This window comes from Garra rufa, chromosome 10 (assembly GCF_049309525.1).
Source record: "Garra rufa chromosome 10, GarRuf1.0, whole genome shotgun sequence".
Classification (NCBI taxonomy): Eukaryota; Metazoa; Chordata; class Actinopteri; order Cypriniformes; family Cyprinidae; genus Garra; species Garra rufa.
The window spans coordinates 28,333,070-28,405,158 of NC_133370.1; the positions used below are offsets into that span (position 1 = coordinate 28,333,070).

Sequence of the window (72,089 nt, forward strand, 5' to 3'; positions counted from 1 at the left end):
CTTTTGTCGTAGAGGTCGACGCCTCTAGCTCCGGCGTAGGGGCGGTGCTTTCACAACCACATGGTGAGCCCCAAAAAATGTTTCCCTGTGTGATTTCTCTCACAAACTGTCTCCGGCGGAAAGAAACTACGATGTTGGTAACCGGGAGCTGCTGGCTATTAAGCTCGCCCTTGAGGAATGGCGGCACTGGCTCGAGGGCGCCCAGCACTCTTTTACAGTACTAAAAGAACCACAAGAACTTGGAGTACCTCCGCTCAGCTAAAGTCCTCAACCACCGTCAGGTCAGATGGGCCCTCTTCTTCACACGGTTCCATTTCCAAGTGACATACTGCCCTGGCTCCCAAAACACCAAGGCGGACGCTCTCTCTCGCATCTACGAACCCGAACAGTCTACCGTCACTTCAGAAACCATTCTGCCTACCTCTGTCGTTGTGGCCCCGGTTTCCTAAGATATTATGACTGAAATTTCGGAGGGCCACACCCAGGACCCCACTCCAGCCAACTGTCCTAACAACCTCACTTATGTCCCCCTCAACCTACGCTCCCGGGTCCTTTCTGAAGTTCACACTACCCCAAGCTCTGGTCACCCAGGTATCGAGGCCACGCTTCAATTACTCAACAACCGCTTCTGGTGGCCCTCCCTGCGCTCAGACACCATCGACTTCATCAAAAACTGTTCCGCCTGCAACACGTCCAAGGCCCCTCGTCAGTTACCAGTGGGTCTCCTACAGCCTCTGCCCGTACCACAGCGTCCCTTGTCCCACATCGCAGTGGACTTCATTACTGACCTCCCTTCGTCCAACGGTCATACCGCCATACTCACAGTAGTAGAGTTTCTCTAAAGGCTGCCGTCTCATCCCTCTCCCCAAACTATCCTCTGCCATGGAGGCCGCGGAGGCTCTGTGTAATTCAGTCTTCAGATTTTACGGACTACCAGAAGACATTGTGTACGATCGGGGACCCCAGTTCACCTCCCGGCTTTGGTCGAGCTTCTTCCGTCTCCTCGGAGTCAACGTCAGCCTTACTTCGGGATACCACCCACAGTCAAACGGCCAGGCCGAGAGGCTAAACCAGGAGTTGACCTGATTTCTCCGTTCATACTGTCAGGACCACCAGGAAGATTGGAGCCGTTACCTTCTCTGGGCTGAATACGCCCAGAACTCCTTACGCAAACCCGCCACTAACCTTACACCTATCCAATGCATCTTAGGCTATCAACCTCCTTTGTTCCCTTGGTCCGGGGAAACCTCCGAGCTACCCGCGGTCAACTCCTGGTTCCAGCGCAGCGAGGAAACGTGGAGCCAGGCTCACGTACACCTGCAAAGAGCGGTTCGTCGCACCCAGATCCAGGCTGATCGCAGGAGACGTCTCAATCCCACCTATGAACCCGGGCAATGGGTCTGGCTCTCGACCCGGGACCTTCGTCTACGTCTACCCTGCAAAAAGCTCAGCCCCAGGTACGTGGGTCCCTTTAAGATAGTCAAGCAAATCACCCCAGTATCGTTCAGACTAGAGTTACCTGCTGAATACCGTATCTCACCCACCTTTCATGTTTCTCTGTTGAAGCCCGCTGGTGATCCGGGAGGAGAGGAGGACCTAGACGAGACCGCCCCGCAAAGACCTCCCCCCTTGATAATCGACGGTGACGAGGCCTATCGAGTCAATGCCATCCTAGACTCTCGACGCCAGTGAGGTTGTCTCCAATATCTGGTTGACTGGGAAGGGTTTGGCCCAGAGGAAAGGTCTTGGGCGCCAGCTGACGACATCCTGGATCCCACTCTCACTGCCGACTTCCACTCGTCTCACCCGGATCGACCAGCTCCCCGTGGAAGAGGTTGACCTTGGCGTGGGGGGGGGCTCTGTCACAAGTGCAGTCTCTGTGGCTCCCTCTAACCGCCGCCAGCGGGAACCCTCCCCGGACTTTTGACACTACATTTTCCATCTCCCCGTGCCTGGGACTCTCACTTCCGGGTTCCGGGTCACCCGGGTTCACTTCCCACTGTCTGCCATTTATGGATCGCGGTGCCGGTGTTTCATTGCGAAGTTTTGTATAGTCATGCTATCAATCCTGAGCGTTCTTTTCTCGGACTGCCTACCTGTTGCCAATTGGACTGTTTATTGTGTGTGTGAAACTCTGCTGCCTGCCCTTTATCGACCATTGCGTGCTTCCCGGATTGTCCCTTTTGATCGCCACCTGTCTCGACCTATTGCCTGGACTTTTGTTTACTCTCTCGGATTGCCTTCACCATACCAGTCTGCTATTGTTGAACCCTGCCTGTTTACTCTGCCAGTCTTAAATAAATTGTTGCAAATGGATCCAACGTCTCCGGATCAATCCATGACATCGTCACAGTTCCAAACCTGTTTTTGCTTTGTCATTATGGTGTATGGAGTGTAAACTGATGGGGGAAAAAGTAATTTAAAGTAATTTAACATAAGGCTGCAACATAACAAAATGTAAAAGATGAAGGGGTATGAATACTTTTGCAAGGCACTGTATATTGATAAGATATAAATATATTGTTACCTTTCATATTTTGCTTATTCGTTTATTGTTTCATCATAGTTTTTCTGTTTACATTTTGCTTAATAAAACTCCAACACTCCAATACCAGAAACCACTGCCTTCTGGAATCATTCAACAAATTAAATGGCCTTTTTTCACATAAAACACTTAAACTTAAGCATCAGTGCAGTATCACTCTGCTGCTTTCAAGAATTTGGTGGTAACATTGTTATTGTGTTACGATTCATTGTGCAGCTCTATCTGAACTTAACCAACACTAACCATCACTCTGAAGCTGCTTTGACACAATCTGTATTATATAAAGCTCTATAGTAATAGTTGATTTGAATAAAAGTGTTTAAAGCTGCGAGTTAACCTACTCTGGGAAACATTAACTGGAGTAAATAGTATGACAACTAGCCTTCAGTGCCACATTCAGAAAAAAGTCAAGTCAAGTCAAGTCAAGTCACCTTTATTTATATAGCGCTTTTAACAATACGGATTGTGTCAAAGCACTGCACAGTATTTAAACAGCACAATAGTGTGTAAGTAACGCATTATTGTAAACAATCAATTAGAAATCCGGAAATCACAATAGTATATGATATCGCTGGAAAGTGTCCCCAACTAAGCAAGCCAGAGGCGACAGCGGCAAGGAACCAAAACTCCACAGGTGACAGAAATGGAGAAAAAAAACCTTGGGAGAAACCAGGCTCAGTCAGGGGACCAGTTCTCCTCTGGCCAGACGAAACCAGCAGTTTGTACCAATGTCAGATTGTAGAGAACTCATCAGGTTCCTGTGGAGTAGCGCCGATGGCCGTCTAGGTTGGCGATGTTTTCATTGATGATCCGTCTCTGGAGCTCATCTGGCGACCCCATCATCGGCGGTCCTCTGAGGGGTTGGCATCATCTCTTATTAGGTATTCTGAATCCAGACTGAATCTTGTATAATTCCTAGTTACCACGGGATGGGAATTCCTCGGCAGAAACAGAGAAACAAATAGAGAAATAATTAGCGTAGCTGCTGTTCCAACCAAGCAAAAAATTTATGCGTTTAGCCCAAGCTGAAGAATGTTGATCTGTATGTGATCAGATGTAAATGAAGTAAGACTTTATGAGATACATTATGTGAATGCTTGGCTAAAGAGATGAGTCTTTAATCTAGATTTAAACACACAGATTGTGTCTGAACCCCCGAATGTTATCAGGAAGGCTATTCCAGAGTTTGGGAGCCAAATGTGAAAAGGCTCTCCCTCCTTTAGTGGACTTTGCTATCCTAGGTACTACTAAAAGTCCAGAGTTTTGCGACCTTAGGGAGCGTGAAGGATTGTAGCACGGTAGGAGACTAGTTAGGTATGCAGGAGCTAAACCATTAAGAGCCTTATAGGTAATAAGTAATATTTTGTAAGTGATATGGAACCTAATAGGTAGCCAGTGTAGAGACCGTAAAATTGGGGTAATATGATCTGGTAAGGACTCTAGCAGCTGCATTTTGGACTACCTGTAGCTTGTTTACTGAAGAAGCCGGACAACCACCTAGTAGTGCATTACAATAGTCCAGTCTAGACGTCATGAATGCATGGACTAACTTTTCTGCATCAGAGACAGGTAACATGTTCCGTAGCTTAGCAATGTTTCTAAGATGGAAGAATGCTGTTTTTGTAACATGAGAAATATGATTTTCAAAAGACAGGTTGCTGTCTAATATAACACCCAGATTTTTGACTGTAGAGGAAATAACAGTACATCCGTCTAGTTGCAAGTTGCAGTTTAAGAGATTCTGTGTACTGTTTTTTGGTCCAATAAGTAATATCTCGGTCTTATCTGAATTTAATAGTAGAAAATTGTTGGTCATCCAGTCTTTCACGTTTTTAACACACTCTGTTAACTTTGCTAAGTTAGAGGTTTCATCTGGTCTTGTTGAGATATATAGTTGAGTATCATCAGCATAACAATGGAAACTAATCCCATATTTCCTAATAATATTACCAAGGGGTAACATGTAAATTGAAAATAGCAGAGGACCTAGGACAGATCCTTGTGGCACTCCATATTTTACTGGTGATAGCTGCGATGACTCCCCGTTTAAATAAACAAAGTGGTAGCGATCAGTCAGGTATGATCTGAACCATCTTAAAGCCTGCCCTTGAATACCTGTATAGCTTTGTAATCGATCTATAAGTATGTCATGATCTATAGTGTCGAATGCAGCACTAAGTAAAGGTAAAGGCTAAAGGACAAGTACAGACAGATGGCAAAACTGAACAATTAGAAGAGCTGTTATCTGTACACTCATTATCCATATTTCCATTATCCATACCCAAATAAAGCATTTTTACATCACTCAACAGGGTTATTAACATCTATTAATAATCTTCCCACCAGACTGGCTCTCAAGAATAGAAGCACTAAGGCATATCTTGTTCAAGATAAGCGCACACAAAGAAATATACAAATAAAGACAGACTGCATTGAGAAATTAGTTAATTGCAAACTAACCAAATTTTTTATATATTTTAAAGATTTAATGTGATGTGTCTAATAAACGAATAAACTTTAAGTTCTTCCTAAGTGCTCATCACAGCAGAATGGAACCTTGACTCCCCAAAACTGAATAAAAGCCATTAATAAGACTGGATCTTGCAGTTTTGGAAAGCTGTTGTCGTTCAGTGTAAACAGTCAATGGGTGTGCTGTCTCAGCCTCAAACTATGGCAAATCATGTCATACGGCCAGACAGAAGTGGTGACTGAAAGTGGGAAATCTTACCATTGGCTGGAAATGGCAGGACTGAGGAAAAAACAGAGACTAAACAAAAATCAACACAACACAGAAAAATGTCAGAACAACGCATGAACAGTAAGAACCCATTGTGGTGGTGATTGGAGTCCTTGTGGCACTGATCCCTAAACTGAAAAAAGCTATACAGATTTAAAACAAACAAATCCTAGTCCTGGTAAAGGTCCCAAGAATAAAAAATGCTTCCCATGAAAGGCATATACTGTAGCTTCATCTGAACCACTGCGATACCACCAAACATTATGAAAGATCAAATAATATTACAGGGGACCACTGAGAAGTCTACGGTGATATTTTTGCTCTGCTCTTTCACCTACTTCCTTTTTCTCTTTTGGCATCTGCTGAACTATTCTCCTTTCAGTTAACAACACCACTCCATTTAAAAAGACCATTTGCCATTAAAGGGATAGTGCACCCAAAAATGAAAATTACCCCATGATTTACTCAACCTCAAGCCATTCTAGGTGTAATACAATCTGGTGAATACAATCTGAGTTGTATAAAAAATCTCCTGGAGAATATGCTAGTCTTGTGAGAACCAAATTTTGTTTACAGCAAAGGAAAACCAGTCTCCTCTTGGCTTATATCGAAATTCTCCGTCATTTTTCTTTAAAAATCCTCATTTTGTACTTCTCATTTATGACTGGTGTTTTGTTTTGCTCTTTCCACTGCACTCCTGCATTTGTCATTGTGTTCACATACATCCTATGTCATCTACTCATTTTTTGGGTTTCAAAATCTCGACACCCATTCACTGCTATTATAAAGCTTGGAACAGCCAAGACATTTTTAATATAACTCTGGTTGTATTCATCTGAAAAAAGAATGTCGTAATACACCTGGCTTGAGGATGAGTAAATTTTGGGGTAATTTCATATTTGGGTGAACTCTGCCTTTCAGCAAGAGGATGTTTATCTGAATACTAGTTTTCAACTTCATGGTGTTCCCCGTAACTTCACAAATTCATAAAATTCTTTTGAGTTTGTCTTCTGATGACTCATCATTATTGTTTCAGTTTTGCTGCAGGTTATTCTCTGAGGTCTTCTGAAATAATTTGGAAAGTTTTATACTGATCTCATTAGGCAGTTCCAGTACTTTACAAAGTTGTTGGAGAATTTACTTGTGTAAAATGCAATGGAAACGTTGTTATTTACAGTAGGCTACATGGCTCTCTATAAGACTTTTTTCTAAATGGCAAAGGTGACATTTAGCGGCGAAATACCTCTGCATAATGCTGTATAACTCTCCTCTTGAAAACCTATCTATATATAAGTTAATATAATAAATGTGAACGATCACAGTTTCAACTAAAAACATTATTTAATTGAAGCCAATCATCCTGTTTAAGTTTGTTTCAATATAGCAACCAGCTGACTGTATCCCTTCCTTTATGTTCAGATCAGATTTTTGGCATCTTTTAAAGTCTAAATTGACATTATATAAATTACAAAACAGTTGCCATCTTGATTTGAGCTGTCCATAATCCTAAAAATATATATATTTTAATTATCTCCATTATTAAATATGTAGGAATATTAAGATACTAAGCAATAAAGCAAGACATTTTCATCTGTAAAAGTTAAAAAACCCCTTCATGTGCGTGTACAACACACGGAGAACATGGCATTCATGGAAATGTTTTAGACTGAGTCATGGGCTAAACTCACCTGGCGCTTAACGCCATGAATTATTGTTTAAACTATTGCGGACTTGCGTCAGTTATGTTCCATTAGACCTACACTCATAATCAACATCGATAAAGATTTGCAAAACACAGATGACCGTCGTCCACAGCTCTATCACGAGGGTTGCAGGCAGTGCAAACTCATCTCGACTCTAATCTGCGTTCGATTGAGACTTCCTGTGTGTAGCAGCACTGAGAGCAGGCGAGCGCGTAATCAGCACTGCCTACAGACTAGTTTACGCTAACACTCTCTAAAATTGCCGCCTGAACCGACAAAAGTACTCGTTTGGACTTAATCGGGAATGAAAGGCTTTGTTCTCACTATAATGTTGTTGGATAGACGTTGAGTGCGAGAACTAGACCGCAAAGAGATCCTCGGTGCGGGTCAAGCACATCTCACCCGACGAACTGAAAAAGGAGGAGAGGCCAAAAAAGACAACTGCAACTGGAGGAAAAAAGTGTCTACAATCCTCACGGATTGCCACAACGTCGAAGATTATCGTGACATGATGGCTACGGAGGAACTCTACGAGGTGAATGTCGGCGATTTTGCCGTTCGTGCCTGTTTAGACGCAGTTAATCGATTATATTTGTGTGTAGTTGCACATATACGACGCGTCCCAAGGCTCGTGTGGACTGCACTAGCGAATAGTCTTAACAACTGACTTACTCACTCTAATACTAGTTAAAACTGCATCGGTAGGGTTGCATGCTAACAATATAAACTTGTAGCTTCTGGTAGTGTGAAGCCTGTGTCGTCCTGGTTGTTAGTTTGCGGAGTTTTGTGTGGAGAGATGCTGGTGGAGGCAGTGGATGAGGCGGGGGGGAAGGAAGGGCACTTTGGAGAGTGATATTTCATCAAGCTAGCTGCTAACCATGAGGTCTTTGGGGTGTGATGGACACACCAGGACAGCTGAAAGTCAGCTCAGTGCTGTATGTTGTATTCAGCTCTGCGGGAACTTTGTTTCGCCCTCTTTCCAGCAGGACCCGTGAATTTAGATCCACTTGCAGAGCTTTCAACCTGCTTGGTTCAGAACTAGCCATCCAGCACTGTTGTGTTTTGTGTTATGATCGTCTTTGCTTGGTTTCATTTTCCAGATAGATCACTGTCAAGTTTTGAGGCTTATGTTTTTATGAATGATAGTAGACAGACTGAACCTGGCTTATCCTTTCCTATAAAGAAAGTCCAGTGTCACTTGTTGGCTTGTTTGATGGATTGACATTCAATCTAATGATTTAAGTATAGTTGAGTTTATTCTCAGTTTTTTAATCAGGTGTTATGATGGGAAATCCTTGGATTGATCAATACATATCGCATGTGTATGCTGCATGAATGTACTTGAAGTATTCAGTCACATCAATCTTCTGAATTATGTCATATATATTTCCATCATGTATTGAGAATTGGTCAGATGAAAGATGAGACTCAAGGTTAGAACAGATGTGCTTATTGGGATAAATTCTTCAATTTGACCAAAGGTGTTGCAGTGGTGTGATGAAGGCAACATATCTATTTAAACATGTTTGACCAGTTTATAAAGACCTGTATGATTAATGTCCCCATTTTAAACACCTTGATAATACTGTCCTTTCAGCTGACGATACCAGAACTCTTAGTCATGATCCATTTCTATGTGTTTTCAACGTATGGTGCTTTTTGGTTGTGGCTGCTTGGGCTAATTGTTTCTTTTCAACTGTTTGCACCCCAAATGTTGACTCATGTCTAATTTTATGAAACTAAAAGTATGGTGCTGGCTTTATTAAAATCGAGTCAGGTCTTTATTTCTTTTGCCAAATTTGTTTAAAATGTTCTGTTCAATACAAGTTTTTTTATTAACTTTATAGAACACTCTGGTTCTGGATGAAACATCCCGTTCATTTTTTCAGTTAGCAATAACATATTAAAGGCTTAGTTCACCCAAAAACGAAATTCTGTCATTGATTACTCACCCTCATGTCGTTCGAAACCTGTAAGACCTTTGTTTATCTTCGGAACACACAAAGTTATTTTTGATGAAATCCGAGAGTTTTCTGACCCTGCATAGACAGCAACGCAGCTACTATGCTCAAAGCCCAGAAAGGTAGTAAGGACATTGATAAAATAGTCCATGTGAGAACAATTTCTTCTCTTCCGTGTCAGTCTTTCAACGTGTGTTCACGAGAATACCATAATGCATTCGTTAGGTGCTACTGACGCAAGAGCCAGCGTTCTGACGTAGAGCGCCCATCTCTCTTAAATTTCTCGCTAAATTTCCACTAAGGAACTACACAACAGATTAAGCAAAAAATCCACCAATCAGAGAAGCCATTGTTACTGTAGAAATAAGATGACCTCAGCAGTGACCACCCACTAACATAAAGCATTGCAAATAACATAATTCGAGTTGAGCATAACTGTAATAATATTTTGCGATATTAAGTGATAAAGCGATGAAGTGAAATAGTTATATGTATAATTCAAGACATTAAGTCAATTGCTTATACTGTACCATTGTTTCTGATTTGATTGTCATCTTTATTGGGAAATTTTTGTGAAATCCCATTGAATGGGGAAAATTACTTACAGAACCATGGATAATTCCGACTCCCTCATGAATTGGAGAACTTTGCCCTTGTGGTAAATGAACCTAATCAGTAAAACCGTATGTGTATCCCAAGGGCATCTTGGTGCTGAATTATTTATGTTATTCAATAAACTCATATCAGATAGTGTTTTAAAAATTTCAGCATGATTGTTGTAGTGTTCTGCGTTGCTGTTATGAGAAAAGAATAATCTGATTAACACAATTAAGGACAGAAATCGCATGTCCAATGTAAGAAAAGGAACAAGAGCTACACAGTACATTTGTAACTTTAACATCTGTGAACTACAGACTGATGGGAAGAAACGGGAGATGCTTCACCAGAACTTAGACCACATGAATCTGTAAACTGTTGTTCCAAACACTACAAAACAAAGTATGAAATTCAACAAACTGCAGTGAGACATTTATTACACTCTCATAGAGGTGTTTTTGCAGTGATGCCATAGAAGAACCATTTTTGGTTCCCCAAAGAACCTTTCAGTAAACAGTTCCTAAAGGAACCATTTTGAAGAACATTTTAGAAATCTAAAAAACCTTTTTCCACTATAAAGAACCTTTTCTGCATTGGAAAGGTTCTATGGATGTTCAAAGTAGTGTTGTCAAAAATATCGATGTTTCGATAAATATCGATACTGAAATACCTGAACGATACCAATACTAATTTCCCGAAGTATCGATACTAGCCGAGCTGTCACTTTCACTTCTCCACAAAGACGCGTGACCGCAGTGCCTGTCTCATCTCATTCAAGTGAAGCGAATAGTAAGGCGAGTGCGGTGCCCCGCGACCGGCTTTGTTTGATAAAGAACACAGCAGGAGTGCTATCTGGAAATATTTAGAATATGAAACAAACGAACATGGAAAGCCGAAGTACACAAGCAAGCCAATATGTAAGAGTTGCTACAGAGCAGTGCTAACAAAAGGCCCTAACACCACTAATTTCGCAAAGCACCTGAAAGACAGACACCCGAGTCTATATAAAGAAGAACTGTTCTCATTTTAACATTATCATCTGAATCATTAAATAAGATTGCCTTTTATTGTTGCTGATATGAGTGTTGTCCCGTTTTTTACCGTAGTTCGTTAATATAATCAGATTGAGGAATCTTAGACGAGTAAATACCTTAACTGCGGTCAAATGTAAGTTAACTGTGCTTATTTAACTTTATTTTTTTTTAAAATCATTACTTAAATTCTGCAATTTGTCTAAATGTCTATCCAGACAGAGCATTGTTTTTGTGTGTGATGCACGCATGTTTGTTTGCGTGTATCGTTGATTATGAATCCGGCATTAAAATCTGTTCATCAAATAATGTTAATGTATTAACCAGCATTTATGAAAGATGAGCAATGCATTTGTTACAGTATATTTGAATCTTCGATAACGGTAGGTAATAAAAACACAACGGATCATGTTAGCTCTGGTCCAATAAAAAATATTAACAGATATAACTTTGGATTTTAATTAGTTAATGTAGTAGTAAATTATAGTTTAAATTAACTTTAACTACTAACTTTAAATTAACTAAGATTAATAAATGTTTTGGAAGTATTTTTCATTGTTTATTCATGTTAACTAATGTTAACAAATATCTTTTACCATTAACTTAAGTTCTAAGATTAGTTAGATCAGTTAATTTTAAAAGTGTGGTCTAAAAAGAAAAAAAAGTTTACGACCTACACTACCAGTTGTATTTGAACAGCAAATAAAGTATGAAACAAACTCAAATGAAGCTAAGAAGCTGAACAGGGCTGTAGCAGTGTACATATGCATATACATCATTGTCATGTTCTAGACTATATTTATCTTTAAATTAAAAAAGAAATTTACCTCCTTAATATTGTGGCAGTTTTTTTCTCTGTGGTATCGAAAATAGTATCGAATATTGATATTTTTCAAGGTATCGTATCGAAATTAGAAATTCCAGTATCGTGACAACACTAGTTCAAAGTTCTTCATGGAACCATCAGTGCGAGTAAAGAACCGTTATTTTGTATGGATTTGCCATTAAAGGCAATTCTGTTATTAATTTGTCTTCAGAACACAAATTAAGATATTTTTGTTGAAATCCGAAAGCTTTTGACCCTGTGTAGACAGCAACGCAGCGTCCTTACTTTCTGGACCTTAAACGTGGTAGTTGCGTTGCTGTCTGTGCAGGGTCAAAAGCTCTTGGATTTCATCAAAAATATCTTAATTTGTGTTCTGAAGATGAACGAAATTCTTACAGGTTTGGAACGACATAAGGATGAGTAATAAACGACAGAATTTTCATTTTAGGGCAAACTATTCCTTTAAACTTTCTGGGGTGTGTTTTCAATTTCAAGTCTTTTATTGAAATTCTGAAATTCAAGAACTATATGTGGGGTCTTATTTCCAAACTGATGTGATAAACCATAAAGCCAGTAGAAGAATGTGCACATATAATGCTTGAAATGATGACAGAGTCCAGGATAAAAGATGATAAGAGTAAAAGCCCTGCAGCAGTTTCTGTAATTACGCTGAATTCCTCAGGCAGCTTGAATCATTGGGGAATAGGATTTTTAGCTTTGGCAGCGCTCAGCGGTGTCACATTTTTACTTCCAGTAAACAGTAATATCCCCTAATGCAAAAGTAGTGCAGTAAAGTAAAAATAATCATTTCTCTGAAGTTAGTAAGCCAACTTACAAGTTAGTATTTTGGACTTTTTGTATATGCAAAGATTAGGTTATATATGAGATTAGGAAAAAATAACCTATTTTTTTCTTATAGCAATAAAAAAATCTTACATTTAAGTTTCATTTGAGTCATTGTTTGGCTTTTGAAACAAGATTGATGTTCCCAAGTGTGAATAGGTCTGGGAAGTGATTCAGTATTGCTTTAAATCCTTACCAGAGCTGAAGTCTTTTCCAGACTGTAAACTGTAAATAGTTCTCATGAGGAGGGTTGTTGAAAACACATTTCATTCAGAACTAACTAAAACATTAATGAATCTTGACATTAGTCAATATGTTAAGATGACATTATTTGTCTAGTATTATGAGTCATGACCATTTACTTTGTTACAATACTGTGTTTCTTTCAATGATAACATAGATCTATTGTTTGTCCTAAACCTCAGTTCAGTTAAGTTTAATATTATAATAATAATAGTTAGCCTTTTTGATTCAGACTTTGTCCGACTACTACACGCAATAGGCAAGACTTACAAAGCTGATACAAAAAGGATTAGATGAGGCAAGATTTGTTTGCAAGTCAGTCAAGTTCTTCCACACCAGACTTTGGCATTTGCTTCTGGAATAACCAGACCCAATAATTAGAAGAGCCTTATAGTATGTTGTTATTAGGGATGTGCAAAGCTAGGTGACTAGTCGATTAAACAGAACTGCTGATACTAGTCCACCAGTTGAAATTTAGTATTTTTAGTGTTATGTTTTAAAATAATACATTATTTTTAAAAGTGGGCGTCGTGGAGAAGAAATTAATTTCATTTCATCTCAGACATTGCATGCATGCATTTTCTTCGTTTTAACTCACTTTTAACTGTGGTCTTAGAGAAATGTCTGCTTGGAAAACAAGCAAGGTGTCGGAGCAACATTATGAATAAAAGGAAACTGACTTTCTTCAGAAAGGTTTTGTTGATATTTTTTCATTTTTTCATGTTATGTCATATAATGCCTAATAAAATAGTGTTTACATGTATAGCGACATTTAAGACACACTTTTTTGAGCGTTAAATAATGGCGCAAATTCCAGAAAATTGACGCAGAAATTTTAGTAAATCGCATTGCATAATTAATTTTAATAATTGTGCATCTGAAAATGCATATTCAGTAAGGTCATGGGTAAAAATAACTCTGTCCACGCCTTGTCCTGCTCGTCTTTATTAAATCCTGACTGTACTATATTAATCCCAAAAGACAGTTTGCTCTGGTGCAAGCTGTTAGTAAATCTGGCCCTAATTTAGATAAAAAGATGGAATTATTTCATATGGATCACATATAGAAAAATGTAGACATTTTCTGTAAAGCTTCATATACAAAAAAAAAATTAAATTGAATTGAATTGAAAATATACACACACTGTTTTTGATTGTTTAGACTAGTGATGCTCCGATTGGTCGGTCACCGATCATGATCAGCCGATATTGGCTAAAAATAGCTTGATCGGCGAATCCCAAAAGTGGCGATCAAAAAAGCCGATCACTTGTAAACAACAGCAGAGCGGAGCTTACCAGTGGCAACATGAGTTCTCCCGTCTAGAAGTTTTTCAAAGTGTCCGATAAAGAGGTGGTTCTTCAAGATCTTGGCTGTAGCCTATTTCAACAGTTTTTTTTTTCAATATAGTTAATTTAGAGGTAGTTTCATTTCTACAAATGGTGCAAACTCTGCTAGATTATAGATAAAAGATTCCCATTCCCCTGCCATTCTGTGATCGGCAATCGGCAGATCATGATCTTGGTGTTCGGTAATCGGTGATCGGCCCCAAAAATGCTGATTGGAGCATCTCTAGTTTAGAGAAAATTTAGTTAAAGAGCAGGGTGGGTTTTGTTGTGAAAACCTGGCAGCCCTAATGGACCTTCACATAAAGCAATAGTGCTCCAATCCATTCTTAAAATAATGACATAACATTTTGTTTAACACTTATGCAAGCAAATCATGCCCACAGCTAAAGTTTAGATGCTAAACTGTAAACACTTTACAAAACAATAGAGATGTTCAGATACCCTTTTTCCCTTCCCGATACGGATTCCGATACCTGGGCTCAGGGTATCGGCCGATACCGAGTACTGATTCGAAACCTGGGTGTCTATCTGTATAAACCACTGTAGATACTACTAGCCCTGTATGAACTGATAGAATTATTTTATGGTGTGCTTCAGACTTATCCCTTAATAAAACATGGATAAATATATACAGTGAACTAAAGTATTTTTATCATCTGACATACATTTGACAGTAACTACTTCTGGTTTTCTGGCATATATCAGCGCTGTTTATAACAAAGAATTCTGGCCAGAATTTGAAAAATTCTAATTGTATCTTGCAGAACCCTTATTCATTTGTTCAGCAAATTCAAACGCTTCTCACTGGATCTCACAGCAATAACGCCAAATCACCTTTGACTTTGACGCAATATGGATGATATTTGTAAATATGAAGCAACAAAACGACTATTTAAATATGAATTCTGTGTTGATGAATAATGCAGAACCGCGTTTTTTTTTACTACTTGTACTGAAGCATGCATAACACTCGCTGTAATATTATAGGGCTCCAGACTGCGACCATTTTTTTTTTGCCAGAGCGACAAATTTTTGTGAGCGGTCATGCCAGTGCCAGTGCGACCACTCACAAAAATTTGTCGCTCCGGCAAAAAAAAATTTCCAAGCTTTGTTCAATTCATAAGTGCTGCCATTTCTGTTGCATATGAGAAACAACAGACAGCAAACAACACTAAAAGTGAAAATAAACTGCGCTACGTTTCAGCTGTGTAGCTTTGACCGTTTTTATGATTGGATTCCGTGATTTTATGACTGGATTCTGGATTCCGCGATTCCGTAATTCCGCGCTTGCTGCATCGTGGAAATCATAGGGCCCTACATATGAGACATATTACCATTTTATTGGCTGGTTGGTCCAGTCTGAAATACTGCCAAACAGTGGACTGCTAGCACGTTTGTATTTCTTCTTTGCTGCTCTAAACAACTTCCTGTGTTTGCAGTCAGAGCAGCAAAGAAGAACTAACTTCTGATTTGCAGCGTTAAGCAAAGTTAGCGGGCATAACTAGTCTTGTTTATGCTAGAATTTTTTGTGGTCTCGGTGGCATTTCGATTACTAGTATCGGAATCGGAGCAACCCTACAAAACAATAATGGTGGCTACGTTAGCCGAGTGCTAATGTGACTATTTAATGAAACGACAAACAAGTTTGTAAACCAAAATATGTCTAAACTACATTTCTAGTGACGTATATCAGTAACAGGCAAAATATCTGACAATATGACGACTCGTTGAGGTGGCTCTGAGTCGACTCTTTCTTTTGAGAGACGATATCTTTATCATGCACTTTTTTGATTAACAACTTTGCATACTGTTTACATTGAATGATAGCTACGTTACAAACTGCAAAAGAGAGATTTTTTCGAAAACTCATATGACCTGCTCTTAAAAAAATGTCTGTTTATACGTCAGTGAAATTAGCCGTGGTGCACATCCCTAGTTCTTAGATGTACACAATAACAGTTCCCCTTTCTGAAACCGTTAAACGTCATCATTTGACTCTGGTGTTTTTTGGTTTTTCATTTGAAACTGTTAAGAATAAAAACTTTTTCTTGGTTTCCATGGTTTCCAACCCTTACTTTGAATGATTTGAATGAATGTCCAAAATAACAATGGTAAACTTTCATTGTATGGACATAACTGTGGTAAATTTTTTAGACTATCTTCTATGAACCACATAGGAAAGAAAGACATACAAGTTTTAAATCAACATGAGAGTGAGCAAATCACAGTAACTAACACTCCTATACTGCTAGCTTCAAGGTAAGAAAAAATATCTTATGAATAGAGTGGAAAGTACTTTTGATTGTTTGTATTTACTATTGGATTGAGTTATTTATCTAATGCTTTGATAGAAGTTAATGAGGAGTGAGAAGTTGATGATTTCTTCAGGCACCTCAGAAAGCACATGTTTTTGTGTCTCATTCAGATTGGCTACAGTATTGTGAGACCAAACCAGGCCAGCAGATATTTGCATGCCAGGGAACCTGAAGCAGCCGACACTTTTCCTCTGTAGTGCCATTGATGTTGATTGAGGAGTTACACTCTCTGAGTTTCCTGAAGTTCACAAAGAGTCTTTTTGTCACTTTGACATTCACAGTCAGATTACTGTCACGAAACCGCCTAGTTAGAAACTCTTATTCATTTCAACATATAGTCTTGTTGTTACTGTAGATCGTCCCAATTACTGTAGTATCATGAGGAGCTTAACAGGAAGTATAGCCTTGGACTATGACATCAGCCTGTTAAAATTACACTTCTGTCATCATTTACTCACACCTTTCTTAACTGAAAATCTGCTTTAGCTCTTTTAGTGAATTAGTTGATCAGGTTCACAAAACCAGTCTGATGATGATTTGTTCACGATTCATGATTTGATTCACTTATTCATCTTATTAGAGAAGACATCAGTGAATGACAGCTAAAGGTTTGGTGTGTTTGTCCAAAAAGATGTCACATAGCTTCTGAAGACCTCGGTTATTATTAAGTTCTGCCACCACTTTATGATGCTTTAATTATGCTTTTGCAGTCATTTTGTGAAGTGTGAAACCTCCAGCTGCCTTTCATTGTAACCACATTGTACAAAATTCTCTCAGAATTTCTCCTTTCCAAAAGAAAGTAGGTTACAGGTTTGGAACGACATGATTGTAATTGATGACAGAATTTCTGTTTTTGGGTGAGCTATTTCTTCAACCTTTGTGCTGTGCTGAAAACCCTTTATCTAATTTGGTGTTCCCATTCAAAAAAATTGACCAGCCCTTTAAAAATTGCTTCTTTTGTTTTATCAGGAAATCTTTTATTCAATCTTTTTGTCAACTTGTTTTCTTTCAATTAGTACAGGCAATTGTTGGTAATAATATTGCATGACAAGAAATTTATATGGAATTTTTTTGTAGGCCAGACAGTTTTGTCATTTTCAGAAAAAAGAAAATCACGAACACATGGACTCTCACAAAACATGAGGGTTAAAGGATAAGCAGCCAATAAACCATATATAAAAGGGTTATGTTTAATATTAATTGCAAATTAAAGGACTCCATATCTCTGCACCAACATTTAATAATCATGACACTACCACAGTGGGCAATTAAGTGCAGTACAAGGAATAGATCACTTCTGAATGAAAATGTCTTGATCATTTATTTACCCCTATGTCTTCCAAGATGTTAATGTCTTTCTTTCTTTAGTAGAAAAGAAATTAAGGTTTTTGAGGAAAACATTCTAGGATTTTTCTGCATATAATGGACTTCAATGGGGATCTGCAGGTTGAAGGTCCAAATTGCAGTTTCAATGCAGATTCAAACCGCTCTACATGTTCCAAGCTGAAAAATAAGGGTCTTGTCTTGCGAAACGATCAGTTATTTTCTAAAAATAAATAAAGCAAGATGAACTATTACAGAAGGTTCAAATGCTCTCTGATGCTCCAGAAGGAAAAAAGCATTAAGAGCCAGGGGTGTAAACTTTTGAACAGAATGAAGATGTGTACATTTTTCTTATTTGCTTAAAATTTTTTTTTTTTTTTTTTTTTTTTGTTCATTTAGTACTGCCCTTCAGAACCTACAGAAGATACATGTTTCCCAGAAGACAAAATAAGTTCAATTTACCCTGATCTTAAAGTTCAAAAAGTTTACACCCCTGGCTTCTAATGGATCGTTTTTCCTTCTGGAGCGTTTGAACCTTCTGTAATAGTTGCATATGAGTCACTCAGTTGTTCTCAGTGTGAAAAGATGGATCTCAAAACCATATAGTCATTGTTGGAAAGGGTTCAAATACACAAAAATGCTGAAAAATCAAAGAACTTGTGGTACCTGAAGGACTTTTCTGAAGAACTGTTTAGGGCAAACAAGGGACTTATGAGCAACTGTTACTAAAGAAAAAAAACACAGCTGTGGATCATTCAGGTAACAACACTGTATTAAGAATCAAGTGTATGTAAACTTTTGAACAGGGTCATTTTTAAAAATTATAAACTATTATTTTCTCTTATGGACTGTATGTAAACGTCTAAATGTAAACATACTAAGAAATAACATGTGCTTTGTTTGATCCATCCTATTTTGGTAAAATAATTAACATTTTGCCGATTCTACAAGGTGTATGTAAACTTTTGACTTCAACTGAATAATAATTGCTATAACAAAAATATGAAATTTGTACCTCTAATGCTTTAAAAAAATAAAAGTGTATTGATAGAAATAGCTATTTCCTTCATAACAAACTAACTTTTATTGAGTAAATGCTATTCTTTAGTCTTTCAATCTTCGGCATATTGTCATTTTACATAAATTTCACTAAGCCACACTTTATCTGCATGCCCCTCTTTAGGTGGAGAGAATAGTAGGCAAACGGAAGAACAAAAAGGGCAAGACAGAGTACTTGGTCCGCTGGAGAGGCTACGGCTTTGAGGGAGACACCTGGGAGCCAGAGAATCACCTGTCCAGCTGCGTCGAGTTCATTCATGAATTTAATCGGCAACACAGCGAGAAGCAGAAAGACGGAGCTTTACTCCGTTCCACACGCAGCTCTCCCAACACAGCCAGAGGCAACACTAGCATCAACGCCCGCAAACAAATCAGCAGGCCTCAGCAGCCCTCAGCGAGTACTAACACAGCAAAGACCTCTCCACCCACCCTGAGCACACCCTCCACAAAACGGCCTCAGCCAGCACAGCATTCACCGCACAACAGCGATGCGCAGCAGCAGAAGAGTAAGCGTTCGTCTGGCGTGAGTAGTAGTGGCACCGGCGTTACGAGCACAGTCACTGACACGGCTCCAACGGCAGCATCGACCGCTGCTCCCACTGTGAGTGCGCTGCGGCGTAGTATGGACCTGGCTAAATCTGGCATCAAAATCCTAGTGCCAAAAAGCCCAATGAACAGCCGTACTGACACAGAGGAGTCTCCCAGTGAGGCGGCGCATAGTTTAGAGCAGGGAGGCCAAGAGCCAGATGCTGTGCCCCCTGAAGTGGCCTTGTTGGAGAAACCTGCCGTAGCCGTGCGTGTACCAGGAGAAGAGCGGGCTCGTATGGGCACGAGGCCCAGAACGCAAACAGCCCTTCCGCCACCGCAGATTCCCATTACCCCAGCTGCCGTCCGCACGTTAAACGGCAAAGGTAGAATCATCTTGACTTACACTGAAAACATTACATATGTTCTTATGAGATTTAGGAGAGAAGGGTTTAGTTCCAGCCCTGGAAGCATTACAGAATTTGTTTGATTCAGCTGTCCTCATTTAATTTAATGGATTGTGTTTCTAGTTATGGAACATCAAAATAAATACTAATAAACATGCACTTGATAAATGAAAGCAAATGTGTTGCTGCAGAATATCAAGTGATTTTCAAAAGCCGTATGCTCAGTTATCCCAAATATGACAGTGCTAGTTTTCCGTCAAAATGAACTTTGTTATAATGATTTAGGAAATAAGGAAATAATTACATCCTGTTATTTGTCACTTATAAAATGTAACAGAAATGCAATAAAAACAGTAGTATTTTGAAATAATATTATAATTTAAAATAAGTTTTTTTATTTTAATATATTTTAAAGGGTTAGTTCACCTAAAAATTGAACATTCTGTCAATAATTACTGAATAATTAATGACAGAATTTTCTTTTTTTGGGTGAAATATCCCTTTAAAATGTAATTTATTCCTGTAAAGGCAAATAGTATGACAGAGTTTTAGTGCCAATTTGAAAAAAAAAAAAAGTCATAATATCACAAGAATAAAGTCGAAATATTATGAAAATAAAGTCAAAATGTTTTGAGAATTTAAATTAAATTAAAGTTAAAATTAAAGTTATAATAATAAGTTGCCAGGCCACAATTTATTTAAAATTACGAGAATAAAGTTGAAATATCACAAGAACAAAGTCAAAATGTTTCGAGGGAATAAAATCGAAATGTTTCGAGGGAATAAAGTCGGAATGATTCGAGGGAATAAAGTCGGAATGATTCGAGGGAATAAAGTCGGAATGATTCGAGGGAATAAAGTCGGAATGATTCGAGGGAATAAAGTCGGAATGATTCGAGGGAATAAAGTCGGAATGATTCGAGGGAATAAAGTCGGAATGTTTTGAGGGAATAAAGTCGGAATGTTTTGAGGGAATAAAGTCGGAATGTTTTGAGGAAATAAAGTCGGAATGTTTCGAGGGAATAAAGTCGGAATGTTTCGAGGGAATAAAGTCGGAATGTTTCGAGGGAATAAAGTCGGAATGATTCGAGGGAATAAAGTCGGAATGATTCGAGGGAATAAAGTCGGAATGATTCGAGGGAATAAAGTCGGAATGATTCGAGGGAATAAAGTCGGAATGATTCGAGGGAATAAAGTCGGAATGATTCGAGGGAATAAAGTCGGAATGATTCGAGGGAATAAAGTCGGAATGATTCGAGGGAATAAAGTCGGAATGATTCGAGGGAATAAAGTCGGAATGATTCGAGGGAATAAAGTCGGAATGATTCGAGGGAATAAAGTCGGAATGATTCGAGGGAATAAAGTCGGAATGATTCGAGGGAATAAAGTCGGAATGATTCGAGGGAACAAAGTCGGAATGATTCGAGGGAACAAAGTCGGAATGTTTCGAGGGAACAAAGTCGGAATGTTTAGAGGAAATAAAGTCTAAATGTTTAGAGGGAATAAAGTCGGAATGATTCGAGGGAATAAAGTCGGAATGTTTCGAGGGAATAAAGTCGGAATGTTTCGAGGGAATAAAGTCGGAATGATTCGAGGGAATAAAGTCGGAATGATTCGAGGGAATAAAGTCGGAATGTTTCGAGGGAATAAAGTCGGAATGATTCGAGGGAATAAAGTCGGAATGATTCGAGGGAATAAAGTCGGAATGATTCGAGGGAATAAAGTCGGAATGTTTCGAGGGAATAAAGTCGGAATGATTCGAGGGAACAAATTCGGAATGTTTCGAGGGAATAAAGTCGGAATGTTTCGAGGAAATAAAGTCAATGTTTCGAGGGAATAAAGTCGGAATGTTTCGAGGGAACAAAGTCGGAATGATTTGAGGGAACAAAGTCGGAATGTTTTGAGGGAACAAAGTCGGAATGTTTTGAGGGAACAAAGTCGGAATGTTTTGAGGGAACAAAGTCGGAATGTTAAGAGGGAATAAAGTCTAAATGTTTCGAAGGAATAAAGTCGAAATGTTTCGAAGGAATAAAGTCGAAATGTTTAGAGGGAATAAAGTCGAAATGTTTCTACATCGAATTTAAAGAGAATCTAAATTAAAGTTATAATATTTTGAGAGTATAGCTATTTTGAGCATGCAAAGACCCGGATTGAGAGCACTGGGAGAAGTTGCCAGGCTACAATTTATTTGAATATTGCTGTGGCCGCATCATCTTAATGGGATGAGGAAGAGTCTATTAACAGTTTAATATCAAGAATATGATATTTATTAACAGACTGAACAGAACAACTTTTTCTTCAGCTCACACACCCAATAGACATTCCTTTGGGGGGCGCCAGCTCTCTTATTAACCCCTTCTTTAATACACTACAAATATGTGTGGGATTATTAGCAGAAATCATACTCGTGGGGACAGTATGCTTGGAAGTAATATTTTATGTCTTCGATTGCATTTGTTATTTGTAATATAATATATTTGTAAAAATTCTCAGCTTTTTAAATCAGTTTTATAAGGAAATACAAATAATGTGCCGTTCAACAATTACAATGTTATTCAAGCTCTTTAATGTGGCGTGACAGATCGCTGTATTCATGTGAATCAATTCATTCAATTGTTTTCTTTGTGAAAATTCCACCACCTACTCCGCAAAAACAACTGTGGCGTCCAACCTTTTATTCCTCTCATGTATTTAATTAAAAACTACTACAAAACGTTCTAAAGGTTGAAGTGGGCTTGTTATATATAACATGCATTATATTTTTTCTTTTCTGAGGTATATAATGTTAAACAAGCTGTTTTATTCACGGTATAATACAGTAACTGATTGGACATAATATTCAACGTCTTCCGTTTATTATTTGCAGTGTGCCAGCCACCCAGTAATCGTAATAATTTTGTGCTTTGTTGCTTTTAATATAACACAGCTTAGCTTTCAAATTCTTTCAGTTTTACCACGTAATACAAATTATAAATGTGTTTTTCCTCTTTATTTCAAGTTTATAGCAAGATATAAAAGTGAAGGAACATCAGAAAGGCATGGGGAAAAAACAGTATAGCCTAATTTAATGAAACAAATGTTTTATTATTGTAAAGATGGAAATTGGAAAGATGATTGATTCACATGCCACTTAAACTGAAGCAAATACAGCAATCTAACACGCCACATTAAAGAGCATGAAAAGCTGAGACTTTGTAATATCTCCCAGTGCTCCCAATCTGGGCCATTTGCATGCACAATAGGCTAATATACTCTCAAAATATTAGAACTTTAATCTCGTAATTGCTCGTAAAATTAACTTTATTATATTGACTTTATTCTCCTAATATTTCGACTTTATTCTTGTAATTTTTCGACTTTATTCTCATAACATTTTGACTTTATTCTCGAAACATTGCGACTTTATTTTTGAAATATTTTGACTTTATTCTAATAACATTCGACTTTATTGTTGTAATTTCGACTTTAACATTAACACTTTAGTCTTGTAATTTTTACTTTATTTTCTAAATATTTTGGCTTTTCTCTTAATATTTCGACTTTTCTCAAAATATTTAGACTTTATTCTCATAATATTTCGACTTCATTTTCGTAATTTCTACTTTATTTTTGAAATATTTTGACTTTATTCTCATATTTTGACTTTATTCTCGTAATATTTAGACTTTATTCTCTTAATACTTCGACTTTATTCTCAAAACATTGCAACGTTATTCTCGAAACATTAACACTTTAGTCTTGTAATTTTTACTTTTCTTAAAATATTTAGACTTCTCGTAATATTTCAACTTCATTTTCATAATTGCGACTTTATTTTTTAAATGTTTTGACTTAATTCTCATAAAATTTCTACTTTATTCTTGAAACATTGCAATTTTATTCTTGTAATTTCATTTTCAAAATATTTTGACTTTATTCTCTGAATATTTCAATTTTATTCTCAAAAATATTTCGACTTTATTCTCTGAATATTACGGCTTCTCGTAATTGCGACTTTATTCTCGTAGTATTTTGATTTTATTCTAGTAGTATTTCAACTTTATTCTCATGATCTTAGTTTTTTTTTTTCATGGCACAAAAACGTAAAATAGAGATATGATTACTACTCTAATATTTCTATACTTTATTTCTATAATATTTTATTTATTAATTTTTGCTTTTTCTGTTTAATAGGAGTTACAACCCTCATGGAGGCCTCGTCTGCAAATGGAACAGCCATTACTCAGAGTGGTGCGGCAGGAGTGATGAGCAGCTCAGGGCTGACAGGCAAAAGGCGTTTTGAGGACCGTGCAACTTTCGACAAGCGTCTGCGATTCAGTGTTCGTCAAACTGAGAGTGCTTACCGCTACAGAGACATTGTAGTTAAGAAACAAGATGGCTTTACACACATTCTGTTTTCTACAAAGACCTCAGAGAACAACTCACTGAACCCTGATGTGAGTCCAAATATATTACATGTTAGAAATACCCCATGATATTTCAGTCTTTGCTTTTTATAGTTTGATACTCATTCTGTGAATTAAAGTGTCGTATGACAGTAGAAAAAATCTGATGCCATAGTGACTTTGTCACAGAAAGGCACATGTAATGAAAGTCATTTTGTTTTGACTCGTCTAGCCACATTTTGATGTAAACACAGTGTAATTAGGTTTCTATCATATATGAAATTACTCATACTCTGATACTGGTCATTCCACCTTCCCTAATATAACATCACTCAAATGTTTTTTTCAGGTAATGAAAGAGGTTCAGAGTGCCATGGCCACAGCTGCAGCTGACGACAGTAAACTTGTTCTACTGAGCGCCGTGGGAAACGTCTTCTGCTTTGGCCTCGATTTCATCTACTTTATTAGGCGGCTCACGGATGATAGGAAAAAAGAAAGCATCAAAATGGCAGAGACAATCAGGTACAAAATGATCAGAATATAGGTATCTTGACAGGTGTTTTACCACCATATTTCAGTGAACTTTTCCTAGGGCTGCCAACTTTCACACATTCAGCATGACACTCACGCAATTGACACTATTCTCATGCTCTCACGCCACACATTTTCTCACGCAGTCAAAAGCACCCATAGTTAAAACTGTAATAATAATATTGGCGAAACAGATTTGGTAAAGGCTCCAGTTCATATTTGTGTTTGCTCTCTGGAAATCACCAAAAGATTCAATTTACAACGCGTTTTCATAACGCTGAGCAGTGTAGCCAATCTCCTTTTTAGTAATTATCAAGGAAGGGCTATTTGTGCACTTCTAGGCTACATGTAATCCATTCAGAATTTGAATAAAAGTTTTGTTTTTCCGGCCATATCCTCTGTACAAGCAGCAACATTTCGGGAGTGAACTCCCAGTAACGCTCTTCACATCAGCATAATTTTAAACATTTTAATGGGCAAATGGTTGCAGTATTACATTTGATTTACAATGACACACGTTTGTAAACCTTTTTTCACAGAAGCTGGAGTTTTCCATCTAAATAAAAGCTCAACTGCAGTTTTTGCCAAAATAAAAGCGTATAGGTTTATTTTTTGCAAGCAAGGACTAAATTTAACAGACGCACGCAGAAAAATACTGTATGGGCAGAGCAAGCTCTGTGCTGTTTATATGAAGAAAAATAGAAATATTGTTTATGTGAATGTATTTCTGAGGGAAACTGACTTCAGAAAAGTTTAGATGGCATTTTTTCCCCTCTTATCACTGCTGTTCCATAAGCGTCACCTGCTGTCAGAGAGAGAAATTCAGCCTGTGTGCTGTTTTTGTTTTATGTAGGTTTTAGCATAATTTCACAATGCTGAAGTCAGACCATTCTGTTTTTGCTTCAAATGTTGAAATGATAAAATCAAATAAATTAAAAAAGACTGCTAATGTGTGTAGCATCTTTAGTTGTTGTAGTACAGTTTTATGGCTGGTCAGTTTTCTTAAATCATTTTGTTTGTATCATGATTAAAATGGCAGACGTGGCAAAAAGTTTTAGGCCCTATTTGCAAGTGTAGAAATTATGACAAAAGTATTTGTAATTTCCTAACTGTAGAATAAGGTAAAATAATATATCTGTGAAACACTAATTTTCATTCATTTTACAGAATTGTTTTCCAATATTACTGTCATGGGAATAATAATATAAAATAATTATTATCATTATATTCTAATTTGTTTGATTTCCAAATTTACCAGCGTGAGTGTAATTTAGACTGAGACAATATATATTATAACTAAAAAGAGGATTGAGTCCCCTTTAAACCTCAAGAACAAGTCAATTCTCTAGCTTTTTTCTTTTAGTTTCCACATTGAACCTGCATTGGAGCTCTTAATTTTGAACTCTCAAAGTGCACCAGATAGATTAATTTAACTGTAAAATGTACAAAATTGTCTTCAAAATTTCCCCCCTAGAGGGACTGCTGTGGGATTTCTCACTCCAAGCTGAACTCATAAGTTAGCAGCCCTATGTTTCGTAATAGTAGCTGTGTATAAACCAGCTACTAAAAGTGTTTTGTGTTGTTTTCAGAACTTTCGTCAACACATTCATCCAGTTCAAGAAGCCCATCATTGCTGCTGTGAATGGGCCTGCAATTGGCCTTGGAGCATCTATCTTGCCTCTGTGTGATGTCATCTGGGCCAATGAAAAAGCTTGGTTCCAGACTCCTTACACAATCTTTGGCCAAACCCCCGACGCCTGCTCCTCTGTAACATTCCCTCTCATCATGGGAGTCGCCTCAGTGAGTATACATTTACATTTAGTCACTTTGCAGACGCTTTTATCCGAAGCAACTTATAATTGGGGAATACCAGTTATATCAATAGTGTATCAATACTATGCCTCTGTGAGTAGCCCCGTTCACACAGCAATCCCGGGAAATTACCATAAAATTACCAGAATGACTTTACAGGTAAATTCACAAATATGCTGTTTTGCAATATGCAATAGTGTTCTGGCTTTTTGGCTTTTTTAACCAAGGTGTGGGAACCCTGATAATAGTATTGTAACTGCAGAGGCGCAGTTACGATCAAGCAGATCGGATCATCAGTCAATCATGACATGGTGCGTTTACACTTGGCAACATAAACTGACTTCTCTATCTGGGTGACTGATCGGATCTGTCTTTCCCGCATTTGTAGAAGATGGCCCCTGCAAATAGTCAACCAGAAGTGATCAGGGTTTTTTTTTTTGCCAGCTGTGGTGGGGAAAAATGCACGTTCTTTTGAGAGAACTTTAGGGTACTTTCCTCCGTCTTTCTTCTGACAGTTTGTGAGAGAGGGGACGCGGTTTTATGTGATGTTGACCTGGAATGCAGAAGCAATGGCTGGTTTGAGTTTACATTACACTGAGATCCGATCACAATGCGTCCTTGACTACCTCTGGACCAGGGCACGCTGATCAAATAACGTGTTTACACTTGACTTTTCAATGTATATGTGGACAACATCCGGATACAGGTTGCATGTTAATGCCAAGTGTAAACGCAGCCTATGATTGGCCCAAGACTTCATTCGTCAGCATGTTCTGAATTCGTACATGCTCATACGGGTAATCTTGTTCTGCGTTCACACAGAGCACATGACTGGTAATTTACTGGAAATGTTACAACTCCTCATACCGGTAAATTACAGAACAAATGTACAGGTATTTTTGAAAAGGTCCTGTTTACACATGATCTCTTAACGGTAATTTACCAGTAAACCCTCTATATGTGAAAGGGGCTATTGTCTTGTCACACACTATTTCTGCCTTTGTTCAGTCATCCACATACTGTAATTGTAGGTGCACTTTAAACTTGACAGACTTGATGTGAGGTGGTTTAAATGAAATAGTTAATCCCTAATTGAGATTTAAAGATACGGAGCAACAGGATTACAGTTAATCTATCTGAAATATAAATTAAATCCAACATCAGAGTCATAGTTTAAATGTAAACCTGTTTATTTTAAAACAAGGTTTTAAGTTGCAACAGATTTATTAGATAAACATTAATTCAGTCTAGATTTAGTAGTTCACTTCCAGAACAAAAATTTATAGATAATGTACTCACCCCCTTGTCATCCAAGATGATCTTTCTTTCTTCAGTCGTAAAGAAATTGTTTTTTGAGGAAAATATTTCAGGATTTTTCTCCATATAGTGGACTTCTATGGTGCCCCGAGTTTGAACTTCAAAAATACAGTTTAAATGCGGTTGTAAACAATCCCAGCCGAGGAAGAAGGGTCTTATCTAGTGAAATGCTTGGTTATTTTTTAATATTTATATACTTTTTAACCTCAACTACTCGTCTTGCTCTGCCTGAACTCTGTTTTTTTTTTTGGTTCGAAACAGTTAGGGAATGTCGAAAAATTCCTCTTATTTTCATCCTCAACTTCTAAAATCATTTCAAAATCATCCTACATCGCTGCAGAAGTACCAACCCAGTGTTTGAAAAGTGAACATGCAAAGAAGATCAAACACCCTTAACAAAAAAGGTAAAATGGCGATATAGGATGATTTTGAAGTTGAGGGAGAAAATGAGATGGAAGTTTTTCCGACATACCCTAACTGTCTTGAACCGGAAAAAACAGAGTTCAGGCAGAGCACGACAAGATGAGTGTTCGAGGTTCTTCAGGCTGGGATCGTTTAGTGCCTTTTGAAGCTGAATTTAAACTGCATTTTGGAAGTTCAAACTTGGGGGCACCATAGAAAGACTATGATTTCCTCAAGAAACATAATTTCTCATCCACTGAAGAAAGAAAGACATGAACATCTTGGATGACAAAGAGGTGAGTAAATTGCCTGTACATTTTTGTTCTGGATGTAAACTAATCCATTAAAGAGAAAAGATGTGAATAACTTTTAAGAATAACAATTAAGTTTGAAATGACTAATAAAATACACAAGAACAAGGTCAGTAATATTAGACTGGTGGAAGACGGTGTTCACAGATTGCCTATTAATTTGAATTTCTTGTTTCTCTGGTGTCAATGTAGGCTAATGAAATGCTACTGAGTGGGAGGAAGTTGACAGCTCAGGAGGCTTGTGCCAAAGGACTGGTGTCCCAGGTTCTGTGGCCAGGGACCTTCACACAGGAAGTCATGGTCCGCATTAAGGAGCTAGTATCTTGTAATTCAGTTGTAAGTCATCTTTTCATTTGTTTGTTTTTTTCTGGTCACATTTTCTCAATGCATACTGTACATCCACATATTCCCCTCAACCTTTCATATTGTTTTTTTTTTTTCCGTTAATAGCCTCTCATTGTAGCTCATGTGCATTTGATACTCAGCCTTCTTTTTTTTTATAAATTGGAAACAAGCTTAATCCTTAACTGTGACACTTACAGCCTTTAACCCAGTGAGGATTTTGACTCAGTACATCATGTATTTCTAACAATTCACTTCTGTACGAATTCACAATGCATCCACATCCATAAGTCATGTTCTTTCTTTTCCTTTTCTTCCTGATTTTGTTTCCCCTCATCTTATTTGTCATGCCGATGCTGCCGGGAAACACTGAAGGTTCTGCGCGAGTCCAAAGCACTGGTGAGGAACATTAACCGGGCCGCCCTGGAACAGGCCAACGAGCGGGAATGTGAGGCACTTAAGAGGGTCTGGGGCTCTCCTCAGGGCATGGACTCCATACTCAAATATCTCCAGAAGAAAATCGATGAATTCTAAATTCGTTAAATGTCCTACGGGTGTCGCAACCTCCATCCTCAAGTGCCTGATGTTATTTAAACAAGGTTTGTCAGTGATTACTTTTTTAGTAGGATTTTGATGGAACTCCCTAAGAGAGGAAGACTGGCGTGGTCAAACCCGCACTTCGTCCAGGACGTATTTCCTTTTCTTCAGACTGCAGAAAGCAGCATCTCATTCTGCTACACTTGATTATGACTTCAATGCAAAGTTTGTGATAAATCTTGCACTGTGCAGAAGGACAAAATGCCTCTATATGTCAATTCCTGTCATCTTTCTGCTCAATCTGTGTTGTCATATAGAGTTGGGCTACTTTTTGACACACCTCCTATGCAGACTGATTGAGAAAAGATGGATAATGTCAGTTTAATTTAAGAAAGGGATGCATGAGACTTGAATGAGTTGAATTTTGCGCTTTGGTTATGCTACACTAACAGATTAGAATCAAGTCCTTAGTTGGCAGGCTTTTCTTCAGTAGGTACTTTTTTATTCAACAACTAGAGTCATCTCAAGCCTTGAATATTCAGGCTAATCTTGCTGGCATTTACATCGGCCAGCCCTTTGAAGTCATTTTTATGAATAGATACAGTTATATCAAGACGAACAGACACTAGCGGCAACAAAAACAACACCAGTGCTTTGAAATTTAGCATCAGTGCTGTTACATGAAAGCTACCAACTGAACAAGGATCAAGTGAACAAAATGTGGATTTGTAAGGCGCTGGCTTAGTAGGAATTAACAGTTATCTGTATCAAAGTTAACTTTTGTATGTTTCGCTGGCTTAATTTTAAAAGTTTTCTGCTTAGTTTCATTTGTATGCTTACAGACTTGTTTTGGAGTAAGATACCACCAAATAATTTTGATGTAAATGTTGTTGACTCAATATTTCTAATTTAATAACTTATGACTTTATGAATGAGGACTGTTCCTCTTGAGTCAATTAAGGATGCTGGCGTTTTAAATATGCATCCTTTTTTTTTCTTCTGGTTCAAACGGACTGGACTGCTGTATCATCAGAAGAGCCCTGGAGATTCAACGACCATCTCTTTAATTCTACTGAAATCCATCCCAAAAATCTGTAGTGACTAGCTAGTATGCACTGTCTGTTATTAAATAGAGTGGCTTTTTTGTTTTTCATTACAATTTTTTTTTATAATGTGGGTAGGGATGAAGTCAGAAAATGGGTTGCCAGATTGTGGGTGTCCACACAAAATATGACTTTGCAAACATGTTTTTCCCTAGTGCTAAAGTCCTACCTCTTGGAATTCCTAGTTTGATTTTTTTTTAGCAATGAAGCGTCCTGTTCAAATTGTAGTTATTTTCAAAATATCATTTCTGGTACAGATATCTATGCACTATTTCTTTTTCGACTCCAAACTTTTTACTTACAATTGGTCAAATACTTAACACGGAAGAATTAAAGTTCACTTCCAGAAGAAAAATGTACAGATAATGTACTCACCCCCTTTGTCATCCAAGATGTTCATGTCTGTCTTTCTTCAGTCACAAAGAAATTGTTTTTTGAGGCAATTATTTAAAAAATTTTCTTCATGTAATGGACTTCTATGGTGCCCCAAATTTGAATTTCCAAAATGCAGTTTTAATGCGGCTTCAAACGATCCTAAATGTGGTTGTAAACTAGTGACACAATCAGTTATTTTCATTAAAAAAAATCAACTGTCTTGAACGGGGAAAAAAAATAAAGAGTTCAGGGAAAGCAAGACAAGACAAGCATTTGACAAAGTATATCAATTGTATTTTTTAAATGAAAATAACCGATCGTTTCGCTAGATGAGACCCTTCTTCCTCGGATGGGATCGTTTAAAGCCACATTTGACCTGCATTTTGGAAGCTCAAACTTGGGGCACCATTGAAGTCCAATATATGGAGAAAAATCCTGAAACGTCTTCCTCAAAAAACTATTTCTTTATGACTAAAGAAAGAAAGGCATGAATATCTTGGAATACAAGGGGGTGAGTACATTATCTGTTATTTTTTTGTTCTGAAAGTAAACTAATTTAATTCGACTTTGCCCCGATAATAAAATGTGTAACTTATATATGTTATTAATTGTATTCAGTATTTATTGACCATAGATAGAGTTGCTGAAGTGGTTCCTTAACATGGATTAACAGATGCTTATGCCCCCCCCCCCTTTCCCAAATGGTTTTGTAAAATGAATTCTTGTTTACGAAATTATATTTATGATTGTGGATAGAATTGTTTTGATTCTTTCTATTATACTTATTGAATGCTTTTGTTCAGTTATTTTAAATGGAGATTTTCCAAACCAATGTTGCAGGTTGTATTTGATTATGAAGTGCATTGTGACATTAATAATGTCCTATGTATTTTAACTTGTGATTTGTAAACACTGCTTCATTGACCTATAAACTGATGTCAATGAAACTAGTTTGATCTGTGATAATTAACATTCAATATCTGTTCATAACCATAAAGGACAAAACCAGAAACGCATCCTAATTTTCTTAATGCAGCTTTGCAATATCTGAATTTTTTTTTTTTGTAAATTGGAGACATTATCTGAGCTCAACCCTCTCTCTATTATGGATGTTTTTGAATTCTGTATACAGGGTGTTGTAGTTTGATGTAAAACATTGCTGACTCTATACATGAGGAAAAACAAATAACTTTGTTCCAGTCACTTCACTGACAAAAGTATATCTATTATCAGCATTTTCTGACTTTCAGCAAAGCTGTACATATGTGATCTGCCTTTAGTTTCAAATGCTGGTCAAAATTTGATTATTTTATAAATATATATATAATTGCAAGGCTTATTTCTTATAGTTGATATACTAAATGCTATAAATTGTACAATCTGTAAAGATTATTTTTAGGTTTCTGAACATGTAACAGCTGTGAAAATGACTGGTCCAAATAAATTGATGATATTCTATACATTTTTTTTTACTTACTCTTGTCCTCTTATAATTTAATTTTAATAAAAAAACTTGAAACAACACCGTGCATTTTACATTTGTATTTTACATTATAACAAAGAAAAAAAATGAGGTCATCAGTGTCAAACATCCATTGTTTTAGGGTGGGCAGCCATCTTGAGCACCGGCAGCCATGTGTAACCAGTAGTCCTGATTCTTGAAGCAAACAAAATTGTATAAGTTTTCACCACCTTTGAGGAATCCATGTTCTGTGGCTCCCCACGACACGGGACTATCCATAAATCCATGCACAGTGAGAGAAATCCACGGTGCAATCGAATTCGGCTCATCGAAATACTGCCTGCATGAATCAGGATAGAGAAATAAACAATTTTAGCATACTTCTAAAAAGAGTATGCATTACGGAAATATACTTAAGTACACTTATATATAGACTTAAGTTTAGCCAAAAATGAAAATTCTCTCATTGATTACTCACCCTCATGTGATCTTCGTTCATCTTCAAAACACAAATTAAGATATTTTTGCTGAAATCCAAGAGCTTTCTGACCCTGCATAGACAGCAACGCAACTACCACGTTCAAGGCCCAAAAAAGTAGTAAGGACATTGTTAAAATAGTCCATGTGACATCAGTGGTTCAACCGTAATTTTATGAAGGTACAAAAATACTGTTCGCAAAGAAAACAAAAATAACAACTTTATTCAACAATTTCTAGGCCTTGAATGTGTCAGGTGCATTGCTGTCTACGCAGGATCAGAAAGCTCTTGGATTTCATCAAAAAGGTTGTAATTTGTGTTCTGAAAACGAACAAAGGTCTTATGGGTTTGGAACGACATGAGGGTGAGAAATTAATGACAGAATTTTCATTTTTGGGTAAACTGTCCTTTTATGTGCAAACTTAAAAGTTTTCAGACACTGAATTGCAATTAAACGAAAATATTATAATTTAAAATTATGTGAAATGCAATTAGCTGAAGGTTTTTTTTTTACCCACTCAAGAAGGACTTTGTGTTTACATCTTTGTTTGTAATCTCTGTTGTATAGTGAAATATGGTTCAAGTGTGCTGAATGCACTGACAAGCATTTTTTTAAAAACTCAAATACACTGTAATGACATTTGCTGAAACATGCCATACTTAAATTTAATCGCCAAATCAGCTTCATCAGCTATTACATGGCAGACACAAATTAAACATTCTAAAATATATCATTATAAAATTCAACTCGAGTGTAATTCCATAAAAGATTGTTTGAAATGTACTTGTGGCTAAAACAGGAAAAGTTTTTCTGGGTCATCATGTATTTAAAAATATTTGTAATTACACAACTGTAATGAGAAAGTTTAAATTTAGTGCATTTAAAATAAACTGGTATTGAATGTAATCTTGCATGGCACACTACTGTTAAAGGATTAGTTCACTTCCAAAACAAAAATTTACAGATAATTTACTCACCCCCTTGTCATCCAGGACGTTCATGTTTTCTTTCTTCAGTCGTAAAGAAGTTTTCTTTTCTAATGAAAACATTTCGGGAATTTTCTCCATATAGTGGACTTCAATGGTGCCCCCAAGTTTGAACTTCCAAAATGCAGTTTAAATGCAGCTTCAAAGGGCTCTAAAATAAAAGTCTTATCTAGCAAAACAATCTGCCATATTCTTAAATAAATTAATGTTTATACACCCTTTAACCGCTAATGCGTACTCCGATTCAAGACGGTTAGAGTATGTAGAAAAACTCTAATCTAATGTTCTCCAACTTCCAAAATTGCCCTACATCGCTGTTTTTTTGTAAAGGGCATTTGATCTTCTTTGCACGTTCACTTTGTAAACACTGGGTCGGTACTTCTGCAGCGATGTAGGACGATTTTAAAGTTGGAGGAGAAAATGAGATGGGAGTTTTTTGACATACCTTAACTGTCTTGAACCGGAGTACGCATGTGCATCGCAGAGCTAGACAAGATGAGCATTTGTGGTTAAAAAGTGTATAATTATTCATTTATTTTTTTAAATTACCGATCGTTTCGATAGGTATGACCCTTATTCCTCTTCTGGGATCATTTAGAGCACTTTGAAGCTACGTTTAAACTGCATTTTAAAAGTTCAAACTCGGGGGCACCACTGAAGTCCACTACATAGAGAAAATTCCTAAAATGTTTTATTAAAAAAACTACTTCTTTACGACTTAAGAAAGAAAGACAAACATCTTGGATGACAATGGGGTGAGTAAAAAGGGTGTTTTGTTGTGAACTAATCCTTTAAAATGATCAAGTACTTGTGCTTGAGTATGTTAGTCTTCTTTACAGCATGAAGAGACTAAACAATGAGATTAAAACAATGATTTTAAAATATACTGTAAAGTAAAACTTCTATTGTGACAGTAATAAAATGCAATCTTCGAAGTGTACTTTAAGTGCACTTCAGTACCACACAAATTACCACACAGAATTGTGAAAATAATGACCATCTTGATTAATGTTGTGATTATTGTGCACAGTGTTCACAGGGAAATGACTTACTTCTAGTTGTCTTTGCTTATTAAGATGTACAGTATGTACCAGCAGTGTTGTGGAAAGTTACTTTTAAAAGTAATGCATTACAATATTGCGTTACTGCCTCAGAAGTAACTAATTACATTATCTAGTTACTTTTTATGGAAAGTAATGCGTTAGGTTACTTTTGGGGTACTTTTTAAATCTGAGCAGAGCTTGCTTGTTTGTTTTAAATATAAAAAGTTCTATTTTGGCAAATGTAAAAGCCTTATCATACCAAAAGTAAAAAGAATAAGCCTCAAGCTGAAGGAAAAGTAAATTCACGTTCAACACACTTCAGCAATAATAAAAGAAGCACAAATGTTTATCTTGATTTTTGCTTATCAGTATGAATTGGATCATCGAAGGTCAGCATCAGAGACACTGGTTAAAATTTGGGATTAATACATGAAGAATATTTGTGTTATTTAACATTTAATTATTGCAGGTTTGCGTCATATTCAGAGTTGCATTTCACTGTTTTTATTCAATGTTCTAGAACTACAGTAACATTTTACTCCCGATTTCTTTCAACATGGAGACAAGAAAGCGGTCAATCAATGAATGGGGAAAAAAGTAACTAGGGTTTCTTATTTCAAAAAGCAACTCAGATATTTTCTTGTAAATTAAAAAGTAACAGTAACATGTTACTTTACTAGCTACTTGAAAAAGTAATCTGATTATGTAACTTGCATTACCTCTAACACTGTGTAACATTAACGTTGGGCTCTCACCTGAGTTCTTGCAGCAGCACAAACACATTCTCGGGCGAGATAAAGCCAGTCACGGTGCACAGCAAGGCCTGACTGACAGAGCTATAGGGCTCTGGACACACATATGTAGACAGGAAACTGTCAGCAGCATTGCCACTAAAAAAAAACATACACAGTTAAATTGAGAAATACAGACAAATCCATCCAGAACTGCTTTAGTGTCATAGACAATTTCATTTTTGTCTCTTTGTGCCACAAAACACTAATTGTTCAATATATGGAGCCAATTCTCATATTTAACAGATGACAATCGAACAAGAGCGTTGCATGATGACTGGCTTTTGTGCATTTACCACTTTATAATCACTCCTTAGCTCACTCACCAGCTGATGTCCAAGTTAACTGCTCCAAGCCACTCCAAGAATTGATGTGGCTCACATGACAGTGTCTTTCCTTGTATATCTGATGGGTAAAGTATGGGACATGGTATATATTTCAGAATATTATGGCTAAAAGCAGGCTTGTGCTCCTCGTACGAGTACTGGGACAACAGCTTGTTAAGAGTCTGATCTTCATCTGCACCTGAAAAAAAAAAACAAAAAACAAAAACAAAAGGATAAAGCAATTTAAAAAAAAATGTTTGTTAAGGTCAGTGATGATGATGATGATAATGGATTATTTAAGACAAACCTGTGTTGTATTTAGTGAAAAGAAAGTCATATTTGAGTGGTAGTCTGTCCTTTAAACTTGACAGAACCCGCTGATATCGTTTGGTGCCTGGGGTCAAGCTTTTGTCGGTGAGATCCAGAGTCACGACTAAAAGACAAAGACATTTTATAATTGTCGTACTAGTGTTTATCCACCTTTTTCTTCCTGTAAGAGTGGGCACGGCCATTTATAAATTTTATGGGTTTGGCTTCCGGTCCGTGTCCAGCTATTTTTATTTTTATCTGTATAAAACAGCTCGTTTTGCAGCTTGATATTGCAAATTGGTGTGTCTTACCATATTATTTTAATGTATTATCTTAATTATGAACACACTGGTTTGTAGTGCAAATAGTTTTACTGTTTACTGCACATTGTTATTCTCGCACAATTTCCCTATAGCGGCTAACAAAGCGGAAGTCTCGCCCATAGATTTACTTCTGCATTGAAGAATAAGGTGGATATATTTACGTATGAATAAAACACAATTTCATGGATCAAAAGCTACTGAGAATAAAGAGATTTACCAAATCTCATGGCTTTTTTGTGATTGTACTGAGATGGGCGTCCCTCCAAGCCAAGTTGTTCATATGTGTCTTTATCTAGAGACAAAATTAACTGACCTGGGAGGGAAAAAAAAGATTAAAATCAATATTTGTTAAAATACAGAGATTACAACTACAGGTCTAAACTTTAAAAACCCCATTTAATAAACATTTTGTGGCCATATCTATGTGTGACCCTGGACTACAAAACCAGTCATAAGGTTAAATTTGACAAAACTGAGATGTATACATCATATGAAAGCTCAATAAATAAGCTTTCTATTGATGTATGGTTTGTTAGGATAGGACAATATTTGGCCGAGATACATCTATTTGAAAATCTGGAATCTAAGGGTGCAAAAACATCAAAATACTGAGAAAATCACCTTTAAAGTTGTCCAAATTAAGTTCTTAACAATGCATATTACTAATCAAAAATTACATTTTGATATATTTATAGTATGAATTTTACAAAAAATCTTCATGGAACATGATCTTTACTTAATTTCCTAAAGATTTTTGACATAAAAGAAAAATCAATCATTTTGACCCATACAATGTATTTTTGGCTATTGCTACAAATATACCCCAGCGACTTAAGACTGGTTTTGTGGTCCAGGGTCACATATGCTAATGTGCTTGTCAGAATGAACTCTTAGCAGATGTTTAACTAAAACAAACTGGCAAGTATATTAATATATGAAAAATAATTGAAAATAAAATAAATAAATAAAGATGAAAATTAAAAAAAAACATACAGTTCTAGAATAGTTTGGGATCAGTAAGATTTTTTATGTTTTTTGAATATGTTTTTTATGCTCATCAAGGTTGTATCTATTTGATCAAAAATAGAGAAAAGTGTCAGTGTCACATAATCCTTCAGAAATCATTCTAAATTGCTGATTTATTATCAATGTTAGAAAATTTGTTGCTGCTTAATATTTTCGGAACCTGTGATTTTTTTTTTCTGGAAAAGTGTTTATTTAAAACAGAAACTTTGTGTTACAATATACAGGACTACTATTTAAAAGTTTCAGGTAAGTACATTTTTTTTCTGTAAAGAAATGAATAATTTTATGGATAAAAAGTGAAAGTAAAGACATATTGTCAAAAATATTTCTATTTTGAAAAAAGTCTGTTCTTTTTAACCTTTTCTTCATCTGAAAAAAAATAATAATAATAATAATTCAAAGAAAAAAGTATCACAGGTTCCAAAAAAATATTAAGCAGCACAACGGTTTCCAACACTGATAATAAATCAGCATATTAGAATGAATTCTGAAGGATCATGGGACACTGAAGACTGGAGTAATATGAATTAATATACTTTAAAGTATATTAAAATAGGAAACCAATATTAGAAATAGCAATAATATTTCACAATATTACAGTCTTGATCAAATAAATATAGCCTTGATGATCATAAGAGACTCTGACAATAAAACTCTTTTCAAAATTTTTGAACGGCAGTGTAGAACAGAACTTCTAGACCGAGATAAATACTTTTTAGACTAGTCTAAGCTGTTAACATGATAAACGTATGCAACCAGCCAAAAGATCCAAACACTTATGTTTATCTGTGTATAATTCTTGCTTACCGCTGGAAAGAAGTGCAATGACATTATCTTCATCAATTTTGGTGTTGTAGGAAAGCGCATAGAAGTTTCCTGTGTAAAAAGATACAAATCTAAATATCTGATTCAATACCAAAAAAACAAGAAGCAATATACTAATGCTGGACAATAGCTTATTTCTCCTCATACCCTTCTTTACAAGTGACTCAAGGAATGTTTCTTCCAGTAGTTCATAAACCGGCAGATCCCGAACTAAGTAATAAGGGCTGAAGCTGTTGATGACACTGCTGATATTAGCAGGCAGGATCCCGCATTCAGGTATCAACACGGAGATCTGAGGAAACACAATTCATCTGTGAAACTACCGCGATTCAAATACAGTCTAAGCAAAACCATAACATTAATATGCTCAGCAAATGTTTAATGCTTAAACTCACTTTGTAATTAAAGTTGTGTTTCGACACGTGGATGTCATGCCGAGACTTTTCATTCAAGAAGTTTGACTTCTCGCACACCAACAGGCTTCTCGGGCACTTCACCAGCTCTGGCGACATTTTGATATTAATGCGCAATGTTTACATTGTTGTGACATAAACCCGAATAAAACCGAGCAGGCTTATTAAACTCCCCAGCTATGTGGCTTGATGTTTAAAAAAATGGTACCAACTTCTTTTGTCGCAAACGTTTGACGTCAGTTCCTGCTCAAGGCGGAATCATAAAACACATCGGATTTGTTACCTTATCTATCGAACCTACTTCTAGATTATTATAAATGTACATTCCGTGAGGGTGAATTTGTTTAACTGAGTTACTACCAAAACTAGGAACGATATTAGAACTAAAAAAAAACTAGAATGGCTTATGTAAACCCGAAATAATCTTGCTCCATTTCACATAATAGCTAAATATGTTGCACTGTTAAAGAGAAAAAAGCAATTCCCCCTTTAAAGGGAATTTTTAAGACATTTACAAAGAAATTGGTTCATAACTTTAATCTTTTTTTTCCCTGTTTTGTTATTTACAGAATACTACCACTCAAAAGTTTTTGAACAGTAAGATTTGTAATGTTTTTTAAAGAAGTACAATACAGCAAAAATTCCTGTGATTTCAAACCTGAATTTTTAGCATCATTACTCCAGTCTTCAGTGTCACATGATCCTTCAGAAATCATTCTAATATGCGTATTTGTTGCTCAAAAACATTTATTATTGTTCATTTGAAAACAGCTGAGTAGAATTTTTTCAGGTTTCCTCGATGAATAGGTTCAGAAGAACAGCATTTATCTGAAATAGAAATCTTTTGTAACATTATAAACCTTTATCATCACTTTTAACCAATTTAAAGCATCCTTGTTTAATAAAAGTATTAATTTCTGTCATTTCTTTCCCAAAAAAATACACTTACTCCAAGCTTTTGAATGGTATAGTGTATAAAGTTACAAAGGCTTTTTATTTCAGATAAATGCTGATCTTTGGATCTTTCTATTTATTAAAGAATCCTGAAAAAAGTACTGTTTTAAATATTGATAATAATAATTTTAAAAATGTTTCTTGAACAGCAAATCAGCATATTAGAATGCTTTTAAATGATCATGTGATACTGAAGACTGGAGTAATGATGCTGAAAATTCAGCTTTGATCAAAGAAATAAATTACATTTTAAAATGTATTCAAATAGAAGCCAGTTATTTTAAATAGTAAAAATATGTCACAATTTTAGCTGTACTTTAGATAAAAAAAAGCAGCCTTGGTGATCAGGAGACTTCTTTAAAAAAAAAAAAAAAAAACATGTAAAGCCCAGTGTCAAAACTGTAAGGGAATTTATTTATAATTTTAAATCAATCCAAAAGAATCCTCTAAGAAATATAGTTTACCCAAAAATGAAAATAGCCATCATTTGCTCAACTTCAAGTTGTTCCTAACCTTTATGAGTTTCTTTCTTCTGTTGAACACAAAAGAAAATATTTTAAAGGATGTTGTAACCAAACAGTTGATCGTAGCCATTGACTTCCATAGTACTTTTTCCCCCAAACATTCTAAAAAATATCAACAGAACAAACAAACTCATACAAGTTTGTAACAACTGAGTAAATTATATAAGTTCTCTCATTAAAAACAAGATTGTACTGAAATTCCCAGGGAGAAAACAACCGGAACAGTATAATAATAATAATAACGTAATATAATTAATTATTAAACCGAATGCACTCTGTTGTGTCATAAAGAGTGTAAACAGATGCATGTGCAGAAAAACGTGCTCACTATCATGTGCGCACAAGCCCTGTACAGTACGTCATATTGTTTCTGCACTGGACAATGATTGACAGACCAGATAACATGGAGTAGAAAACTAAATGTGACTTTATAGACTGAATGTTCTTTACGATTCTTTATTATATGCTACAATTCATAACTAGGAAATAACTAATAACTATAAATTAATATGAACTATATGACATTAATTAAAGAAGAAAAATATTGTCACACGTCAATATAAATCAAATAAATAAATGAAATAATGCTCTTGGTTCCACAATGTAAAATCCTTTGTTTTTTATTTATTGCTAAATGTACTGAAAAACTAAGATTACATCCTAGGCTTGTTTTTGGGCTTTTAAAGTCATTTTTTCCTTATTAGACATCATCCATTTGTTTGCAAAGACAAGTGACGTCGCTGTGACGCAACTCATGTGCACGTAGTATTTGTCAAGCATCTTTCTTACGCAAAGACTGCAGGTCTAGCTCTTATATTTAAAAGACTTTCCGCTCCTCAATTCCATCTGAATTGGTCGATATGATGAATGCTCATGGACACCGAGCAGTCAAAGGAAACTCAAACGTCGGAGTGTCTGTCTAAACTAGAATCATCACTTTATTCAGCAAAAACGGACAGGCAAAGAGCCAGATCTCTGCCTGTAGATCTATACCACGATGCATCTTCCTCACACAAGCAACATCCAACTGCAACCCGTGGAAAGAGAGTCCAGTTTGCAGACACGATGGGGTTGAACCTGGCAAATGTCAGACACTTTGACATCTCTGATGATGCAAACCAACAGACTCAACATGGAGATCATCTGATTTCTGCACGTTTTGTCCCAGCCTTTGAAATGCCAGTTAGTCTGCTGGAGTTTGATTTGAAGTCACGCCGTCTGGGAGTCGCATTGGAGAGTGTCACAATAACCGCTTCGGAAGTGAAGGGTGTGATCAGAGTGATACAGAGCAACGCAAGAGAAGTTGGAGTCAGGTACACTATAAATAACTGGCTGACATTTTCGGATATACAAGCTTCATTGAGACTGAATGAAGAAAAGGGGCTACAGTGGGAAACGTTTGACTTCATTTTGCACACGCCACTCTGTTTTGACAAAGATTCATCTGTGCATTTCGCAGTGTATTGTCAGACTGATCACGAGGAGTACTGGGACAATAATGATGGACAGAACTACACCTTGAGGATTCAGACTACTTAACAATCCAAGGATATACTCTGTGCAAACTTTGTTCAATAAAGTGAACATGACTTTTTAGCTGTATGATCACTTGTCTTAATCATTATGAACACATGCTATTTTTATTAATTACAGTGATTCTCATTTCTTGATATGTATCTTATTTATTTGCTAAAAAAACAACAACATATACACACGTTTATACTCTAATATACAATTTAACTAAGATGGTCAACTAGTAGTGCAGCTTGTAGGATAAATAGATGTGTCATTCGCAAACCAGCCATTTTGTTGCTGAAGACATTTATAAATGAGGCTCTTTTTCAACAACGATCCTCTGAGCAGAATACATATGGCCAATGGAAACCTGTGAGACAAGGATAAGTGATACTGTCTTAGATATAGAACATTAAATGTGATAATAATTATTATCAATACTCTATTTGAACCAGGCCTTTCAAGTTAAGAATCATACTGGAATATTAAACAAAGCTGGCATTGCTTGCCTGTCTCTTGATGACCACCAGATTCTCTCTAGCTTGATTTATGAGCATATCCAGTGTTTTGGGGTTGTCAACATGAACGTTCTCCCTGAAGCCATCTTTCACTCTGCGAAGTGCGTATGTTCTGAAAACAAACCGTATTTTTTATAGTAAACAATCATATGAAACGAAAGTAACTGGTAAATAATCGTTTAAATACAAAGACATGCGTTATTTACATATATACACAAGCTCTTATCGTTCAAATAAATTCTAGTTTTGTAGTACAAGCTACGTAAAAGTGATCAAACGAGTCGAAGACAAGGTGCAAGAATGTATATATTTATATTTTATACCGAATATTTTTCATTGTGAATAGTAAAAACGTACCTGTAATTATATGAGGGGAATTTTTTACTCTCTTTCATAAGCATTCTGTAGAGAGAGATCACTTGAGCCCTGCTGCACGACGCCATGTTGATTTCAGTGTAGTTCTTCTAGTGTTGCTTTGACTTGCGTTTGATACATCGCCATCTAGTGTCAGGAGAAGAGTTGGGCAAATGGCTGAGGAATGTAGTTCACCATGTGCATTCCTCAGTATATTTCTTCAGCTAAACAATCTATTTCAGTGGCAGTGTTTTATTCTTCCGACGAAAATTAGTATAATAGATTCAAATGAAGGTACACTTATAATTTTTCAGTGCTATCTTTTATGAGTGCTATATAGGGCAGTTAACATCACATTAAGAAAAATTCATGTCCACAACAGTGTTTGTGCCTGGGGAGACCACAGAAGATCCCCAGGGCCACATTATGGCTGACTGTGGCATATGGGGCCTTTTTCAGTAACAGTAAGCATCACACTAACTGTGCTTTGTAAAACAAAAATCATGCACTTTCTGGTAAATGAAAAAGATAGCACTAAATCCAGAAACAATCAGGTTTGTATGTACTGTATGTATCTTTTACTGTTACATTTAACTAGCAAATACATCTGAAGAAAACTTTCTGGAGATAAAGGAGTTAAAAACTACCATCTCCAAAATCACATTTGTTTGTTTTTATAAGTAGTGATGCACAATAAGAGAGTTAAACACTACCATCTCAAAAATTCATGTTTGTTTGTTTGTTTGTTTGTTTGTTTGTAATTAGAGGTGCACAATAAAGGAATTAAACACTACTATTTCCAAATTGTTTGTTTGTAATAAGAGGTGCACAATAAGGGAATTATACCACTTCAAAATTCATGTTTGTTTGTTTTATAAATAGTCATATACAATAGAGGACTCAATCACTGTCGTTTCCAGAATTCATGTTTATTTGTTTGTTTTATAATTAGTGATGCACAATAAAGGAATTAAAAGACTACCGGAATTTATGTTTTTTTTTTATAATTAGTATGTATAATAGGGAAATAAATAACTCTGGTTTATCAAATGTGTATTTATTTGTTTGTTTTGTAATTAGTAGTGCACAATAAGTGAATTAACCACTACCATCTCCAGAATTCATGTTTGTTTAATTGTTTTATAATTAGTTATGTACAATAAGGAAATAAATAACAATTGTTTCTAAAATGCATGTCTGTTTGTTTGTTTTGTCATCAATAGTGCACACAATGTAGATTAAACACTACCATCTCCAGAATTCATGTTTGTTTGACTGTTTGTTTGTTTGTTTGTTTGTTTGTTTGTTTGTTTGTTTGTTTTGTAATAGTGCACAATTAGTGAATTAAACATGACTATATCCAAAATTCATGTTTGTTTGATTGTTTTATGATTATTTATGTACAATAAGGAAATAAATAACTATTGTTTCTAAAATGCATGTTTGTTTTGTAATTAAGTACACAGTAAGTGAATTAAACACTACCATCTCCAGAATTCATGTTTGTTTGTTTGATTGATTGTTTGTTTGTTTTGTCATTAATAGTGCACAGTGAGTGAATTAAACACTACCATCTGAATTCATGTTTGTTTGATTGTTTGTTTGTTTATTTTGTAGTAGTGCACAATAAGTGAATTAACCACTACCATCTCTAGAATTCATGTTTGTTTAATTGTTTTATAATTAGTTATGTACAATAAGGAAATAAATAACTATTGTTTCTAAAATTCATATTTGTTTGTTTGTTTGTTTTGTAATTAATAGTGCACAATAAGTGAATTAAACCCTTCCATCTCCAGAATTCATGTTTGTTTGATTGTTTTATAAATAGTGATATATAATAAAGGAATTAATGTCTATCATCTCCAGAATTCATATTTTTTTATTGTTTTATAATTAGTAATGTACAATAAGGAAATAAATAACTATTGTTTCTAAAATGCATGTTTGTTTGTTTTGTCATCAATAGTGCACACAAAGTAGATTAAACACTACCATCTCCAGAATTCATGTTTGTTTGTTTGTTTGTTTGTTTGTTTGTTTGTTTGTTTGTTTGTTTGTTTGTTTGTTTTGTAATAGTGCACAATTAGTGAATTAAACATGACTATATCCAAAATTCATGTTTGTTTGATTGTTTTATGATTATTTATGTACAATAAGGAAATAAATAACTATTGTTTCTAAAATGCATGTTTGTTTTGTAATTAAGTGCACAGTGAGTGAATTAAACACTACCATCTGAATTCAGGTTTGTTTGATTGTTTGTTTGTTTATTTTGTAGTAGTGCACAATACGTGAATTAAACACTACCATCTCTAAAACTTCATGTTTGTTTGTTTGTTTTGTAATTAATAGTACACAATAAGTGAATTAAACACTACAGTCTCAAAAATTCATGTTTGTTTTAAAATGAGTTATGTGCAATAAGGAAATACATCACTACTGTTTCAAAAATGTTTGTTTGTTTTGTAATTAGTAGAGCACAATAAGGGAATTAAACACTAAAATGTCCAGAATTTATGTTTGTTTGTTTTGTAATTAGTAGTGTACAATAAGTGAATTAAACACTACCATTTCCAGAATTCATGTTTGTTTGTTTGTTTTATAATTACAATAAGGAAATATATAACTATAGTGTCCAAAATGCAATGCATGTTTGTTTGTTTTGTAATTAGTAGTGCACAATAAGTGAAGTAAATATTACCATCTCCAGAATTCGTGTTTGTTTAATTGTTTTATAATTAGTTATGTACAATAAGGAAATAAATAACTATTGTTTCCGAAATTCACGTTTGTTTGTTTGTTTGTTTGTTTTGTAATTAATAGGGCACAATAAGTAAGTAAAACACTACCATCTCCAGAATTCATGTTTATTTGTTTTATTATTAGTCATGAGCAAATGAGAAAATAGATAACTATTGTTTGCAAAATGCATGTTTGTTTGTTTGTTTCTTTTGTAATTAAACCCTACCATCTCCAGAATTAATGTTTGTTTGATTGTTTGTTTGTTTTAAAATTAATAGCACACAATAAGTGAAATAAACACTACTATCTCCAGAATTTGTTTGTTTGGTTGTTTTATAAGTAGTTATGTATACAATAAGGAAATAAATAACTGTTGTTTCCAAAATTCGTGTTTGTTTGATTGTTTGTTTGTTTTGTAATTGGTGCACAATAAGTGAATAAAACACTACCATTTCCAGAATTCATGTTTGTTTGTTTTATTATTATTCATGAGCAATTAGAAAACAAATAACCATTGTTTGCAGAATGCATGTTTGTTTATTTGTTTTGTAATAAGTAGTACGCAATAAGGAATTTTGTGTTTTTGTATTTTCTATTTTGTTTGTTTTAATGAATTAATTTACAAACTTACTGTAGCACTTACGCTCCATGCTTTATCATTTAGATAAAAAGCCAGCTGGAGAACCTGAGTAACCTCAGAATTCCTGACGTTTACCCCGCAGCTACCACACAGAATTAATCTCATTACAAATGTTAACATCTTCATGAGCATTGAGTGGAACCATTCAAAGCCTCCGTCTCTCATCCATGACCTTCTCCATTCAAACATGTCACCTGTGTGTATTATTCATCCTCTGCTCCACTGCTTCTATTTCACCAGGGTCCACATAAGATCTACCGCCTGCCCCATTTACTCACACAACCTCCTGAATTATTAACAACCAGAAAGAGCCTGGACTCTTTTTGTTCGTAGCCCACAGAACTGAAGACGTGGCAGTACGATGGCCTTCTGCTTGACAGTGATTTTTAAGCTCTAACTCTAGTTCAGTACTTTGCAAATAAAGAAATCAGTCATGATCAGTTGAAGATGCACAGAGACATGATTCATATAATACGCAGACTTTGATCGTCTTTAAATATATCTACACTCATAATTAAAGTCTTCACAGGTACACAGAGCTTTTCACAGTAAGACGTGCGCATTACGTGGTATAGACAGCAGGTGTTTGTAAAGAGCTAAGTCTGACTCTCCTCAGATACCAACTGCTCTGCATCATCTGCTCTGACAACGCCTTAAATATTTCACATAATCATATTCATCAGAGGCATTTCCATGGCTTATACTAAACTTGTATGACATGTACAATTAACCATCTGGTCTTATGAACTGGATTTTCTATATTTAAAGCATGGGAATATGGTTCACTATTTGTTTAATGTTTCTTACCATAGAGCCAGAATACAATTATCAATTAGAAACAATTTTCCCAAAGTAAAATAATTACAAAGAATGACAAGTAACACATTGAGTATTTTCTTAAAAACATGTTACAATAAGTTTGATGTAAGTAGACATTTTATACACAAACTTATAATGCAATATTGTCCTGCAAATCTCCAGTGAAATCTAGTTCTGCTGCCAAAAACATGCTAAGCGATCATGTCAAACTGAGTGGTTTATTGTGTTCGGGATGCTGTCCTGAGTATTCGCTAAATTATTAAACACTTATGAGTCACTTATAGCTTCTGCTCTGGATCTTGAATATACAGTGCAGAAACCATTCATTTGCGTGTGTGTGATGCAATCGATGTTTGAATAAATAAAGCGAATCGTTCTTCATTATACTTATAGACCCCACTTACAGTTCTGTCATAGCGGCTGAATTAGATTTGCTTTATTTTGTTCACATCAGATCATGTAGCAAACAAAAAGACAGATGTGTTTGAGTTGACGAATGCACAATCCCTTCAGGGAATGCTTGGGACCTTCGAGGGCTTTGATTCACAGTAAAAAGAGCATCTGGGCTTTTCCTGCCATTGCTATTCTACTAGAGATGTTTCCCTGTTTTAATATGTAATGTGTTTCTTGCTTTAGACAGATGTTCAGGTTTTCTGCTGTCATTGAAGAGGAAAAAACGCTGGGGGCTCCGTAACTTCAAATGAGCATGCAACTCCTCATAGAAAAATATACAATACAGTATGTAAAATGGCTTGCATTTAGCTCTTCTTTTTATTTAAAGAAACTCAATGTACTTGGAGGTGAATAGGGTGAAAACTGCTGTCCCACAACCCAAAAACACATTTAAAAAGGACTGAAGTATTCAAATCTGAGATTTACTAATATTCTTTTATTATCTATTGAAACCCACAATAATATTTAAAATATCAATAAGCTTAATATATATAAAATCATCATTTAGTGGGTACTTGCAACTGGGAGGTGGCTGTACTGAACACTAACCATAAATTTCAACTTGTGAAAATTACATTGAACTCACAACCCAAAAAAGGTGTTTTAAGTCCACCGAGACTGATTTTAACTACACTCCTACATTTATGATCAGGAAATGTTTATGTGTCACTCTCTCTCTCATAGCTACTTGATAAGTAGGTCCTATCATTTTGAGGTAAATGTGTTCAAAAATATGAAAAATCTGTGTGTAACTTTAAAGAATGTCACTACCAAACACCATTTTTCTATAATGAAACACTTTTTTGGAAGTTATTATATAACATTTCGTTTTTATATGTGTACAACTGTTCAGGGCCCGTATTCACAAAACATCTTAAGGCTAAAAGTAGCTCATAACTTGACGATTTAGGAGAAAATCTTAAAAATAATGGGCGTGTCAATCCTAAATTTAGGACTCCTGAATGTTTGCTCTAAGAGTATTTCACAAAGCATTTTAGTGCTAAAACTAGCTCCTAAATCTGTAAAACGTTAGGAGTAGCGAAGAGGACTCCTAAGTCACTAAGACCAAATCACAAACTAGGCCTATCCTCTCTGCTGAAAAAAAACCCCCAATCATAACAGAAATTCTAATTGTTTCCACTCTGTCATGTATCTGGTCTGTCTTCTCATCATGAACTCTTGCACACACATTCTGGACTGCAATCCCCATAAGCCACTGCACCAATCACTGCACACAGCTGCTCCTCGTTTCCCACTGAACTGATTGCTGCATACACCTGTTTATCATTTACCCACATGTATTTAAGCCACTCACACACACAGCCACCTGGCGAAGTCTTATTGTTCCTATGGTCGTAATTCTAAGCGTTTTTCTCTGTGTTGGATTATCTGTGTATGACTCTGGACTGTGTACCCCGTTGACGATTCCTGCTTCCTGCCATTGCGACCATTCCCTGTCTATCGAACTGTTTCCCGGATTACCTACGTTGTTCCTGTTTTCCGGCGATTACTCCTGCTTGTTGATTATTCTCAATAAAGCTTGGCAAATGGATCCGCACGTCTCAGTCTGACTCTCCTTGTGACAGAAGACTTCGCCACTACAAGGATCCAGCAGCGAGTATGGTGTCATCCGGTTCCAGCACGAACACCACTGTACAGATCATGCGTCTCAAGCAGGATGAGCGGACTATTGAGGAGTATGCTATGGACTTCATCGAATTAGCTAATCAGTCGACTATGGAGGAGCAGTGCCTGATGATTTTCTTTCGGGGAGGACTCTTAGAGCCATTGGCTTCCCTCATGCCAATGTGTGAACCTGGCTGGACTCTGCAATATTATATAGATCTTGCTCTTTTGTTGTGTGGCTCTCCTTTTACTGTGGGAATTGTGGAAGAGAACCATCTTCCCACAGTAAGTTCCAGCTCAGAGCCACAGCATAAGATGGCCGCCCCTCCCGAGCCTGTTCAAAAGATGGCCACTAGCCCAGAATCACAACACCCACATTTCACCACGGCTTGGCAAAGATTCACGTCCAGCCTAGAGGACCCACCACTACTGTCAGCACGAACAGTCGGTCTCTTACGGTCAGCACCTGCCAAAGCAGCGACCTCATATCCTGAGTCAAGCCAAAACACGACCGCACAGTCTGAGCGCCCTCCAGTGACTGCGCCGCCAGAGCGCCCTCCAGTGACTGCGCCGCCAGAGCGCCCTCCAGTGACTGCGCCGCCAAAGCGCCCTCCAGTGACTGCGCCGCCAGAGCGCCCTCCAGTGACTGCGCCGCCAGAGCGCCCTCCAGTGACCGCTCGCTCAGAGCCTGCTCTTCCAGAGTCTCCGCTGGAGACGCCCAGCCCTCCTGAATCTCGGCTGGGGTCGTCCAGTTCTCCAGAGCCCGCTCCTCAAGAGCGTCGTCCAGAGCCCGCTTCACAAGAGCGTCGTCCAGAGCCCGCTTCACAAAAGCGTCGTCCAGAGCCCGCTCCTCAAGACCGCCTTCCAGAGACGCCGCTGGTTCAGCCCAGCCTTCCAGAGCCTCCGCTGGTTCAGCCCAGCCTTCCAGAGCCTCCGCTGGTTCAGCCCAGCCTTCCAGAGCCTCCGCTGGTTCCGCCCAGCCTTCCAGAGCCTCCGCTGGTTCCGCCCAGCCTTCCAGAGCCTCCGCTGGTTCCGCCCAGCCTTCCAGAGCCTCCGCTGGTTCCGCCCAGCCTTCCAGAGACTCCGCTGGTTCCGCCCAGCCTTCCAGAGACTCCGCTGGTTCAGCCCAGCCTTCCAGAGCCTCCGCTGGTTCAGCCCAGCCTTCCAGAGCCTCCGCTGGTTCAGCCCTGCCTTCCAGAGCCTCCGCTGGTTCCGCCCAGCCTTCCAGAGACTCCGCTGGTTCCATCCAGTCGTCCTGAGATTCCTGTCTGCCCGGTTCTGGTCACGGAGCTCATGCATGGACTGTTCCCACCCACCCTCCCTGCTGCTCCAGTTCCGCCACCTCTGTCTCCTGACAGTCCCTCTGCTCACCCACATCCCACCTTCGGTGCAGAGGACTTGCCGTGGAACTGCCAGTCTCCATCGGTGTCCAGACTGAAGGACCCCTCACCATCACCTCCAGTCTCAGAGTCCTGGACTCCACCTCGGCCCTCCGACCCTGCGGCTCCACCCCGGCTCTGTGCTCCCTCGTCTCCGTTGTCGGCCGTCGGCCCACCAGCTCCTCCGGGCTCCATCGTCTCTCCGGCTCCGCCCCGGTCAGTCGTCGCCCCACCTTCGCCTCTGGACTCTACTCCTCCGGCTGCGCCTCGTCACTCCGTCCTGCCGGCTCTGTGGACCTCCTCCCTCCCGTGGGCACAGCCTCGATCCTCTGTCACTCCGGCTCCGCTGCGTACCTCCGGACCTCCATCTCCGCCGGGGTCGCCAGAGCCTTGGGTTCCGCCTTGGCCCTCCGGATCCTCTGTGTCACCCAGGACCATCGACTCTCCGGTTCCGCCTCGGGCTCCACCGGCTCCACCTCCGTCGGTCGGCCCCATGCAGGAGCCAACCCTTCCTCCATCATGGCTTCTCCCTCCGTCGGCTCCGCCTCAGTTCGGGGTTCCAGTACCCCTACATGGACCTGGCCCTCCATCCCTCCCCCTGTTCCGCCTCCGCTCCACCACCCTCCAGGTTGTATTATGTGGTTAGAGCGTCTGGAAGCCGCTCCTTGGGGAGGGGCTCTGTCATGTATCTGGTCTGTCTTCTCATCATGAACTCTTGCACACACATTCTGGACTGCAATCCCCATAAGCCACTGCACCAATCACTGCACACAGCTGCTCCTCGTTTCCCACTGAACTGATTGCTGCATACACCTGTTTATCATTTACCCACATGTATTTAAGCCACTCACACACACAGCCACCTGGCGAAGTCTTATTGTTCCTATGGTCGTAATTCTAAGCGTTTTTCTCTGTGTTGGATTATCTGTGTATGACTCTGGACTGTGTACCCCGTTGACGATTCCTGCTTCCTGCCATTGCGACCATTCCCTGTCTATCGAACTGTTTCCCGGATTACCTACATTGTTCCTGTTTTCTGGTGATTATTCTGGCCTGTTGACGATTCTAATAAATGCTGCAAATGGATCCGCACGTCTCAGTCTGACTCTCCTTGTGACACACTACAAATATTACAAACCATCTACCTTTAAACATTAAAATCATTAATAAATGGTTTCCTGTACTGTTTTTTTGGAACATATTCCATTAGGATTTAGTGGTTTTAACAAGCCACCAATAGAAGGTGACCAATTATCAGTAGAGATTAACAGGCACCATTACTGTTACCATTAAAACCAATACAATTTCTATTAACTAGTAAAAACATTAAAAAAAATTTTAATATAATTACAAGCACTTCATACGTTTCAAAGGCTTTTATCGACAATTACATGACATTTATGCAAAGAGTCAGTATTTGCAGTGTTGGCCCTTCTTTTTCAGGACCTCTGCAATTCGACTGGGCATGCTCTCAATCAACTTCTGGGCCAAATCCTGACTGATACAACCCATTCTTTCATAATCACTTCTTGGAGTTTGTCAGAATTAGTGGGTTTTTGTTTGTCCACCCGCCTCTTGAGGATTGACCACAAGTTCTCAATGGGATTAAGATCTGGGGAGTTTCCAGGCCATGGACCCAAAATGTCAACGTTTTGGTCCCCGAGCCACTTAGTTATCACTTTTCCCTTATGGCACGGTGCTCCATCGTGCTGGAAAATGCATTGTTCTTCACCAAACTGTTGTTGGATTGTTGGAAGAAGTTGCTGTTGGAGGGTGTTTTGGTACCATTCTTTATTCATGGCTGTGTTTTTGGGCAAAATTGTGAGCGAGCCCACTCCCTTGGATGAGAAGCAACCCCACACATGAATGGTCTCAGGATGCTTTACTGTTGGCATGACACAGGACTGATGGTAGCGCTCACCTTTTCTTCTCCGGACAAGCCTTTTTCCAGATGCCCCAAACAATCGGAAAGAGGCTTCATTGGAGAATATGACTTTGCCCCAGTCCTCAGCAGTCCATTCGCCATACTTTTTGCAGAAGATCAATCTGTCCCTGATGTTTTTTTGGAGAGAAGTGGCTTCTTTGCTGCCCTTCTTGACACCAGGCCATCTTCCAAAAGTCTTGGCCTCACTGTGCGTGCAGATGCGCTCACACCTGCCTGCTGCCATTCCTGAGCAAGCTCTGCACTGGTGGCACTCCGATCCCGCAGCTGAATCCTCTTTAGGAGACGATCCTGGCGCTTGCTGGACTTTCTTGGACGCTCTGAAGCCTTCTTAACAAGAATTGAACCTCTTTCCTTGAAGTTCTTGATGATCCTATAAATTGTTGATTTAGGTGCAATCTTAGTAGCCACAATATCCTTGCCTGTGAAGCCATTTTTATGCAACGCAATGATGGCTGCATGTGTTTCTTTGCAGGTCACCAAGGTTAACAATGGAAGAACAATGATTTCAAGCATCACTCTCCTTTTAACATGTCAAGTCTGCCATTCATCATTTCAGTAATCGTCTTGTTAACTCAGGTGAGAATGTTGACCAGCACAAGGCTGAAGATCATTATGTCAGGCTGATTGGGTTATCAGCCTGACATAATGATCTTCAGCCTTGTGCTGGTCAACATTCTCACCTGAGTTAACAAGACGATTACTGAAATGATCTCAGCAGGTCCTTTAATGACAGCAATGAAATGCAGTGGAAAGTTTTTTTCGGGATTAAGTTAATTTTCATGGCAAAGAAGGACTATGCAATTCATCTGATCACTCTTCATAACATTCTGGAGTATATGCAAATTGCTATTATAGAAACTTAAGCAGCAACTTTTCCAATTTCCAATATTTATGTAATTCTCAAAACTTCTTCTCAAAACTCAAGACCGAAACATGTCATCATTGTTTCAGTAGTGACAAAAGGGAACACATATTCCTTTATTTGGGAAAAATAAACAAACTTTTAGCACAGTTACACAGTTAGTATTTTAGTATGTTTTAATAGTGTTTTAATATGTGAGTTAAAATTTTGTAATGTGATGTGGTCGCTACTAAAACATTACTGTCACTACCGAAAATGTGCTGTCACGACCGAAACATGGGATGTTTTGTCAAAAATAAAGTATATTGAATTATCACCTAAGATGTTATGATAGTTTTGGTTCAATGTATATTCAAACTAATGAATCCTTAAGTTTGAAATCAGTCTGATCAACTTTCTGGATTCAAAATAGAACAAATCTCATAAATCACACTTGAAATATTGTTAAAATTGTAATTGTTATTGATTTACCTCTGAAAACTTTTTAATAAAATATATTTACAATGTAGATGTAAGCAAAATCTTAATAGGTCAATATAACCCTTCGTATTAAATTATATATTACTGTGTTTCGGTAGTGACAAATTTGGGGAAAGGACAGTTATTCCCAAACATTCTGAAAATACAATGAGAATTAACTGCACAATTACTATAAAATATTTATAGTAAATGTTATTTATTCTTAATATAATTATGTATTCTTCACAGGCAATCAGTATTAATTTAATGGAGCATACACTACCAGTCAAAAGATTTTTAATGTTTTTTAAATGTGTCTTCTTCTCACCAAGCCTGCATTTATTTGATCCATAATAAAATAAAGCAAAAAGGCAGTAATATTATGAAATATTTTTACTATTTAAAATAACTGTTTTCTATTTGAATATATTTTAAATGTAATTTATTCCTGTAATCAAAGCTGAATTTTCAGCATCATTACTCTAGTTTTCAGTGTCACATGATCGTTCAAAAATCATTCTAATATGCTGATTTGCTGTTCAATAAAATTTAACATTTAAAACAGTTGAGTAAATTTTTTTTAAGATTATTTGATGAATAGAATGTACCAAAGAGCTTTTTTTTACTTGTATTTAGCAAGGATGCTTTAAATTGATGATAAAGACATTTATAGTCTTAAAAATAATTTCTATTTCAAATAAATGCTGTTCTTCTGAACTTTCTATTCATCAAAGAAACCTGAAAAAATTCTACTCAGCTGTTTTTAACATAATAATAATAATAAATGCTATATTATTGTGTTTTGGTAGTGATAAATTTGGGGAGAGGACAATAATCCCTGTTCTGAATATACAATATGAGAATTAACTGCACAATTACTACAAATGTGTACCTTGGATATTATACAATTTGCATACAAACACATTTGTGGAAAAAAGACATATACTGTATATATAACCTTTCAATGAAAATACAGGGTCTTTATCCAAACATTTGATTTATTGGATTTGTGCTTCATTTGCTAGTTTCAACACAAAATGTCATGTATTGGCCAAATGCCTTTTTAATTTATAAGTATTTGTTTAGTTAATGTGTTCATCCTATTCTGTAATAATCAATTTATTTAGTTAAATTAATTTGGGCAGATGTCAATGAAGAAAAAATATGCTAAATATGTGCTTAAGACAATGACATGTATTTTAGAGGTGATATTAATAAATAATATAAAATAATTTTTTAAAATAATATGTTTTCATATAATATGATATAATATACACTCTTAAAAATAAAGGTGCTTTAATAGGTTCTTTACAGCGATGCCATAGTAGAACCATTTTTGGTTCCACAAAGAATCATTCAGTCAAAGGTTCTTTAAAGAACCATCTCTGTCTTACCCTTTTATAATCTAAAGAACCTTCTTTCAACTTTTGTGAAACAGAAAGGTTCTTCAGATGTTGAAGGCTCTTTATGGAACCATTTAGATAAAAAGGTTCTTCATGAAGCACCTTTATTTTTAAGAGTGTACTTTACATTTTTACTTTGAATCATTTCAAAAAATAGAGCCCTAAGCCATTTAAGAGAGTTATTTCTGAATTCGTCCAAAGTTTAAAGAGTGCCAACGAGTCCTATTTTTAACATATGATCATGTCATGTGCATCAAAACATGAGCTGATTCAGCTGAAGAGAGACAGGGGTGCATATTACCCATTTAACAACTTGTTTAAGGTCAAATTTCCAGGTTTAGTACTCAAAAGCAAGCCAAGCCACCAGTGTGGTACAGCACATCAGCAGTATCTTCAGCTCCACTGGTAATAAAACTCTGGATACTCCATTATCCCCGGAGCATAATTCAAACAGGCTTCCCTGATAGTTCAAGCTGCGGGACTGCAGTTTCAGTTTTTCCCAAAGGTCTGTTGCTCCTTCTTGACAATCTGCGATTGCGGTGGAGGCACACGAGTGGAAGTCATTCCAATATCTGCATGAGGATAAACACGAAGTGCACAATCTGTTTTAGTCCTTGTGAAGGAAATATGTTTTGGTATTGTGAGTCTGAGTCATGGATGGCATGAGTTCAACTCACGGATATGTGAAAATGAGAAAGACCACCAGATATTTAATGCTTAGTTCCTTCCAGAAACGACTGCAGACAGTGTGTACTTACGAGCAGATGGTCTGTAGGTTTTCGCTGTCATCCAGCTCTTGGGGATAGTTCACCATGTTTTCTCCAAGGCTGAGCAGGCAGTCTGAGAAGCCTTTAAATACGTTTTCACATGTTTCTCCAGCACATGCTGCCTGTACCAACGAAACTGAAATACAACAGAATAAATCACCTGGAATAATACACTCAAATTAAGCTTAAAAAAGCTTGAGTGTTTCATATCATCCTCAATTTATAGTTTATGAACCAAACAGGCTAAATTAACTAAACTGTGACTGTCAGAATAGCATTCGATCAATGGATAGGCTAAAGATTACTTTTTTTTCTAATGTAGCCAATTTAAAGGCAAATTTTGAAAATTGAATTTTATTAATTATTACAACAACACAAAACAAAACAAGAATCAATAGCCTACAATATTTCTTAATTCAATGACTCACCCAATTCCAGTGTGAACAGTATCGAGTTATATTTGTCGCTCAAAGTCAGTCCCATCCTACGCTTGACAGAGTCAGTAGTCTGTGGAGGACGTTTGAAATCGCCTACTTCCTCTCATCAGGAAACTGCTGCATTTTCAAGAGGAATTAAATTACTTCTGTCACGAATTTCCCACAGTTGCCTGAGATACATAAAGTGGACTGTAGAGGAATGGAGATGTCACCTACGCTCACACTCCTCCTTTACTTTCTTGCGCCATGATGACGTAAGCGTGCACCTGACAGACAAAACCTAACATGATATTATTTCGTACTCCATATTTTTTTGGAATCGTTCAGAAAATGTATTAAAGTATTTTTTAATATTTTTAATGGCTTATAACTTCTATCTATTACGTTTAAAATCTTAAGTCTTTTCTAATACAGTATACATAATTGACTAAAAATCTAAATAAGTGTTAAAATCAAATCAGAATTTAGGACTTTTAAAAGAACTTACGCGATGATTGAGACATTTTCTAAACATGTTCATGTTTTATTTAGCGCTCTCGTCGTACAGTAGGTGGGCTATTAATACAGACATAGCCTATAAATGGGTATCAGAGTCAAGAGTGAGCAATTTTGTCACAAATAGGAGCAAAACGTGCCTTAAGCGCCCCCAGGCGATCAGTATTAATTCAACGGAACATACACTACTAGTCAAAAGTTTTTGAACAGTAAGATTTTTAATGTTTTTTAAGGTCTCTTCTTCTCACTATTTAAAATATCTGTTTTTATTTGAATATATTTTAAAATGTAATTTATTCCTGTTATCAAAGCTGAATTTTCAGCATTATTCTAGTTTTCAGTATCACTTGATCATTTTAAAATTATTCTAATATGCTGATTTGCTGTTTAATAAAATTGTATTATTACTATTATTATTATTATTGTCAATATTTAAAACAGTTAAGTAAAAAAAATTTCATAATTCTTTGATGAACAGAAAGATCCAAAGAGCAATTTTGGGGTGTTATTTTCTATAAGTATTATAGAAAATAATACTTTTATTTAGCAAGGATGCTATAAATTGATGATAAAGACATTTATAGTCTTAAAAAAGATTTCTATTTCAGAGAAATGCTGTTCTTCTGAACTTTCTATTTATCAAAGAAACCTGAAAAAAATTATACTTAATAATTATACTTAATAATAATAATAATAATAATAATAATAATAATAATAATAATAATAATAAATGCTTTTTTGAATAGCAAATCAGATTTTTAGAATGATTTCTGAAGGATCGTGTGACTGGAGTAATGATGCTAAAAATTCAGCTTTGAAATTACAAGAATAAATTACATTTTAAAATATATTCAAATGGAAAACAATTATTTAAGATAGTATTTTTTTTTTTTTTTTTTTTTTTTTTTTTTTTTTTTTGCTGTACTTTGGATCAAATCAATGCAGGTTCGGTGAGCAGAAGAGACTTCTTTAAAAAAAAAAACATTAAAAATCTTGAAATGTACTTCTAATTCATGGAAATACTGAATAATAACTCCATTAATTATAATACTGTAAGTATCACTTCACCAGTGTCTTTCTATGCCAGTTCTGGAGGGTCATCTGTAACGAAGGGTCCAATCTTTTTTTTCTCCAAAAATCAAAAAACATCGATGTGTTCACAAATCTCTCATTAACAAATTGAAACGTCATAGATCACTATTTTCCGGAGACACAAAATTAGATGTGTGTTTAACTTAAAAGTATGTTTAGCTTAAATTCAAAATAATATTAAAATTTTACATTTTTGACTATTACTATAATATTTAAATATTTATATTTTTGCTCATTTCACATACTGTAAAAACGGTTGTCTCAAGGGGATGCAGGGTCTTAACAGGGTCAAGTCCTGATCCCATTTCCCTTCTCTCACTCCTACTTTCCTTCCTCCACATTACCATAAACTATACAATAAACTATTATACAGTCGCCTACCTCTATAATAGTAGCCTACCTGTATAATAGAATCAAAGATCCCTCGTTTAATAGAATAAACTCGGAATAATATAGCAGTACATTTTTTTAGTTTTGATTGCTATGTGTCCACTAATAAGCAGGAGGCATATATACGATTTGCCATCAGATGGCGCTGTTGTCAAACTGGTAAGGCTTATTGTGTTTAAAGTTACTGGAAGCATGTGTTTCCCAAACACAGGTATTTCAAAGAATAGCAACATCCATACGCGCATAAACACACGCTCACGCTTGTTACAACACAGATATGAGCTGATAGCTGTATCAACTTGAACTATCAGCCTTATTTTGAATAGGCCTACCGCATTGTGTTCAGCCTTGTCAGTTTTTCAGTTTTTAATTCAGAGTTGTAAATTTGTAAGTTTAATTCTATTTAAACCAAACGCTTTACATTTCATTAATCAAAAAATATCTAAAAGAAACAACAAAGAAAATTAAGAGAGAAAATAAGAGAACGACAAAAAAAAAAAAAAAAAAAAAAACTATAAACATGGAGTTTTGTACAGGATGGAGAACACTTTGTAGGCCAGAGGCAATTATCCAGGTCACTGTGGGTCAGAAACATTGCTTAGTATACCAACACAAGGTCACACTCATGTGATTACATAACGTGATGCAGAGACTGCTCTCTAGTGGCAGCGTAAACACAAACTCACAGACCCAGGGCTGCTGTCCTAACACCTCTCAGGTAAAAGTCATCCTAGTAAAAGCTATTTAAACCACTTAAGTTAAACACTTAACTTAACTAGTTAAGTGTTTTTGAGACACAGCTACACATGAGTCAACTTCACTAGCATATATGATTTTACTAGTCTATACAAATTTCAAGAAGTGATAATGACTAAAGGTACACTCTAAAAAACACTGTGGGTCTAATATTGACTAACCCAGCTGTTTTTACATTCGATTTTAAACCCAAAAGTTTGGTTAGTCCATATTTGACCCAAAGTTGGAATGAAGGTTGAACCCAACATTTTTTTAGAGTGTAAATGTTTTGAAAAGTTAATAAAGTTCTCAGCAAAGAATGGAATCTCTCATAAATTAGCCTAATATATATATTTTTTACATGCATTGTTCCTTTTACTTCCTGTTAAAGCAGGTCGTTTTCGCTCAAATGTAACAAAATATGCAGCATAATGGTGAGAATTCAAAAATGTAGGCTATACATTTGTAACCAAATGCATCAAGGTTGTGACGTTGTCTCACTTAACAGCAGACACATAGTAACATATTTGCACATAAAAAACTCAAACATTATTAATCAAAATATTTACTATGTTCTAGAACAAGCTTTGAAAGATCATTGCATACTGAGTTACACTCATAAAGCCACTATTTACACCGTTCTATTGTCGAAATTCACAAAAAGCTACTTATTTCGTCTTTCTTAGACATTTAACTCATTATTTATCTCTGAGACTGTTAAATGCCCTTTCGACGCTATTCTTTTGAGATGACCAATGCTCCATTATAGTATGACGACCAACAGGTGTTCATCTTGTGATAGCAAGAAGGCGCCAAAGCGCGACGCGTGTTGCATCATCAGTATCCCGTCACTATCACGTTAACATTTTCGGTGAGTTTATATAGTCTACGCAACATAAAATATCAACTGTTTTACATGTTTATAAATATGCACTAGATTATTTATCACAAATTTGTTTGTATGTCTACATAATGCTTTAAAAACACGTTGTTTTTAGACACTTGTTGCTATTACTGTTATACTATTTACACAATATTTTATATATTTATAAATACACATTAACTTATCACAAAATGTGTTTGTATGTCTACAAAGTGCCTTAATTAGACCACGTTGTTGTTGTTAGACACTTGTTGCTACTCAAATCTATCTATCTATCTATCTATCTATCTATCTATCTATCTATCTATCTATCTATCTATCTATCTATCTATCGTGAATAATCAATTGGATGAGGCTGAAGGAGTGAAGTTGTCCACCCCTCCCGTAGAGATGCTCACAGCTGAACTCCAGTGGCAGCCTCAGTAACACACGTCCCCTTGGAGACTAGAGCAACACGTGATGCGTCTACTTATCACGTTCACTGAGCAGCGCTCAGGAACACACTTTGAGGAAAAAGTGACTTTTCTGACCCTCATTCGTCGGAAGTGTCGATGGCCATCATTCCTTTAGGGAGCTAACACAGTGGGCGATGTGAAGTATCCAGTTGGCGAACTTTGCACATCCTCAAATACGCCATTTTGATCGCTCTCCGGAACAAGTTTGCAGTTTTTTTTTCGAAGTCCATCATCTCTTTTCACCATCACCATGTCTCAGCGCAATCAGCCCAGCCCCGACAAAGTCAAGCGTAAGTATCGAGCACTTTTCTACTTGTTGTTGTTGTTGTTGTTGTTGTTGTTTACGCTCTCCATCCTGCCGATTGCAAACTTTGGTGGATGGATACTTTGTTGGAAGTTTATAAAGTTGGAAGGCCGAAGATGTTGAGATGATGTCCGATCTTTTTTTTCCTCGCACGGGGTTTTTGCTTCCTCGTTTCATTCTCGCATCCAAAGGTTGAACGCCTGACTACAGGAATTCAACAGCGCACATGTATTCATACCTGAGTTAACTTTAGCACTATCCATATATTCAGTGTCACTACTGTGGCTTTATCTCTCATTTGACTAAACAAAGTTTAGCCTCATGTATTGTCATCAAAAGTGAGTATTTTATAGTGAAGCGAAGCATCCACATCTGAACTTTGATCGAGGCTAACGCGTGGGGGGTTGGACACGCTTCCCTTTATATTTTGACCTTGTCGGGACATGTTGTATTTACGTTTTATTTGTGCTTTCGACTTTTCTTCACCATCGACAAGTTGTTATTGTTCTGCAAACCCCCATTCTTTCGTCAGTCAAACTTTGCGAACTTAATGTTTGGGAATGTCAAAAGTTTTAAAGGAGGAAGTTCGCTGTCGTCGTGACTATCTTTGGGTTGGGTTTACTGCATGAGATGAACTCCGAATGATCGTACTTGAAAAGTCTGCTTTTACATTTGAACTAAGCAGCCACATCGACGATACAGTTGAAGCCATCGCAATTTGGGATGACTAATTACTCGGATGCATCATTGTTCGTGCGGGTGTTTCGATAGAGGCTGTGCTTGCGCCCTCCTCCCATCATCCTCTGTTCGTTCTCGCGTCTCTTTGGAGAATCAGAATGTGCAGAGATCCGGATGAGCAGTTCACATTCCATTACCAAATTCAACACTGGGCTCCAGGAGGCCTGCAGTGGCAGCATCATTCACTCGCTCCTTCCTTGCAATTTGCTGACTTTTAACTACATCATAGTTGTTTTGTAACAGTAACGTCTATACCATGTTTTGAAAATGAGGGGCAGTAAGTTTAAAGGGACAACTTTGTACCTTATCCTTTTTTTTAAAGTTGCATATTACTACATTAGAATAGTATTATGTACCCTTAGGGAAGTATATGAATCTTTAAAAGCTAAATAAAGTATTTTGTAGAAAGCAACCAGAATATTGCTGAGATATTACACTGAGGTTTATGGTGATCTACTGTATGTAAGCTATAGTGTGTATACATTTACAACCAAGGGTCCTGGAAGGTACTCCAGGGGGTCCGAGGAGACCACAGTCTATATAAAACATAGAATTAAATTACATTCCTAGCTGCTTACCTAATAAGCAGTATGTAATGCAATATTTGTTTTTATACTAGAGGTTCCTGGGTTGGTAAATGTGGAAAACGTATGCTTTAGAGGTTTTATGTTTGAGATTAATTTTGCATCTTCATCATAATTATATAGTCAAACCAAAAATGATTCAGACAATAGATATAATATTTGAAGTTTCTTTACTAGTGGGTGCAGGACACTATTAGTTCATTTGTGTAAGTGAGGATAGCAAAATTAAGTGAACTCTGACATATTATACCCAAAAAGTCTTCATACAGTGGACTACTAGTAAAATTAGTTTTTCCTTTAATTGATAATGCGACATTTTTCGCCAGAGACTGAACAAATTAGTATTCATAATTATGCAAATATTGTCATACTAACAGTCGTCTATATTTTTGGTTGATTGCAATCCATTACATACCTTTCTATCAAAGTTATCTGACATTATCAAGATGAATTTGTGACACAGTTTAACTCTGAGTTCTTGTAATACTTTATTACCATTTTCTAAACTATAGCAGACGAACTGTGATAGTGTGAGAAATGTTAAAGGTGTCTGAATAAATTTAGGTTTGACTGTAGTTGTGAGAAACTTTGCAAAGATAAGTCGCTGTCTTTGTGCAATCACAAAGCGATCTTAATAGATTAAACCATTGTAAATGTACTCTGAACCATCATGGACATGTGTTGCTTAATCACCGTAAGCAAATATTGTACTTTTTTGTGTCTGTATTACTTTATATAAGCATAAATGTAGACATGTTTTTGCCTTCGTTAACAACAGTATTATATTTTAAGTGTCTACCGTTTTCCCCATGCAGAGAGGCAAGGTTAAAAAACAAGTCGTGCTTTTCTCATTTTTCTAATAGCTGCTCCTCTCACAATGCAAGCTGATGTAGGGTGGAGATGTGTTTGTTCAGACGCGTAAAGCAAGAAGACCATTGAAAATTCAAAGGCATGTTCTAGTGAACAGTCAACCAGTGGTCTGGGCTGTAATCTCCTCTGTCCTCAGCAGGGAGTCGCCAGAGTTGAATAGAGAAAACCCATTGTGAGCATCAGAGCTGCCGTGCTGATAGTGATAGAAAGGGGCCATCAGCTTTGACTCCACTTTGTTTTCAATCACTCAGAAGTGTATAAAAAGTCCCAAAGCCCAACAAACAGCCTCGGTGAGTGGATGGATTTGTTTTGTGCTTTTGTTTTGATCTCAAGATGCAGCCTTGGAAATGTTTTTAATTGATGGTCGCCACATTTTGATTAGCCTTGATTAATATACGTTCATCAAAACCAACTCTTGGGGGTTCCCTAGTAAACTTCCTTTGACAAACATGCCCAACTGTGATTGTTTACACAGTGTGAAGACAGAGGGACTGGTCTGTCCCAGACTGGATGGAGAAACTGGTTGGTCACCTCAGCGAGACTTTTGCCTCTAGTGATGGGTGTTCTGTTCACTCATCCAGGGGTAGAGATGGGCGTCCTGTTTCGCTCTGGTGCTATTTTTAACCTGTCTATTTTAGATAAGATTATGTTCCCTCTCCCTCATAGGGAATGGGAAGCCTGGTTTGGACCTGGGGTGTTGGGTGAGACGCTGTACCTGTGGGGCTTAAGAAAATCAGTTTGCAGATGGATGCTAACCATTTGCATGTTTTACTCAAATTGTAGAGACAGGCAAAAAATGTTTCATTTGTGGCCAAATCAAAAAACGAGGTTGTCACTTTTAAAGAACTTGTTAAATTAAAGGTCAGACAGGATTTACTCATCCTCATGTTGTTCTAAACCTGTATGACTTTCATTCTTTACAGAAAAAGATAATTTGCTAAATTTTCCAGTGCTTTGAAAGGGATGCAACTTTGTTTTGGACTTTGCTGACTTTCAGTGTTTTTTTTTTTTGTAAAACACTTTTTTATAAACATCTTCGCCATTCTTTACTATATAATGAAGCTTCAAAATGAGACAAAAACACCTTTATGTAATAATAGAGGTATTGTGCATGCTTTATGTCTCTATATTTCATGTCTTTTGAGGCCATACAATAGTGAATATGTAAGGAATAGTTTTTGCATATGCAAATTTGCTTGTTGTGAGTTTTTTTTGTAGCATATTTTCCCCCAAAATGAAAAGTCTGTAATTAATTACTCACCCTCATGTCGTTCCAAACTTGTAAGGCCTTTGTTCATCTTTTGAACACAAATTAAGATGTTTTTGATGAAATCCAAGTGCATGTGTGTGCATAAAAAGTTGAAATAAGCAAATCATACAAAAAGTCATACATGGGTCAAAGACGTTAAGATGTCTAAAACAATTCACAAAAGTGATTTTTTTTGTCCATAGATAGCAGATTAAATGCGAGTGTCTACTTTTAAGGTTTTAAATAAGTTTTTGGAGAATAAAATGTCAGAATTTGGTTGAAATAATGTCACATTGTCATTCAGTGTAACACAGTATTCTGACTTATTAAAATATATAAAAGAATAAGGGAGCACATTAAATAAATTTAATAAAAAATTGCTTACTGACAATTGGGCAAAACCTAGGATAGTGGCAAATTTTAAAATATAGAATTACAACTAATTAGTATTAGGGGTGAAAGTAATGTATGATATTTTTTTTGCTCAGAAAAACAAAAAAATTAAATTAAACAGAAACCTTTTTATTTTTTGGAAAAAGCAGTATTACACTTATTGTTTTTATGTTTATACCCATTTTCGTCTTTGACCCACATACAAAGTCATACAGATTTGGAAAACATGAGGATAAAGAAATTAAAATTACATATTAAACAGGAAAAAAAAATCCTTTTGTTTTAACATTTTTAGAGAATATAAATGATTTTGACCTTCATTCATTGTCTGTCAATCAAGTTCAATTTTTGGCCTTCCATAGTAAAAAATTTAGGCTAAATTGTTAATTGTTCAAACTTATATTGTTTACTTTTTAAATTACAAAATGTAGTAAAGAAAAACTAAAAGTGAAACTGCGTCCTCATGAAAATGCTTTGGTGTAAGTGGGACATGGATGACAGGAAATTGAGCAGCCTGTGTGGATAGAGGAAGTTAGAAAAAGATAAAAACAATAGGTAGCATATCCCTTACCCTGTTAGTTTGAGTATTAAGTTGTGTCATAGTCAATCAAGCAGGTCATAATAGTCAAACTGTGATGTTTTAGCACAACCATAAATAGTTTTTGAAGGATTGTAGCTTTGCTTTCACTTTTTTGCGTTTGTCTGTGAGAGAAAAAGAAGACGAATCACACACGGCTTTGCAGGCCTCCTTCTTTGCCTCCCCCTGCTACTTCCCCCGCCCCTCTTCTCCCACCCTGCCTCTGTTGCTGACTAAACAGTTTTGTCAGCTGGCAGTTGCCCACAGTCTGTGAATTTTTGATAGCTTCTAGAGAGGGAGCACTGAGGGAGGCGGAGATGCTGAAGAAACGCTCTAGTTGCTCATTTAGCTGTAAAGAAACGGAAAGATGGCAAGTCGAGTCACACTGTGGAACCAGTTCGTCTTGTCCTAGCATTCTTTGTAAGCTCTAGGCTTCCCAGTTTCGTGTTCAAGCACTGAGCAAACATTTGAAAGATATGAAAATACGCCTGTGGCTAATTCGTCTGCATCATGTATAAAAGTCAAATTTTTAACTTTGGAAACTTTGACTTACGACCCGATGTGAGTGTCACAAAACGCTTCTGAACTAAAGACGCAGTGAGTGTTGTTACGTCATGCGCAATTCGATGAAATCTCATGACAACGCTGTGACTTTCGTTTCAGTTCCAGTTCATTGTAGTGATTCATGAGATGGAAAAAGCGATGAGGGAGGGACGGTGTGTGACTGAGTGCAGGAGTCATTTAACTGGGAAATCTAGGTGTGCACTGCAGGTTGCAAAACTGTCGTCCTCGTGTCAGTATGTCACTGTTGTGTTGACCTGCATGGACTTTGAATCTTGCTAAGCGCAAGAAGCAGAGAAGCGGCTTCACAGAGAACCATCCCGGCTGAGGACAGATCCTCCTCTGTGTCTCTGAGAGCGATGTGCAATGGGAAACAGATGTGGCTGAGCCGTTAGCTCAGTGCTTTTCTTCAAACAGCCTCAATTAATGTGTCCGCATACAGAACAAACTCTTCAGACATATTTTGTCAGCTTCATAGATTTGTTATTGTACATTTTGTGTCTGTCAGCTTTGCAGCACATTTTTGCACCAATTTGTCTTGGATTTCCGAATTTTTGCCAAAGGCATTGCAGAGATAGTTCACCCAAAAAATGAAAATTCATGATGTTTTATACATTGAATGTGTTTTTTTTCTGTAAAACACAAAAGGCGGATTTTTAAATAATATCTTGGCCCCTCTTTCCCATATAATGAAGCTTCAAAATAAACACTTTTAATTGAAGGGATAGTTCACCCAAAAATGAAGATTCTGTCATTAATTACTCACATTACTCACAATAAATATCATATTGTGGACTTCATATCCCGATATTATCGTATCATGGGATTCTGATTTAGTTACAATCCCGACTGTTGACATCAATTTTAGTTGTTTCTCAAACAAAACTGTAATACTTGGAATATGAAGTATAAGTCATATGAACTATTTGTCATTTCGGAAAATTAAAAATTCACACAGTTTGGAGCAATATAGTCTCGCGTAGCCAGACCTTCAGACTGACGGCTGAAGGTCTGAAATTCATGGCAGCTTTAATTAGCCAAGGCCTGCCCATAAGGCCGTTTGACTGACATGTCAAACAGCTAATCACAGTTCGTTTCGTTCAGCGTCACGTTTCGGTGCATGGAAATGCCTCAACAACAGACTGGCGTGCAGCAAGTCAGTCATTGAAATAACCAGTTAAATAAGAAGAGGGAGAACAGTCAGCAGAACAGCAGTAAGTCAGTAATTTGTTCGCGAACGTCGCAAAAGTGTATAACAACAATCGCGTCTGCATAAGCACCTTTTAGCAAAACGCAGAGTAAATCAGTCTGTGCTTTGTTTCCCGGAGGACCGAAAGCAAACGCGACACTCGCATCTCCCGGAAATCCGGTCAAATTCAACTAATCAGATGACGACTTCGACATTCCTGAAGTGTTTCCAGTTAAGTGTACCGTATGCATCAGACGTTTAGCCAACGTTCTGTGGGCGTGACGTCTGAGGCTGAGACTAGGAGCAATATGACAGTGATTAAACAATGACGTCATTTTCCTTTTTGGGTGGACTATCTCTTTAAACAAGATATAACTCAAAACACTCTGATTCACCAGCACATCCATCTCATTAGCGAGTGCTTCATGGCACATTATCACAAGATCATCCCGTATCATCTGATGTCACGTTCACTGGAGCTTTCATAATGTGTTAGTACCTTTAAAAGTCATTTTTGTAATGGGACGGTTTGAAAAAACACAGGTTATGAAGTCATGCGAGCTGAAAGATGCTATTAGTTGACTGTTATCAGACGATGGGATTAAGGTGATTCAGGCAGTTCTCTAGCAGCCTCTCCCAAAATGCCCTGAAGCAGCGTAGACAATGAAGCAAAAATGGCGTCCTTTCAGGAGGAGAAACCCGGCCGCTCCCGTCTCTTCCAGCTCTTAGAAAATAAGGCACGCAGTGTGTTCACAGTGAATGTGTCTGTCCACCGTCCAGGCTCTCGCTAATGTCTGATAATCCACGCTCGCTACAGCCTCGTCCAAATCCCAGCTATGTTAAGTGTCTAGAACTTTAAACAAAATGATGTAAAAAGCAGATTTCTTTGTTCCCACACTCACATTTAGCAGCTTGCATAACATTTGCAAGTGAGTAATACATACAAAAGTATGTGCTCCAGCAAGTAGTAGTTTTTAGTAAAACTCTAAAAGGGATAGTTCACCCAAAAAAATGAAAATCAGCACATTATTTAGTCACCCTCAAGGCATCCTAGGTGTATATGACTTTCTTCTTTCAGATGAATGCAATCAGAGTTTTATTAAAAACTTTTTTGGGCTCCTTCAAGTTTTATTATGCAGTGGGCAGGTGTTTCTCTTCATCAGTCCAAAACAAATCCAATAAAGCTCATCCATCCATAATAAAAAGTGCCTCACATGACTTCTGTGTACAACTGTTAGTGCAAGCTAGAAAAAAAGTGATTATTACATTTTAGAAAAGGATATTTTTCTTACAAAAACACATCGATTCGCTACAGGAGGCCTTTATTCACCCACCGGAGCCATGTGAGGCACTTTTTATTATGGATGGATGCGAGGAAAAAGTCAGAATTCCAAGATATAATCTCAATTATGAGAAAGTCAGAATTGCGAGATATAAACTTGCAATTGCGAGAAAAAAAGTCAAATTGGCGAGATACAAACTCAGTTGTGAGAAAAAAGTCAGAATTGCAAGATATAAACTCGCAATTGCGAGGAAAAATGTCAGAGTTGTGAGATATAAACTGAATTACAAGAAAAAAGTCTGAATTGCGAGATATAAACTCACAATTGCGAGAGAAAAAAGTCAGAATTGTGAAATATAATCTCAGTTACGAGAAAAATTCAGAATTGCGAGATATAAACTGTTGCGAGGGGCAAAAAAATCAGAATTGCGAGATAAACTCGCTGTTGCAAAAAAAGAGGGTGAGAATTGTGAGAGATAAACTGAATTACGAGAAAAAATTCCGACATATAAACTCACAATTGTGAGAAAAAAGACTTTGCAAATTGAATTTTTGAAAAGAATTGCAAAATATAATCTCAATTACGAGAAAATATTTAGAATTGCAAGATATAAACTCTGTTGTGAGGGGAAAAAAATCAGAATTGCAAGATATGAATTACAGGGAAAAAAAATCTGAAATGCGACATATAAACTCACAATTGCGAGAAAAAAAGTCAGAATTGCAAGATGAAAACTGTTGAGAGGGGGGAAAAGTCAGAATTGCGAGATCTAAACTCTGTTGCAAGAAAAAAAAGTCAGAGTTGTGGGATATAAACTGTTGCGAGGGGGGGGTCAGAATTGCATTGAGGGTGAGTAAATAATGGGCAAATTTTCGTTTTTGGGTGAACTAACCCTTTAAATGTACAGCATTGATTCATAAAATTTATCCAGTTGGCTTTATCAGATGTACAACTTCATGCAAATGTTTGAACCATAAAGTAATTCAATTTTAAGTTGTATTTTGAGAGTTTATAGCTATTTAAATGAACTAATCACTATCTGCAAAAGCTTGTCGAGTGGAGAGGATTCTTAACAGAACAGGACAGGGAAAACAAAACATGGAAACGAGGCAAAGGTCACTCCTGGTTCTTTTGTAGCCCGGTTCATCTCAGGGTTCCAGTAAATATTAACCTGCTTATCACAGAGTATGAGACGTGTTCTTTTAGCATACTAGAATGAAACAAAGAACTTGAAGAGGCAAAATGAACTCTAAGTAGGTATTTATTTAGTCAGATTTTTACTCTTAAAGACAATGACATAAAAATGTCAGTTTTGTGTTTTTTTGGTGGTACTAAATTAACCATAGCACATATGCAAAATGTACAGTCTTTCTGGAAAAATAGTCCAAAAATATTATATTCGTCCAATCAGATGCTCGCTAGAATAAAAAATATCCCTACTTTTATTACCACCTGCAATTTTAACATGCATGATCAAATTGGGACATAGTAATGTCTTTTATCTCTAAACTGGACAGCTTGCTCCACAGTGCCCTCCATCGCTCCACACTCGGTACTTTGAGGAGGTAGATTCTCTCTGATTGTTTAATTGTTTGTGTTGGATGATGGGGTTTACTCCTCTTTTTATTTATAAAATGTAAAAGTATTTACTAAGTAAACTAAAAAACTAATTCTAGCCAATCTGAGAGCTATTCTCTGTATCCTCCCCAAGCAGTCACAGCATTGTGTCTTTATTATTTACTGTGTTTACATGTTTGCTGTGTAAATGCAGCTCCAAAACATACAGTTTTGTGAGCGGCCGTGCCACTTGGTTTAAGCATCATTTTCTTTCGTTTGGGCTACTAACAATGTGAGTATGCCACACCGCAGTCAAACAGCTATGATTGAGATAATCATTAGATAGGCAGACTGAAAACCAAATAAAGTAAATAGACGCTTTACCTTTGGCCAAGCATTTCCAGCTGCGCAGAGGTCTGTGTTATCTGCATTTACACAGCCAGCGTGTAACGTACAATTAGGGGGTTAGAAACAAGCCCTTAAAAAGTGGCCTAACACACAAATATAATTTGGTATCCTACTCATGATGATGAATTTGACATATAATATGCTCCTCAGTGTTTTTGTCTTGTTTTTCAGTAGAAATGTTAATACGTTCTTAAATTAAGAAAGTAATATTTACCTGAGTTCTAAATGATTTAAGATAAAAAAATTCAGCAAGTTTATACTTGAAACAAGAAAAATATCTGTTAGTGGGATAAGACAAATATACTTAATTCAACGGGAAAGGGAAGTTTATTTTTCTTACCCCATTAGCATATTTTTCCACCCTTATTTTTGATCCACTTCCCAGAAAATATGACTTTTTAAGTTATGTAATTTTGCTTCTGAAGTAAATCCATCTTCATTTAAAAATGTACTAGAAAACAGGACAATTACTTCTGATTATTATTAATATTATTATTTCAATCAGGTTGTGTGAAAATATGTAGAATGCTAAAATTAGGGGTGTTGTGATATACTGATTTTGATGATAATTGTGATACTTAATGAAATATCGTTATAGTGTTAATTAGGGGTGACTCAATATATTAGTATTGGCAATATTTGAAAATGAATAGTACACACATAATAATATACAATAATATGACACATAATAATCCAGCGCCGTTATGGAGCGTTAAACTCTCTCGTGTGATTTGTTTAATTCATACTCGACATCTTCACGCAGAAAGTCCACAAGCGAGATTCATAGGAGTAATAAAACAAATGACTTTCCAGGAAATCCCTTATATGAAAAAGGACATCCAGATATTGCTTTAGCTGAATAAAATGCAGCAAGAAATGTTTTGTATGATGAAACATGATGAGAATCAGCGCACGATTATAAAACGCAATTGCAAATTAAGTCCGAATTGTAAGATATAAACTCGCAATTCTGAGAACATATCAGTTTTTTTTTCTCAAAGCTGGGCTTTATAACTTGCAATTGCAAGAAAAAAGTCGGAATTGCGAGATATAAACTTGCAATTGCGCAAAAAAAAGTCAGAATTGCTAGATATAAACACAATTGCAAGAGAAAAAGTCAGAATTGCAAGATATAAACACAATTGCGGGAAAAAAAGCCAGAATTGTGAGATGTAAACTCACAATTGCAAGAAAAAAAGTCAGAATTGCAAGATATAAACGCAATTGCGGAAAAAAAAGTCAGAATTGTGAGATATAAACGCAGTTGCGAAAAAAAAAAGTCAGAATTACAAGATATAAACTCATAATTGCAAGAAAAAAGTCAGAATTGCGAGATATAAACTCATAATTGCAAGAAAAAAGTCAGAATTGCGAGATATAAACTCATAATTGCAAGAAAAAAGTCAGAATTGCGAGATATAAACTCATAATTGCAAGAAAAAAGTCAGAATTGCGAGATATAAACTCATAATTGCAAAAAAAAGTCAGAATTGTGAGATATAAACTCAAAATTGCAAGAAAGAAGTCAGAATTCCAAGATATAAACTAATAATTAAGAGGAGAAAAACTCAGAATCTCTAGATATAAACTCACAATTGCAAGAAAAAAAGTCAGAAATGCAAGATATAAATTTGCAATTGCAAGGAAAAAAGTCAGAATTGCAAGATATAAACGCAATTGCGGAAAAAAAAGTCAGAATTGTGAGATATAAACGCAGTTGCGAAAAAAAAAAAGTCAGAATTACAAGATATAAACTCATAATTGCAAGAAAAAAGTCAGAATTGCGAGATATAAACTCATAATTGCAAGAAAAAAGTCAGAATTGCGAGATATAAACTCATAATTGCAAGAAAAAAGTCAGAATTGCGAGATATAAACTCATAATTGCAAGAAAAAAGTCAGAATTGCGAGATATAAACTCATAATTGCAAAAAAAAGTCAGAATTGTGAGATATAAACTCAAAATTGCAAGAAAGAAGTCAGAATTCCAAGATATAAACTAATAATTAAGAGGAGAAAAACTCAGAATCTCTAGATATAAACTCACAATTGCAAGAAAAAAAGTCAGAAATGCAAGATATAAATTTGCAATTGCAAGGAAAAAAGTCGGAATTGCGAGATACAAACTCGCAATTGCAAGGGAAAAAATTTAAATTGCGAGATATAAACTCAAAATTGTAAGAAAATATCTTTTGAAAAATTGCAAGTTTTTATCTTGCAATTCTAACTTTATTTCTTGCAATTGCGAGTTTATATCATGCAATTCTGAGGAAAAAATGTCAGAATTGTGATTATATCTCGCAAACACGAAAAAAGTCAGAATTGTGAGACATAAACTCAATTATTAGAAAAAATCAGAATTGTGAG

At 36.6% G+C, this 72,089-nt stretch overlaps 5 protein-coding genes across 5 annotated transcripts in view; 2 read left to right on the top strand and 3 right to left on the bottom strand.

The window, feature by feature from the left end:
• The first annotated feature begins 7,180 nt into the window (after positions 1-7,180).
• cdyl (chromodomain protein, Y-like) lies at positions 7,181-29,095 on the top strand. Its single transcript, XM_073849164.1, has 7 exons — positions 7,181-7,520; positions 18,654-19,440; positions 23,635-23,897; positions 24,196-24,368; positions 25,967-26,177; positions 28,412-28,555; positions 28,937-29,095. Exons 1-7 carry the CDS (start codon positions 7,494-7,496, stop codon positions 29,093-29,095), a joined length of 1,764 nt encoding a protein of 587 aa, XP_073705265.1. The 5' UTR covers positions 7,181-7,493.
• Positions 29,096-32,036: 2,941 nt separating this feature from the next.
• rpp40 (ribonuclease P/MRP 40 subunit) lies at positions 32,037-38,793 on the bottom strand. Its single transcript, XM_073849165.1, has 8 exons — positions 38,542-38,793; positions 38,294-38,438; positions 38,129-38,197; positions 36,513-36,608; positions 35,971-36,096; positions 35,664-35,862; positions 35,302-35,436; positions 32,037-32,378 (listed from the first exon to the last, which is right to left on the bottom strand). The coding sequence occupies exons 1-8, from the start codon at positions 38,656-38,658 to the stop codon at positions 32,177-32,179; spliced, it is 1,089 nt and encodes a 362-aa protein (XP_073705266.1). The 5' UTR covers positions 38,659-38,793; the 3' UTR covers positions 32,037-32,176.
• Positions 38,794-41,699: 2,906 nt separating this feature from the next.
• On the bottom strand, positions 41,700-42,518 carry lyrm4a (LYR motif containing 4 a). Its single transcript, XM_073849434.1, has 3 exons — positions 42,428-42,518; positions 42,062-42,182; positions 41,700-41,922 (listed from the first exon to the last, which is right to left on the bottom strand). The coding sequence occupies exons 1-3, from the start codon at positions 42,511-42,513 to the stop codon at positions 41,860-41,862; spliced, it is 270 nt and encodes an 89-aa protein (XP_073705535.1). The 5' UTR covers positions 42,514-42,518; the 3' UTR covers positions 41,700-41,859.
• An 11,107-nt stretch (positions 42,519-53,625) lies between these two features.
• nrn1b (neuritin 1b) lies at positions 53,626-58,057 on the bottom strand. The gene is made up of 3 exons (XM_073849536.1): positions 55,951-58,057; positions 55,514-55,658; positions 53,626-55,327 (listed from the first exon to the last, which is right to left on the bottom strand). The coding sequence occupies exons 1-3, from the start codon at positions 56,003-56,005 to the stop codon at positions 55,093-55,095; spliced, it is 435 nt and encodes a 144-aa protein (XP_073705637.1). The 5' UTR covers positions 56,006-58,057; the 3' UTR covers positions 53,626-55,092.
• A 1,716-nt stretch (positions 58,058-59,773) lies between these two features.
• The window catches only part of rreb1b (ras responsive element binding protein 1b), a 54,908-nt gene continuing 42,592 nt past the window's right edge, over positions 59,774-72,089 (top strand). The window contains exon 1 of the mRNA XM_073848988.1: positions 59,774-60,299. The gene's annotated coding sequence lies outside the window, so the exon portion shown is untranslated. The remainder of the gene's footprint in view (positions 60,300-72,089) is intronic.

Coding starts and splice junctions, on each gene's coding strand:
- cdyl (XM_073849164.1), top strand. CDS start 7,494: ATGATGGCTACGGAGGAACTCTACGAG. Junction 7,521..18,653: donor CTACGGAGGAACTCTACGAG/GTGAATGTCGGC, acceptor GCCCCTCTTTAG/GTGGAGAGAATAGTAGGCAA. Junction 26,178..28,411: donor TCATCATGGGAGTCGCCTCA/GTGAGTATACAT, acceptor GTGTCAATGTAG/GCTAATGAAATGCTACTGAG.
- rpp40 (XM_073849165.1), bottom strand. CDS start 38,658: ATGTCGCCAGAGCTGGTGAAGTGCCCGAGAAGCCTGTTGGTGTGCGAG. Junction 36,097..36,512: donor CAAAAAAGCCATGAGATTTG/GTAAATCTCTTT, acceptor TTTGTCTTTTAG/TCGTGACTCTGGATCTCACC. Junction 32,379..35,301: donor GTGCTGCTGCAAGAACTCAG/GTGAGAGCCCAA, acceptor TGATTCATGCAG/GCAGTATTTCGATGAGCCGA.
- lyrm4a (XM_073849434.1), bottom strand. CDS start 42,513: ATGGCGTCGTGCAGCAGGGCTCAAGTGATCTCTCTCTACAGAATGCTT. Junction 42,183..42,427: donor TTCCCCTCATATAATTACAG/GTACGTTTTTAC, acceptor GTTTGTTTTCAG/AACATACGCACTTCGCAGAG. Junction 41,923..42,061: donor TGGTGGTCATCAAGAGACAG/GCAAGCAATGCC, acceptor CTTGTCTCACAG/GTTTCCATTGGCCATATGTA.
- nrn1b (XM_073849536.1), bottom strand. CDS start 56,005: ATGGGACTGACTTTGAGCGACAAATATAACTCGATACTGTTCACACTG. Junction 55,659..55,950: donor ACTGTTCACACTGGAATTGG/GTGAGTCATTGA, acceptor GTTGTATTTCAG/TTTCGTTGGTACAGGCAGCA. Junction 55,328..55,513: donor AACCTACAGACCATCTGCTC/GTAAGTACACAC, acceptor ATCCTCATGCAG/ATATTGGAATGACTTCCACT.